This window comes from Amphiura filiformis, chromosome 19, assembly GCF_039555335.1.
Source record: "Amphiura filiformis chromosome 19, Afil_fr2py, whole genome shotgun sequence".
In the NCBI taxonomy this organism is placed as follows: domain Eukaryota; kingdom Metazoa; phylum Echinodermata; class Ophiuroidea; order Amphilepidida; family Amphiuridae; genus Amphiura; species Amphiura filiformis.
The window spans coordinates 3,660,517-3,732,605 of record NC_092646.1 but is presented as its reverse complement, the minus strand read 5'-3'; the positions used below and the strand labels follow the sequence as shown (position 1 = coordinate 3,732,605).

At 36.9% G+C, this 72,089-nt stretch overlaps 2 protein-coding genes across 3 annotated transcripts; one reads left to right on the top strand and one right to left on the bottom strand.

Moving 5' to 3' along the window:
* The first annotated feature begins 26,665 nt into the window (after positions 1–26,665).
* LOC140141587 (uncharacterized) lies at positions 26,666–47,700 on the top strand. Its single transcript, XM_072163499.1, has 11 exons — positions 26,666–26,778; positions 27,028–27,143; positions 28,658–28,882; positions 29,663–29,825; positions 32,161–32,288; positions 35,165–35,437; positions 38,223–38,342; positions 41,881–42,006; positions 43,921–44,118; positions 45,365–45,470; positions 46,548–47,700. The coding sequence occupies exons 2-11, from the start codon at positions 27,080–27,082 to the stop codon at positions 47,023–47,025; spliced, it is 1,881 nt and encodes a 626-aa protein (XP_072019600.1). The 5' UTR covers positions 26,666–26,778; positions 27,028–27,079; the 3' UTR covers positions 47,026–47,700.
* Positions 47,701–50,534: 2,834 nt separating this feature from the next.
* Positions 50,535–68,666, bottom strand: LOC140140841 (protein O-mannose kinase-like). Of its 2 annotated transcripts, none has more exons than XM_072162595.1 (4): positions 68,558–68,666; positions 56,248–57,215; positions 54,627–54,784; positions 50,535–51,862 (listed from the first exon to the last, which is right to left on the bottom strand). In XM_072162595.1, the coding sequence occupies exons 2-4, from the start codon at positions 56,396–56,398 to the stop codon at positions 51,104–51,106; spliced, it is 1,068 nt and encodes a 355-aa protein (XP_072018696.1). In that variant the 5' UTR covers positions 56,399–57,215; positions 68,558–68,666; the 3' UTR covers positions 50,535–51,103. The 2 variants fall into 2 exon arrangements, with proteins under 2 accessions (XP_072018696.1, XP_072018695.1); XM_072162594.1 differs by having other exon boundaries at positions 54,627–54,787; positions 68,558–68,665.
* Positions 68,667–72,089: the final 3,423 nt, after the last annotated feature.

Genomic DNA, 72,089 nt, shown 5'->3' with positions numbered 1-72,089 from the left:
TAATATTCATATTTTCTTTTATACAGAGGATGCTTAAAAAGGTAACCACGCTTCCCTAGAATGTGCAATAAATTAGCATTAAAATTTTTCTTATTCTAACAGCAAGCGTTTCTAAAATGCAGTATGGCGAAATATGGTGTAGGGGCGTAGCAAGAGCATCAGGGCCATGGACAAGGAGCAGTGTGGGCCCGTTTAACCAGGGCGGGATTTACTGCGGTGTTTCTACATAATAAAAAGAAATCCGAGTTAATTTGGACTACTTAGTAACCTAAGTTTATGGACATTTTCGGGCTATTTTTGGACAAAATTTATTTGGCATCCTCCTTGACATTATACATCCCTGGAAGGCAAGGACTTTGATCTGCCACTGATGCCACTCGCCTGCATGTGCCCAAACTCCACTACCTGTCCATTTAAGTCCGCCGCTGATAAGGCTTTTGCTTTCATAGCTCCCAAGTTGTGGAACCAGTTACCTGTTTCAGTCCGCTCCTCCAACTCTTTGCCAGTGTTCAAAAAAGGGCTGAAAACATTTCTGTTTTCAGAAACATAATTGCTTGTTATTGGTTCTCGTGACCTTTTTTTCTTATATTCTATCATGTTTTTGTTGTATATTTTTCTTGCTATGTTGTTTTGAGCGCTGTGATCATTTGAAATGGCGCTATATAAAAGCCTATTGTATGTATGTATGTATTTAAGTTTCCAACATTTGAAATCATTTTATGATGTGTAAATGGTAGTTATATTTGAAAACAAAGTTTTTATTATTGATAGAGAAGTAATAAATGATCAAAACTGTTCAAAAGATAAGACTTTATTTGTGTAAATAATTTTTTACATGCATATTAAGCCATTTCGTGCCATATGGCACGAAATTGATTGGGGTAATAGAATAGGGTCATTTGTTGATATCGTCATAATATTTACCCTGAACAGATTGGTTTTTATCAGGCATTACTACTTCCCATTCATCATAATGTTGTCATTTTAGAGCTCTAATATCTAAATATTTAATGAACACGGATACTAACAGTTATTTAAGCTTGATAAGATAAACAAACGGCCATAAAGAGATTGGATTTCCATTGTCAAGAAACCAGAGCCGTAATATGACAAAAGTTGACTTAATTGTTATGATGAATTGGAAACAGAAAACCTGTAATCACAATTGTTTATATAAAACAGCCTACCATTTGCTGTGAAGCGGACTGAGAAGAGTTATATTATAAATAAGGAGGTAAGTCAAGAACGACATCACACTTTGCCTGAGATATCAAAGAAGACACTTGGATACACGGATTCTCTACGACCATCCACAGGTAAGAGGCTAATTCTCAATTACTGTCACTGTATAATGCTTAATGTATACAATAAGGATATACCGTACTGTAAAAACAAAATTGACAGAAATTTTGTAAAATATAATTGTATAATACATGTAAAATTTCGTGTGTCCATGAAATGCCGAAAAATTATAATGTTGACCGAAATAGAGGTGATCGTTTACTATTTTGTTTTTGTTAACTTGTTTTTGTTGTTGTCGTTGTTGTTGTTGTTGATGTTGTTGTTGTTGTTGTTGCTCTTGTTGTATTTCACATTAACCGTGATCTTTACTTCGTTTCTTTGTAAACTGGAAAAGAAATGTCATTTGAAATTTGATAATAATTATGATGTTTCGCATTACAATATGCAAGTTAGAGCATTTTTAATATGGTTGCATTTTGATAAAAGGTAACATTGGATACTGAATAGCCATAAACCAGAATCTATCGCCCAAAGACCTATCATCACATTTCTTTAGTCCAAGTGAATCACATTGTTCCTGTAATTGTCAGCCTTTTACCATGTAAGTGTTCAAGCGCTGTATAGGTACATCAATAATTTTGATACAGAATAGCATTGATACAGAATAGCATAAACCGGATAATAAACATGATAAAGTAAATCATGTTTCTTTTCCCCATCCGATTCCTTTTTAACACCGTTGGAGGGTAGGCGGGTGCGTGCGGGTGGCTGTACGGGTGTGTGTATGCATGGTGGTTTTGATATGTATCATTACTCTGGAAAATGTTGAAACACATTGAAAAACACAAAGTGATATAGCCAGATTTTTTTGAAGGATCGGGAGGTGGAGGCTCAAAGTTATGAATGTCTACCGACAAAGATTTCACTGACGAATGCTTTTAATAAAGACTCTATAGCCGCTATTTAAGGCCTGAGTGCTCAATCTTGCCGATTAACTCTTCGGCATGCCCGGGACCTAAGCCGCAGACCCACGCCGATGCACCTATGATGAGAAATAAAATACTGTTGCAATGTGCACTAACAAAATGTGTGTCTGCCCGATGAAAAGCCATGTTCAGTAACCCGTTCATCCGGGCCGTTCATCGGGTTGAGCGGCCCAACTCCTGCATTTCTCGCAACCGGCTTATATCACTTGACAACAATGCCCTAACAAATTAGTGTCCTTGAGTGCGTTGATGAATGATGCGATATACATTATCTGGCGGATTATATAGACTAATCCGCAAGTTACTCACGGTGAGAAAACTGAAGTAAGTACTCCCCCAATAAATATTAATATAAAGGTTTCGGGTAATGAATGACAAAGGAGATGGCAAGATGTTGCGAACTCGATACCATAACTGCCCGCGAATTCGCAACCAGGGATATGGCTACACACTAGAGAGATTGCGGAGAGGCGTTCACTGCAAACGCCATACGGGTTACGGATTTCTGCATTTTGCGGTAGAACGTCATAGTCCCGTTCACATCCAAACTAGCCTCCTACACAGCCAGTTTATGTCGGTCCTAACGCTCGTCGTTCCTAGTATGTTCGTGATAGCCGCATAGAGTCTGAACCAAGACTACGTGTAAACGCAATTGCAATCATGATGGCGCTATGCTGAGACAAATAATCTAAAGGTAATAGGAAGCACCCATTGATTCACCTTGGGTGCATCGAACCAGAGAAGATTATCTTCTTTCAGCGAACTACTTTCCTCGGTATTGATATGCAAATACGACTGGTTGTATCTGTAATGCTCTAAGCATTCAGTCCAGATTAGCGATATTTGAGTTTTGCGGGCTATTGGAAAATGAGTATAGGCCTATGTTCACACGTGTATGCTATTTGTCTAAATAATCTAAACAGAGTTTGGTGTTGGATGCCTAGGAAGTCTTGGTGTATATTATTCGAATAACAAGAACAAACTCCATTATCATATAAATAATACCCTGTTTACTTTCTAAAGCAAAATGAAAATAGATAATCTAATATGCCTAGTTACTACCCAGCAAACACAAATATATTACAGAAAACGTTAAATGTCGGGTTAAAGGTTATGTGAGGGTCAAGGGCATTAAAAGTTTTAATAACATTCAAAAAACCCTTTGTTCTAAATTTGCTGATAAACGTTCTAACACAATACACACTTAAATATGTTTGCCAAATGATATTTTACTATAGCATTTCGAATTTTGGCTTGAAATGTTGTTGTATTATTTTTTCAGTACAACACGAGTTTTCATGATTTTTATTAAAACATATATCGATATGTTATCAAAACGTTTTAACTAAAACCAAAAACACATGCATTATCATGTTTTAAAAACATTTTGGAGTTTGCTGAATAGTATCCATAAGCAAAACACTTTGACAGCTGTTTATTGCACAACGAAAAAGCAAGGCGAAAAATAGCGTTGCACGAACTTCTGTTCCCCGTCCCAAATAGACAATCATACCGCATTTATGCCGTAACACGACACAATCTTGCATAAAACGCCTCTTCGCAAGCTGATTTTTGGACGGCATTTTCCACACACAAATGAATAGGCAATCTACCCGTTCGAATTCGCGTCGAAAAAAAATCGAAATTTGTTCATTTCTTCTTGTCTATACGAGATCACATTTTAACCCTCAAAATGGATTTTATTACATGTCGGACTGTACTTGTCCTATTAGGATACTTTGATTCGTTTCATAACATGATAAACATAACATTTTTCTGCATTTTATAATGCGTTTTTTTGTCATTTAGGAACGTCATTTTTGCTACCAACCGCAACGTAATCGCCTTACGGTAATACCACGATTGACCAATTCACAATAGATTTCACCCTCTAGAGGGCATAATAACCGATTTTCGACTAATGTAGCTTGCCGTTCGCGTTCCCGTGTCACGTTTCACGTAAATTTCGCAATCTCCCTTACATTAATTCGTCGGCGTACTGCGGCTTGAAACTACAAGCCGCAGGAGAGCCATCGAAATGCTCCGAAACGCCGTAGAGTTAATCGGCGAGATTGAGCACCGGGCCTAGGTTAAAAAATTGAAATATCCTGATTTAATAATGTTATTTGACGTAGTTTGAGAGCATCTACATTTAGCATTCACTTTTTTCGTTTTCTTTTGACTTCTTATTTCTAAAATGATTTTATTCAGATATTATACCAGTAAAATGGCGTCTAAGCTTCTCTTCACACTCATGGTATTTTGCCTTTTCGTTGCCGTTATTGTGGCTATGCCTCCGAGGCTCGATGATGGTGGTGATGATGAAGAATTCAACGTGGTAGAATTTAAGGCAAACGAACTTGAAGAGGATAATGCGTATGAACGGGAAAAAGATAATGCGTATGAAGAAATATTGGAAAAGCGAAAACCTAAACGTGGGGTATCAAGGGGGTAAACTGATAATGCTGGTAAGCGTACTGCTATAGAAAAATTATTCAATTCGTGTACATCGTGGAACATTTAACTACGCTTGTTACTCCGCGACTAATCATGCTAATACACGAGCGTACAACGCTACTCTACGCGTCCAGAGGTGCGTGGTTATTTGCGTACAACAGCTACCCTGCCTAAAGAAAGTTTAAATAAATTCATTTCAAGAGAAACAAATTAATTCTCTATGCCCGGGCATATCGAATCCCGTGCGAATTCAATTATGCTATTTATTTATTTTTATGTCGAGCATATCTAGGCATTAAAATTCAGAATATTCGTGAGGTCTTATTTGAACATATAATCGCAACTTCAACTAGGCCTACCACGTGACAAGCAAAGGCAGAAAACGTACTATATTTTGGAATTTTGTTTGCCTAAAAACATTAAGGGGGTACTACACCCATGTGGTAAATTTGTGACTATTTTTGAATTTTTCTCAAAAAATAATTACACACTGGTAACAAAAGTTATGTATATTATTGGGGCAAGGAATCCAATTCTAAAATTACTGAAATTTCAGTGACTCAAGACAAGCGGTTCAGTATATATGATAGGAAACGAGGTACATCCTAGTGGTACCTCATTTCTGGTCATAAATAACAAACCACTTGTCTTGGGTCACTTAAATTCCAGTGTAGTGATTGGATTCCTTGTCCCTATAATATACATAACTTTTGTTACCACTGTGTTATTAGTTTTAAAGAAAAATGCAAAAATAGACACAAATTTATCAAGGGGTGTAGTACCCCCTCAATGTGTATTAATAGCGCTCAATTGTTGTTAACTGCGTGTTCTACATACAGAAATCCTACAATAAATGGGCCTCTAGATGGACAATACATTGTATCGACTTTGACTTGCCGGACACGTGCGCTCGTACATCGTATATACATGTGTGTCCTACCATTTTTTTGTATACACGTTCGATATTTTTATCATTTATATAAAAATTCCACATTAGACCTCAATTTTTTTTTCAGGAAATAAAAGATTAGATTACCATAAAAACGAAACAGTCATCTTTGGCGGGGTCTAATGTAATTTTTACATAGAATTTTCAACGTTTTTTTCTATCCTTATACTTGCTTAATTAAAAAATATGTTGGCGTATATAAAATTGAAATAAAATTCTCTGCTTCTTAAACGACATCAAATGTGCCACAATTGGGTATCACGAATCGTTGTATATGATGTGCAGTAAATATTCATATATTCTTTTATACATAGGATGCTTCGATTTTGACACAAAAAATATTTCATTGAAAATCCTCTCACTCGGCTATTTAAAAAAGGTAACCTAAAATTTTCTTATTTTAGCAGCATTCCAGAAACACTTGTCGTATGGCGAAAAGAGGAGTAGTATATTACAGAGGTGAATGTGCACGAGTTATTTCCAATACTTGCATGTTCTGAAACGATATATCCCTCAAAATGGGCATTAACAGCTATTCGGCTTACAATATTTTTGTCTACCGAAAAACATTTGCATAGGAACCGCATAGTTGGAGGCAAGGAAAAGGGAAGAAGAGAAAGGGAAAGGGCCAAATAGTGTTCACCATATTGGTTTAATTAATTTTTATTGCCCTTTCATTTCATTGCAGATTTCCTGATTGACTGACTGTGCCTTTTGCTGTTGTCCGATGCTACATTTCGACCCTCCGACTCATCTATTAACCTACTCAAGACTCGAGCGATTCGAATAGCCTTCAATATATAAACTGTTTCATGTAAAATTACCCATATTTTGTTTTCATCTTTGTCGGTACCTGGTTATACAACAACAGCAACTAAAACAACAATAACAACAAGCAGCTTTTATATATAGCGCCGTAACATGAGCAAACAAGACCTCAGCGCTTTTCAAAAAATATCTTAAACTACAGATCTTACTATACTAAATAACAAAATACTGACATTCACATTTCCAACATTATAAGACTAATTGACTGAATGTGGCTTTTGCTGTTGTATTTCAACCCCCGACGATACATCTAATAACTGGCTTTGAAAGGACTTTCATAGACAATAGACTACACATATAAAATGACCTATATTTTATTTCCATCTTTGCCGGTGCCTGGTTATACAGACATTCACATTTCCAATGTTTTACGACTTGAGTTATACGAGTCTATTTCCGTTAAAATGTATACAACAATAATAATGTAGAATCATCTGCAAGTATATATGCCTTTAAATCATGAAATGAGTTTTTCTTTTTCTTTTTTGACAAAAGAGACGAAAGGGATGTCACCCTCCACAAAAACATTGATTGATCTTGCAATAATACATGTTTGTACAGCCGCCTGTATCATTAATATACATACAGTTGCTCAAAATGCAAATAATGTTTTCGTGGAGGGTGTCTGCATTTCGTCTCTTTCGTCCAAACCCCTAAATTTAAGGATTATGCATGTATATGGACTTCACGGTAAATATAACAAATGATATGGCTAAGGTGCCGTGATAAAAAAAAATCAGCAAAACCTCCGACCTTTTATAATATCAGATTAAAAATTATAACCTATTCAACTGGATTTACTATTCTAGGCAGATGATACTTTTTTACTTTTTACCCCATAATTTCCCTCATTCTTCAAGCCCTGTAGTTTAAGCTTGTTGGATGTCACTATTTCGCGGGTAGTGCTTCTTTGTAGCCATGCGGGGCAAACTAGTTGGATATCCACATTTCACGGTTTGTGGTTCTTTTTTAACGCCTCGTAGCCAACCCAGCCAGCCCCCATACATCACTTCGATTTTTATCTAATAAATCATTGTGTCAAATATTATTGTTTTATAGTTATTTTTTTTGGAAACCGATCTACTCACAAAAAACAGAGGGCGCTATTTGAATGTCAAAGGAATACTATTTACTGCGCATCACTACTACGGTTGTTTAAACTGTACGCGTACATGTGTTTTATTCAATGAGCCAAAATGAATTATTTTAATTAAAATTACCCAAAATGAAATATTAATGCATTTTCGTTTGCAAATTGTGCATTTTAGGCTGATTGCCTACTATTACTACTACTACTACTGCTAATATATAATAATAATAATAATAATTTGCTAGTTTTAATCTCGAGATATATTTAGTTAACAAAGAAGAGGCCATGTTTACCAGGGGAAATGACTGTACATGTGAATCAATGATATCATCAAGTTTATCAAGAGTTCCTTCGTGAAATCAAAAGAATGTATCGATTACACAACAATACAAAATTGTTTTTACTGTTTTATCATGATACAGGTATAAGGATTCTCTTTTTCCACTTGAAACAGGTTAAAGATAAATAAATATTTCACATTCTGCGGTAAACATAAATACATTTACATGTCAATGATTTTATCACGATACTGTGTTCTCGTTGTCACTCAAGACATGTTAAAAGACAAACAAAATATTGCACACTCTGTTGTAAAAATTAAAAACACGTCAACAAAATATTGCATATCGTACGGTATGCGTTTAAAATTTTACTTAACAATTGTTACATAATCATTTCTAATCCTACAAATGAATGTTCTTTTATTAACTGTACTGTACAGGTATTTGGATATAACATTTTATTCAATTTTCTAAAAAGAGGCACAAAAGGTTTTTCATACATTTGTGTTTAGTGAATCAGATTTGTAGATCGCCGAAACCAAAATGAATGAAACAAACGGTATTTGAAAGCTTGGACTCCTCCCTTGATGGTGATTTAAGCATATGCACAACAGTATTTTCTAATTGCCAAAGATGGCGCTCTCCAATTGCAGAGTTTTTAGACAGGCTGTATAGGTGGCGCAACACTAAATAAGCGTCCCATAGGATAACGTGTGATTTCGGCCTACTTTGAGCGCCATTCCTGGCGTCCCTGCAAAACTTGGCAAAATAAGTTTGGTATCAAATTAAAGCTCTGTTTCTGTAGATTCCAAAACTTTTGTCGCCATATATCGATGACCGTTGACCTTTTTCGCTATTTCGCGGTGCAAAAAATAATGCCTAAAAATACACTAAACTCACCACTCACATTTCAAAATCGGAAGTTGTCTTAATCCGCCACAGAGAATTGCTTTTGAGATAAACTGTCCGGGTTTTTCTGCACGTTATCATTGAAGACACTTGTCGAATTCATATGAGCTGATATTGAGTGATTTAAAGTGAACATGTCGGTAGATATGGTCGCTACAATCTCATATTCACTATGGACTATACAAGCCGAATTTCGTTCTTACATAAAATGCGTAGTGATTTAGTGTTGCGCCCTCTAGAGCAATAAATGGTTATTTGTGCTCAACTGTCGCCAGCCTTCATTGTATTACTTGACTTCATTGTATTACTTGCACCAGGCAATTTCGTTGCCCGGGAATATCGCGTGTTGAGACAGCAGAGATTCCTTTTATGGTCAATACCGTAAACTGCATATAGGGTGTTTTTGGCAAAGGTTTAATTAATCCAGGCGGCATACATTATGACAAAATTATATCATTATGGAGTTTGAGCAAATAAATTACCGATACAAGCATATATAAACAGGTATTATTGTAAGACCAATCAATTGTACTGGCATATTTACGGCTATTTCGTATTAATCAAGTTATCATCAAAAACATCGTATGCTTGTTACCGAGGTTTTACGGTATGTTGTTTAAGATAAAACCATGTGATTCGTGCTTGATTCGTGCTTGTGGTTAAAATGTCACTCTAATCATTTGTTAATCGTCATGATATTAACCGTGAGAAGATTGGTTTATATCAGGCATTATTACTTCCCATTCATCATAAAAACACATATCTTGTCATTTTAGAGCTCTAATATCTTAATATTTAATGAACACGGATACTAACGGAGCGTGATGAGCTGGGTATTTAAGCTTTATGAGATAAACAAAAGGCTCATCAAGAGATTGGATTTTCATTATCAAGAAATCAGAGCCGTAATATGACAAAAGTTGACTGAATTGTTATGATGAATTCGAAACACAAAACCAAAATTGTTCATAAAAACAACCTACCATGAACTACCATTAATTTGCTGGGAAGCGGACTGAGAAGAGTTAGAATAAATAGTGAGATAAGTCAAGAACGACATCACACTGTCCGAGATATCAAAGAAGACACTTGCATACACTGATTCTCCAGGTAAGATGCTAATTCTCAATTGCTGTCAGTGCACAATGCTTGGTGTATACAACAAGAATATACGCTCGTACCGTACTGTAAAATACAAAATTGACAGACATTTTGTAAAATAATTATAATAAACGTCCATGCTGAAAAATTATAATGTTGACCAAAATAGAGGTGGTCTTCTTGCTATTTTGCTTTTGTTAATTTGTTTTTGTTGTCGTTGTTGCGGTTGCTGTTGTTGTTTCATATTGATATTTTGATATTATGATCTTTTGCATGACCATTATTGCACGTTAGAGCACTTTTAATTTGGGTGCATTTTGACATATGATACAAAGTAACATTGGATCCACGTTAACGTACTGAAATACTGAATAGACAGAATAGGCTGTATCGTCCAAAGACCTATCATCACATTTCTTTAGTTCAAATGAATCACATTATTGTTGCTGTAAGCGTCAGGCTTTTAACATGGAAGTGTGAAAGAGAAAGTACAGGTTTTGATACAGAATATAGTGTGGTCGTTGAAGAGGAAAAACCGTGGCTACCCGGAAAAAATTGCTAAAAAGCTGATTTTTGCACCAGACAAGCAGAATATATCATAAAACATCATATCCAAAAGCCCCAGAAATCCTCCTTGGGGAATTTGTTTTATCCAAGATGGCCGCCAAAATGGCCACCACAACATATAATTAGCTGTATCTTAGCTTCTAAAGCAGATTTGATGATGATTTTAGTGTCTTTGAATAGGTTTAAGAGGTCAGAGAATTCAAATTTGTACAAACCTAACACACTGATGTCTTCAATCACACTGAAATCCAAGATGGCTGCCAAAATGGCCGCCACAACATATAATTAGCTGTATCTTAGCTTCTAAAGCAGATATGATGATGATTTTAGTGTCTTTGAATAGGTTTAAGAGGTCAGAGAATTCAAATTTGTACAAATCTAACACTCTGATGTTTTCAATCACACTGAAATTCAAGATGGCCGCCAAAATCCCACCACCACATATGATTAGATTTATCTCCGCTTCTGAAGCAGATATGATGATGATTTTAGTGTCCTTGAATATATTTCAGAGGTCAAATAATTCAAATCTGTACGTATCTAAAACACTGAAGTCTTCATTCACACTGGAATCCAAGATGGCCGCCAAAATGGCCGCCACCACCATGTGTTATGATTAGGTATATTTTGCCTTATGAAGCAGATAATGATAATGATTTTAGTGTCTTTGAATAGGTTTTAGGTGACGCAGAAGTCAATTTTGTATTTACCTTCATAAGTATATGTCTTTTACTGACACTCCAATCCAACATGGCCCTCAATATTGCTAAAATCAAACATGACTAGCTAAATATCTCAGCTTCTGAAGCCAATATAATGGTGATTTTAATCTTTGAATAGGTTTTTAAGAGAACGTAGGTTTTAAGGGTCAGAGAATAGTTGCAATTACTTAAAACCCGGGCTTATAACACTGAAGTGCAAGTCGCAATAGAATCCCAAATAGCTGCCACCACATGTGAATATAGGCCTATATCTCATCTTCTGAAGCAAAAGTAGCTGTCTTCGTTCTCATCTACAGGTATAATCGCCTCAGCGTTTTGGCAATGTTCTCCTGTGTAATCTTCACAAGCTGTGACACATTTAAGTCCATTTTTGCGACAGGATCATCGGCTATTTACACAAGAATTCCTGAAGGAAAGTTTACAATTGTATCGTACAAGCTTAACAAGGTATGTGGTGCTGCATCTAAATTCGTAAGGACCGGTGCTAGTACGATGTCAGAGTGTTTCCAGCCCCTTTGCTTTAAATTGGATTCAAGTCATTGTTTGTTAGCTTTCTCCAAAGTATGACCTGTAAAACAACCCGCAGACTGTGAAAATACGCTGCTCTTTCAGTAGGTGAAAGCTTTTGTCGATAGCTGTGGATCAAATGATGCTTTATTTGATGATACCATCGCCATGGATTAAGCGAACCGTAGACCGTTTAAAGAATCTTCTTCTCTGCCACCATATAAGATAACAAATAATCTGATACCAGCTGTACCAATCTGTTCTAATATCGCCTCAGGATCGCTCATCTAGGATGATATCTGCTGCAATTCTTTTATCTTCTTCAACAAACTTGTCTTTCCATGTCCAAATGTTGCAGAAGTTGAGTCACTGCAACCACTCCATACATGGATAAACAAGAGATGGGATGTCACTACTTCACCAGCTTTGTTAACAAGGTCTTGAACTTTCCAAACCACCAACCCTTTCTTCTCTGAATGGAAGTAGATATCAGCCATAGTCTGGTCTCAGTGGTACATCAAAAGGACAAGTATCTGTGTCATCTGCTACTACAGGTACTTCTCTTGTCTTGCAAATTGAAGGGTACATTCCATTCCACTATCATAGTGTCAGCATCTCCAGTACTATTGTGCACGATCTGACCATTGGTTTCCAAGTATCGACTCACCAGCGAGATAAACTGACTGTTGTTCTTCTCATTTGAGAGGAAGGTCTGCTGGTCATGGTGAGAACCTTCATAGATTCAATGAGCTGAATATGATAAGACCAAATGCCAGTTTATCTCGCTGCTGAGTCGATGGATGGTACACAATAGTACCGGAGATGCTGACACATTGATAATGGAATGTACCCTTCAAGACTCCTTCAATATTCAAGACAAGGAAGAGAAGTGCTACCGGGGACCAGAATATAGCTGATATCGGTGGGTTGGAAAGTTCAAGACCTTATTAACAACGTTGGTGAAGTATTGACATTCCATCTCAGGTCCTGTTTATCCATGCATGGAGTGGTTGTGACTCCACTTCTGCAACATTTGGACAACAAGTTTGTTGCAGAAGATAAGAAGAATTGCAGGAGATATCATCCTAGATGAGCGATCCTGAGGCGACATTAGAACAGATTGGTACAAATGGCATCAGAGTATTTGTTATCTTATATGGTGGCAGAGAAGAAGATTCTTTAAACGGTCTGCAGTTCGCTTAATTCATGGCGATGGTATCATCAAATAAAGCATTACTTGATCCACAAAAGCTTCCACCTAGCAGCGTATTTTCACAGTCTGAGTGTTCTTTTGTAGGTCATACTTTGGAGAAAGCTCACAAACAATAACTTGGATCCAAATCAATGGGGTTGGAAACTCTCTGACACCGTACTAGCACCGGTCCTTACGGATGTAGATACAGCACCACAAGGCTTGCTTAAGTTTGTACGATACAAATGTAAACTATCCTCCAGGAGTCCTTGTGGAAATAACGGATGTTCCTGTCACAAAAAAGGATTTAAATGTGTCATAGCTTGTGGAGATTGCAGAGGAGAAAATTGCCAAAACGCTGAGGCGATTATACTTGCAGATGAAGTCGAAGATAGCTACTTTTGCTTCAGAAACTGAGATATAGAAAATCATGTGGATTCTATTGTTACTGAGCACTTACTTCCGTGTTTTAAGTAATTGCAACATTGAAATCTGCAACCCCTAAAACCTACATTCTCTTACAAGCTTATTCAAAGATTAAAATCATCATTATATTGGTTTCAGAAGCTGAGATATACAGTTAAGCATGTTTGATTTTAGCCATATTGAGGATCATCTTGGATTACAGTGTGAGTGAAGAATTGACTTAGTACTTAAGATAAATACAAAATTGACTTCTGCGTCACCTAAAACACATTCAAAGACACTAAAATCATTATCATATCTGCTTCATTAGCCAAAATATACCTAAACATAACACGTGGTGGTGGCGGCCATTTTGGCGGCCATCTTGGATTCCAGTGTGAATGAAGAATTTAGTGTTTTAGATACGTACAAATTGGAATTCTTTGACCTCTGAAATATATTCAAGGACACTAAAATCATCATCATATCTGCTGCAGAAGCGGAGATATATCTAATCATATGTGGTGGTGGCCATTTTAGCCGCCATCTTGGATTTCAGTGTAATTGAAGACACCAGTGTGTTAGATTTGTACAAATTTGAATTCTCTGACCTCTTAAACCTATTCAAAGACACTAAAATCATCATCATATCTGCTTTAGAAGCTAAGATACAGCTAATTATATGTTGTGGCGGCCATTTTCTGGGGATTTTGGATATGATGTTCTATGATATATTCTGCTTGTCTGGTGCAAAAATCAGCTTTTTACCAATTTTTTCCGGGTCAAAATGTCCAACGACCATACTAATATCATTGATACAGAAAGCATAAGCCGGATAATAAACATGATAAAGTAAATCATGTTTCAAATGAGTGAATGTTCTTTGTCATCCAGTAGTTTCAAACAGAGTTTTGGAATTAAATCTAATACTGGAACTTACTTTTTGCAACTATTGCGACGTTGCGTCTGGAACCACCAGACTTCATCAGACAACTGACCCGTTGGACTGGTCACGTGATAGACGGCTAGGTATCGACCCGATGGCCCGGTCCCATGCATGAGATAAATTGAACCGCCAGTTGTCAAATCACGAAGTTAGTGTTCTCGCGAAAGGATTGAACTACGCTGTGGTACCGGAGAAAGTTCCAGTAGCAGAATTCGTCACCGTTGCGGAGTCAGCTGTTTCGCTTGCACATCTAAAACCATCGGACGCGGATTCATTGCGGCATATAATCTGCCAAACGCTTTGTAATACCAAATTGCCTCAGTCGAATATCACCAAGGACGAGCGGAAAGCCTTATCAGATATAACAAAGGATGATAACATCGTCGTAGTCCCAGCTGATAAAGGTAAATGCGTTGTTGTTTTGAATGAAAGTGATTACGATGACAAGTGTAATGATTTGCTCAAGGACAAGAAAACATACAAACCGGTAGGCTACAATCCGACCAGTGGCTACAGAAAACGAGTGACTGATTTCACGAATAAAATCACTACTGATGGTTCCATAGACATTGTGCTCAAGAAACAGTTAGACCCCCCCTCTGAGCCTGTGGTACCGGCGTTTTACGGGCTTCCAAAAATCCACAAACCTGACCCAATCCCTGTCAGGCCCATAGTGAGTAGCATTGGGTCTGTAACTTACAACCTCGTCAAACACGCTGCCAAAATACTTGGCCCTTTAGTTGGTCAGTCACCTCATCATATTAAGAACACGCAAGACTTTGTCTACCAAATAAAAGATCTCAAGTTAAGCGAAAGTGAAATTATAACATCCTACGATGTAACTGCTCTTTTCACATGTATACCACCTGACTTTGCCCTCAAAGTTGTGAAAGAGTGTTTGGAGAGTGATAATACACTTAGTGAAAGGACAAACTTGAAGGTTGAACAAATCGTCGAACTGGTTGAAATTTGTTTGAACACAACCTACTTCTCATACAAGGGGAAATACTTCAAACAACAACATGGCTGTGCTATGGGCTCCCCTTTCACCAATAGTGGTGAATTTGTGTATGGAAAGCTTCGAACAACAGGCCTTGAAGTCGTACCCGGGTACAAAACCGAGGGTTTGGTTGCGTTTTGTCGACGACACCTTCGTTATACTCAACCGTAGCAAGCTCGACGGGTTCTTCGAACACATCAATAGCGTGGATGACAACATAAAATTCACCCAAGAACTGTGCAAAGACAATACCCTTGCATTTCTCGACTGCTTGATATCTGTTCAAAGCGATGGTACCCTGACATCTAAGGTGTATAGGAAACCCACACATACTGACCATTATCTTCAGTTTGGTTCCCACCATCCACTCGTACACAAGTTAGGAGTAATTCGAACGCTCCAATGTAGAGCTGATACCATCATAAGTGACTCTGAACAAGTTCCCGAGGAAAAGGACCACATCAAAACAGCCCTTAATAACTGTGGTTATCCGGACTGGGCCTTTCTCAAAGCCACCAAGAGTAAAGAGCCAAAGACCGGAGGCGCGAGTGGTCAAACCAACAGAGCCCGCGTAACTATACCATATATTTCGGGAATCTCGGAACGCGTGAAGAAACCACTTCAAATCCTTTGGAATCTCAACATCCTTCAAACCAGTTAACATGCTTCGCGGGAAACTTGTGAATGTGAAGGACAAGCAACCGAAAGACAAACGCTCAAACTTAGTGTACGGGGTTGTGTGCGGTGATGCCGATTGCTCTGCGGCTTATGTTGGAGAAACCAAACAGGCGTTAAAAAGCCGCATTGGTCAACATAGGAGACCAAGTACCAACGAAGCACAAAACTCTGCTGTTTAGCTCCATTTAAAGGACACTGGACACTCAATTAAGAACGAGGAAGTCGTTATTCTTGATAAGGAGGAACAATGGCATAAGAGAGGCATAAAAGAAGCCATTTGGGAACGCATTGAGCAACCATCACTGAACAAGAAAGGGGGACTCCGCTTCAATTTATCTCATGCATGGGACCGGGCCATCGGGTCGATACCTAGCCGTCTATCACGTGACCAGTCCAACGGGTCAGTTGCCTGATGAAGTCTGGTGGTTCCAGACGCAACGTCGCAATAGTTGCAAAAAGCAAGTTCCAGTATTAGATATAATTCCAAAACTCTAAATCATGTTTCTTTTCCCCATCGGATTCTTTTTTGAGACCGTTTGAGGGTCGATGGGGTGCGTGGGGTGTGTGGGGAGTGGTTGTATGGATGGGATTCGGGTTCGTGTGTCTGCTAGTTTTGATATATGAATCATTACTCTGGGAAATGTGGAAACATGTTGAAATTACACAGTGACGTAGCCAGGTTTTTTGGAAGGGGGAGGGGGCTCAATGTCGTGAATGTCTACCGACAAAAATGATTTCACTGACGAGTGTTTTTGATAAAGACTAAGTATATATTTATAGTGCCGCTATTGAAGTAAACAAAATGGAAATCTCCTGGTTTAATAATGTTATTTACCCATCCGGTTTGAGGACATCTACATTTGGCATTCATTTTTACGTTTTGTTTTGACTTCTCATTTTAATGGTTTCATTCAGATAATATACCAGTAAAATGGCGTCTAAGCTTCTCTTCACACTCATGGTATTTTGCCTTTTCGTTGCCGTTATTGTGGCTATGCCTCCGAGGCTCGATGATGGTGGTGGTGGTGATGATGAAGAATTCAACGTGGTAGAATTTATGGCAAACCAACTTGAAGAAGATAATGCGTACGAAGAAATATTGGCAAAGCGAGGTAGCAAAGTAAAAGGAAAAGAAAAGGCAAATAATGGCCCTGGATGACAGTGATGACGGGTAAGTGTACTTTCTAAATGAGCGCAGTTAAACACTGGAATAGTCTTCCTAGTATTTGTATTTGATAACATGAGTATAATACAACTTTTAGGATGCCATTTGTAATAATCTTATTGTAAAATGTTGATATCATTGTACGTGGAGATGTCATGAACATTAGTTTTAATTTATATTATTATTGTACAAATCTGTATCTCACAATCGCTATTTGTTTGAATTATGTTATGTACATGCAGGGCTTCTTTGTAAATCGTTGCTTTGTCATTAAAGCTCACCTGCCTAAAGAAAGTTCAAACAAATTGAATAAAGGTATAAACGCGCGTTGAAAGATGTTTGGATAATTTTGGTCCGTACTGATTTTAACTACCGCCCCCCTCCCACGCCAGATGGGTACATGTATATGAAGCAGCAGATGGGTGACATTTTCAGTCTTTTACTACCATATATTATTATTAAACTGATCGATTACAATGTGGCGGGTTTTTTACAATAGTATTTTGGCAACATTTAAAAAAAGTGTTGTAGTGTTTTTCATAATACATTTAAAACCCATTTTCAAGAGATTCATATAACACGTTTATAATAAGTTTATGCTTTAAAAACATTCTCGTGTTTGCTGCGGAATCACCAGTAATTTTTTTTAAAATTAATTTTTATTGTCCTTTCATTTCATTGCAGATTTCCTGATTGACTCACTGCGCCTTTTGCTGTTGTCCGATGCTACATTTCGACCCTCCGACTCATCTATTAACCTACTCAAGACTCGAGCGATTCGAATCGCCTTCAATATATAAACTGTTTCATGTAAAATTAACATTATTTTGTTTTCATCTTTGCCGGTGCCTACAACAACAAAAACAAGCAGCTTTTATAGTAGCGCCGTTAAACGAGCAAACATGCACGACCTCGGCGCTTTACAAAAGAATAGGGTCCACAACTTACAAGTTCCCCCTAAATGTGACCCGGCAGCACAAATGAGCCGTAAATTCCCTAAATTGTATTCCGAGTTATGGTGTAAAATGTGTACGAAGGTCATATTCATCGGTAACTTAAGGTTACACGAAGAAACGTATAAAAAACGTATAAAAGACGTATAAAGTTGTTCTCTAAAACAGAGTTTTCTCAGTAATGAAATATCGCAGCGAGTGAAATGTTGGTGCATTGGATGTAGCTTAACATTTTTGTGTGTGTTATATACAAATTTTTAGAATAAGTTTGAAAATCCTTCGTTTAAAGCATTTTTACGCACCATGTTCACAAGATCAAAAACACGTTCCATGACGTTTTTTTCAAATGTGCGCCCCGTATAAATCCACGCCGAGTGATTGTTTTCTTCTTTTTCGTATTGTACTACAAATCGATCAAAGAAATAATGTTGCCATGGGGAAGAACCAAATACAGTACCGATTAAATTTTAAAAGCGCGTTTTGGGGGAAAATTTGGAGAATTTGCTTGAGAAAAAGCTGGTTTGTGAAATGATCGATATCTTGATTACGGGACGTTAATTTAGACATCTGAATACCTACATTATTTCTCAACATTCTGCCAATTGCTAATCCATTTGATTTTCACTCCAAATTTAAGCTAGTTTTGCAAAAAACGAGGTTTTTCTCCATCGCGTTCGTCCAAAATTTCAGCGCCGACATGCGTGTTTATTCTAAGAGCCATTATGCAGACGCAATTGTAATCACGTCATTGCGTCAAATTATAATTATATATCCCCTTTGAGGACAATCAATTGCGTAAGCTGATGTGTGGCCGAGCGGATAGGGCGTTGGACTTGGAATCTATTATGATTAATTTTTGTGGGTTCGAGTCCCCGTGTGGCTGAAATTTCGGTTTTTTCCTCTTTTCTCATTTTTACTTCTGTTCTTCCCTCTTTTCTTTCTCCTTTTCTTTTTTTTCTTTTTTTTTTTTTTTTTTTTTTTTTTCTTTCTTTCTTTTATATTCACTATTTCTTTATTCTTTCTTGCTCCTTTCTTTTAGGCCTATAGTTTTTGTATATTTGATTGATTCGCTGACTACAGTGATTGATTGTTTTTCACTTTATATAATTCAGAAATTTGTAGGCCTGCTAAGTCTGTATTGTTGAATATTCCCAAATTCAATTTACAAATAATTGCTTTGTGATGTTGTTGTTGATGTTATTTATTTATTTCATCAAAGATATCAAGGCTCTATAAATTTAATATCAACACATTTTCTAGACGGTGGCGTATCTTCATGGGGCGGGCATAGGGGCCAGAAGAAGTGCCCCCAATCGATTTTAAAATTTATAAAATCCTCATGAAAATTGCCGAAAACGGATCACGAGCTCCGTGCACGAGCTGAGCCAAGTTTCATGTCTTGACAGTGGATCGATATTCTATTATAATTATTAAAGTAGGCTTACCTCCCGGTACGCTTGTTCATTTTCTGCATGGCTATTTCTGTTATGAATTTACGCCCCTCTGAAATCAAGCGCATGAAAAACCTTTCGGCTAACCTTAAGCTGGCCCGATAGTCAAAAACTAATCAATAATCCTATTGTTGAAGTGGATAATAAGCTTCTAACTTAGAGGCTATAGAACTCTTAATAGCTCTGGTCTTTGTTTGCTTATATTGCTAAGTGGTGGGTTACCAGGCATTGTATTTTGTACAGGTATGCATAACCAACAATTAACAATGAGAGAACTTTCTTAAACCACGTTGACTTGGGGATGATTTGAAATGACCGCCAATTATGACTGTTTGATATTTATTGCCAACAATGTGGAAAAAGAGACACGTGTAAAAACGTAAAAAGCTATAATTTTGTTGAAGGAGCAAAGTTTAACAAACCATAACCCCGCTTCTGGATATCGTTTGAAGTCAAATGATATACCATTTTTAAGTTTATGATGTTTATTTTTAAACACGAAATAAAACAAAATTGACCGGGGAGGAATTTACGGCTCATTCGCCGTGGACGGTCACAAATACTTTTTAGCATAAATCGAAAAATATTTGTCGAAATGAAAAGGTGTAAGACGGTATGGGTAGCCGTATTTGTTTTACACATATGGACCAAATTATAGCGTCACACGTCATTGCGTTCAGTCACAATGGTTCATTATGTAAAAAAGAGACCGCTTTTAAACAGCACTATGATTGTTTAATTGATGTTATTGAACTATACAATTGTGGTCCATAGTGAATGTCTTTAGTTTTTTTTCTAGCCTATACTGATTGACTTACTGACCCTGGGTAAAGGCATTTCTGTAATTTCCCAGAGACTATCACGTATTATGATATTTATGACTCAATTTCCGGTCTCAATTTAAGGGACCGTTGACAAACACTTGTTAGGGGGGCCTGATGCAAAAAGTTTTGAACCTCCTAAGGGGGCCCTGAACAAATTTACCACAAATTTTCCCGGGAAAATTATACTTTTCTATGAGGTTGAACCATAATTTTTATGTCAAAAAGGGGCTGAAATTTTTGAGATCTGAAAGGGGGGAGATGAAAAATTTTCGCGATGAAATTCTTTTTTACAACAGGCCCCCTAACAAGTGTTTGTTAACGGTCCCTAAGTATTTTTAATTAGACATTATAATAGTCTTCAGAGCAAACACTGAAACTGAAAACGTAGTGAACGTAATAACAATAATTAAACAGGAATAATATCAATCAAGCCTTGTTTCACTTTCCAATAGCTGTTCGTATTGCTCACATCCTTGTTGTCCAAATCATGAAAATAATAGATACACTAACATTTGATTGACCTGTCTTTGTTGTGAAATATGGTATTTTCCAAGTACGGTAATAATCTTGGCTTGCCTCGCGCTTGTAAATTTAAAGCGACAAGTTTCTGTTCCAATTTCAATTTGATCATAATCATGGATATATTGCAAATAGACCAATAATGCGCTCTGTAAGTGTAATTTGCTATCCAGTGTCAACATTGGTCAACTGCAAGCATGTTTTCTTGTAATCGAAAGTCTCACTTGCGCAATATTAAGTAGGCCTAGGGAGTATCTTTATATCTTATTTGCTTTATCAGATTCATTTCACTTTAGCCATTTGTTTTAGCACATCTATGGCTATTTAAAAGACGTATAATCTGAATGTTCAGGAATTTGTTTGTAAAAATAAACGAGGAGCTTTAAATTAAATCTGTACCGTGAGGATTGGTAAGTAGATATAGTTGTCTTACACAGATCGGAAAGGACTTTGGGTTTTTTGGTAGTTACACATAAGGTAGGAACAAACAGATAACAGCATAAGGTAGGAACAATGATTCGTTTTGCACACTAAGAGGAAGTGGTAATTAATACTGATGCTAAAAGTTCACTCGGACTCGGAAAACTTTTCACTCGGAAAGTACAGCCCCTAACAAAACAAACGTCATATTTCTACCAGGCAAATACTTGCGTTTGTATTGTTGCAACACTACAGGCTGGTGAAAAAGAATAAAGACGCTCAGACTCAACCAGGCTTTATATTCCCGGTTTATATTACGCTACGCCGCAACCATCAATTAATTTAACAGGACCATATCTACTGGCATTCAATCACACTGCAGTACATACACAATGTACGTTTGGAATAGCTACCAGATGGAGTATAGTCGGGGACATATCTGACAACGGTGCACCATCCTTCAAGAGAAGAGTGCATATAAGCATCTTATTTCATGTGCCTGATGCTTTACTATATTAGACTAGGAGCCCAGACAATTTATTCAGCTCATCAGACACAAAAGGTTTGATGGCCTGGTTATGTTAGTATAGGGCCAAGATTCAATATTCCATATTGCTGCCGGGTCACAGCCTGTACGTTTAGCCTGGGGGTCACAAAATAGGGGGCCAAAAAATGCATTTATTCAGCTCAAGAGACACATGGACAAAACTTGTTGGATATCACTCCCAGGAGGATACTTTTCATGCCTATAGCAATGACAGCAACTTGGGCCTGTACGGGGGCCCAGACAGTAGCCCCAAAGGGGCCCGCCCATATGGTGTTATTCAGCTGAAAAGACACATGGATAAAACTTTTTGCATTGGAACTATCACCCATTGGGGTGCTCAAAAATACCAATGACAGCAACTTTGTCCTGTACAGGGGCCCAGACAGTAGCCTTAAAGGGCCTGATGTCCAACAACTGATTTATTCAGCTGAAGAGACACATGGATGAATCTTTTTGCATTGGAACTATCACCCATTGGGGTTTACAAAAATACCAATGACAGCAACTTTGTCCTTTACGGGGGCCCAGACAGTAGCCTTAAAGGGCCTGATGTCCAACAACTGATTTATTCAGCTGAAGATACACGTGGATAAAACTTTTTGCATTGGAACTATCACCCATTGGGGTGCTCAAAAATACCAATGACAGCAACTGTGTCCTGTACAGGGGCCCAGACAGTAGCCTTAAAGGGCCTGATGTCCAACAACTGATTTATTCAGCTGAAGAGACACATGGATGAATCTTTTTGCATTGGAACTATTACCCATTGGGGTTTACAAAAATACCAATGACAGCAACTTTTTCCTGTACGGGTGCCCAAACAGTAGCCTTAAAGGGCCTGATGTCCCATAGCTGGTTATTCAGCTGAAAAGACACATGGATGGATTTTTTTGAATTGGAAGTATTGCACATTGGGATTTACATAAATCCCAACCAAGAAAGTCAAACCCAACTATAACCCAAATGAGAAAAGGGCATGGGAAACTCTGAAGAAAAACACTCAGATAATACTCAAACCCTACGACAAAGGTAGAGGTATAGCAGTAATATCTAAGCAACACTACCTAGAAGAGGGATACCGACAACTAAGTATAAATGACCAGTACCTAAAACTAGATTATAACCCTACAAAGGCTACAGCAGACATGCTACACAGTCTAGCCTGCGAAATGTATTAAACAAATCGACATAGCTTTGACTACCTGGATCCATTTAATGGTCAAATGAGATCCCCGGTTTTCTTCATGCTACCTAAAGTCCACAAAACCCCTCCACCAGGAGTACGTTTTGTAGGAAGACCAGTTGTCTCCAATTGCTCCTCTCCACTGGAGAGGGCCTCAGAACTCATAGACTTCTACCTTCTACCAGTGGTGAGATCCCAACCCACTTACCTGAAGGATACAGGGACATCATCAGGAAGATCGAAAACTTGACTCTACCTCAAGGCATCATTTTAGCCAGCCTGGATGTGGTTTCGATGTTCACATCAGTCCCACAAGATCAAGCTTTTCGAGTTACTTTGGAGACACTCGCAAATCTGGACCCTTTTGATTACGACCCAATCATTCCAGATATGAAATACATGGCAGAACTCCTACGCCTGGTGTTATACAGGAATTCTTTTGAATTCAATGACGAATACTTCCTACAAACCTCAGGGGTACCTATGGGCCAAAGATCATCAGGTAGCATCTGTAACCTTGTAGTCCATGAATTGGAAAACAAGATCTTACAATCGACTACACACATCCACACCTTATACAGGTATATGGATGACACGTTAGTCTTCTGGACGGGAAGTTTAGAAGACCTACAAACTTTCGTCCACTCACACAGCAGGTGAATACCTTCCACGACACTTTGAAGTTTACATATGAAGCTTCCGAGGACACCATCCAATTCCTAGACCTGGTCATATACAAAGGCAAACGCTTTAAAGAGAAAGGTATCCTGGACATCAAATGTCATACAAAGAAAACAGAGACAGGACAATTCTTACATAGATCATCATGCCACCCGCAGCCAGTTTTCGATGGTTTCATACGCGCTGAAGTCATGCGATACGCAAGAAATAATAACAACTATGAAACATTCTTGGAAAAGAAAGATTTCTTCATGGAGAAACTTTCCACCCGAGGCTACAGCGAAGCTAAACTTCTCAAGGCGGGTTTCTCAATCAACTTTTAAGACCGCCATTTATTCCTCGAGGAGAAACCAAAATCTCGAGAAATACCTTTGGTTTGTAAGACCACATATGCCCCGCATTTTGCGGGAAAGCACATAAAACAGGCCATACAAAAACATTGGAATATTATCAGCAACAATCAGAAGCTGAAAATAACATTCCCCAAACCACCAATGATAGCCTACAGCAGAGCTGAGAACCTGTGGGACTCGCTAGTAAAGGCAAAACTTCCATCTCCAGAAGAAGATGATCACACTTATGAGGACTGCATGAGGTACGAGGGCACCCCTCCCGCCTCACCCACCTTACAACAACTTCAAGAACTGGAAACAGAGAGTAGGGGATTCATCAAATTTGTAGCCATCGAGGATTCAGATATTGAATCCACCACATAATAGATCTCTCCATCTGAAGATTTTGAAGAGACGAGGTATCCAGCAACTCTTCTTAATTGCAAACATTAAGAAAATATGCACGAAGACATATAGGCCTACGCAACGCCTTGTTAGGTGACTGACAACATCACTTCACCACCAACAAAATAGATATAATTTCACGAAGATCTTTCAAATATACACAGGGAATAGGCAACGGATATAGGCCTACGAACCTATACCAAACACAAAGTCACCCAAGCACCCACCTACAACAGGAATAGCAAAGCTCTCCAAAGAGGTTCCAAAGAAATAGGGCCTCCAGCAAGCTACTGATGAAGGACCATCGTATTCCGTTTACATGGTCCAGAAACACGTGTCTAGCAAGCTGCTATATAGCCTGGACTCGACCCTGTTAAATGTTACAAGATAACAACCCCTAGTGAATCACATACAATTCATGTTTCACTGAGAACAGTTTTCAGATTCCAAAACAGAGCCTGAGAGTCGTAGTATCCAGCTATACTCCGGTCCCATATCTCAGGACATGCGACCCACCTTGTCTTAATTATCAAGTGGACACAGAAACCGAAGATCTCCCCATAACAAGAAGTCTCTTATAAAAAACTCAAATGATGGGGATTTCTAATCCTATGCGTCTCTTCTATTTCGGAGCTAACCATCATATTTAATAATTACGTGTTATCTCAGTCTCCAACACTAGCGCACATGCACGCTAGATTGCGTTTATAAGCACCATACGCGAAATACGTGCACATACCTCTCACAAAATGGTCAAGGATGCAGCATCATAACCAAGACCCAACAAGGATGAAAACTACACCTTTTTCTTTAATTTCTATGAAATTAACATTTGAAATTTCTGCATGTGTACGACACAAAAAGGAGAACAATATGACCGAATCTTCAAGCACATCCATCTATATTACTGCTTTGTACTAATGAACCGGAATAGAGTTTTTAATGTATAACCTACGGGTACGTTATACTCTTTTATGGGATAGAGAGACAAAATACCGATTTGGACTTTCATCAGTTCGGCTGGACGTCCTGCTACCCCCTTCACCCCCCCTCTCAGATTTTAGGAGCTCATAAGGGGAGAATTATGTTTGAAGATGTCAGTTGATGTCAGTATGTATGTCAGCAATTCAAAATTTTAGATTTTAGGAGCTCATACGGGGGGGGGGGGGTGAAAAAGTTGCTGTCATTGGTATTTTTGTAACCCCAAATGCGTAATAATTCGGATGCAAAGAGATCCATCCATGTGTTTCTTTGGCTGAATAACCAGCTATGGGACATCAGGCCCTTTAAGGCTACTGTCTGGGCCCCCGTACAGGAAAAAGTTGCTGTCATTGGTATTTTTATAAACCCCAATGGGTAATAGTTCCAATGCAAAAGATTCATCCATGTGTCTCTTCAGCTGAATAAATCAGTTGTTGGACATCAGGCCCTTTAAGGCTACTGTCTGGGCCCCCGTACAGGACAAAGTTGCTGTCATTGGTATTTTTGAGCACCCCAATGGGTGATAGTTCCAATGCAAAAAGTTTTATCCATGTGTCTCTTCAGCTGAATAAATCAGTTGTTGGACATCAGGCCCTTTAAGGCTACTGTCTGGGGCCCCGTACAGGAAAAAGTTGCTGTCATTGGTATTTTTGAGCACCCCAATGGGTGATAGTTCCAATGCAAAAAGATTCATCCATGTGTCTCTTCAGCTGAATAAATCAGTTGTTGGACATCAGGCCCTTTAAGGCTACTGTCTGGGCCCCCGTACAGGACAAAGTTGCTGTCATTGGTATTTTTGAGCACCCCAATGGGTGATAGTTCCAATGCAAAAAGATTCATCCATGTGTCTCTTCAGCTGAATAAATCAGTTGTTGGACATCAGGCCCTTTAAGGCTACTGTTTGGGCCCCCGTACAGGACAAAGTTGCTGTCATTGTTATTTTTGAGCACCCCAATGGGTGATAGTTCCAATGCAAAAAGTTTTATCCATGTGTCTTTTCAGCTGAATAACACCATATGGGCGGGCTCCTTTGGGGCTACTGTCTGGGCCCCCGTACAGGCCCAAATTGCTGTCATTGCTGTAGGCATGAAAAGTATCCCCCTGGGAGTGATATCCAACAAGTTTTGTCCATGTGTCTCTTGAGCTGAATAAATGCATTTTTTGGCCCCCTATTTTGTGACCCCCAGGCTAAACGTACAGGCTGTGACCCGGCAGCAATATGGAATTTTGAATCTTGGCCCTATACTAACATAACCAGGCCATCAAACCTTTTGTGTCTGATGAGCTGAATAAATTGTCTGGGCTCCTAGTCTATATCCCTTTACTCATGTTGATGCTAAGCTGCTGTGAACCACTGATTGGTCCATGCGGTTGTCTTTTATAGTGCCTTTGTGCATATAAGTTCTTGACCTGTGGCACTCCTCATGGGCTATTGTTCACGCTAGCATTAAAAAAAGGTAAGAAATATAGAGATTTTTCGTTTAGTTTTTGCACTTAGGGGAAAAAAGAATAGAAACTAGATACAGGTATTACAGGTATGTAGTTAATTACTTGGAATTTATTTCAAAGATCTGCGATAGTGTCGGTGAACAAATGTCACTCAGTATGTTCTATTTAAGAATGATGTGCATGTATGTAAGGCCGGTCGGAAGAAAAGGTCAGGTCCACATTCTAAAAAAAAAAATCTCAATTATGTTTATTCACAGGTGTATCATCATAGAAGTCAACTACCAAGTATTTTCCTGATGCCTCACCATTATGGGTAGATTGAATACCTATATCTTTATAATTGCTGTTAATGTCGCCGGTCATGTGATTGCAAGTATGTATATATGCACGTAATTATTATCGTTACTCTTATGTGCAGATGGTTTTTTAAATCACTGCCAAAACAAGTGTTTATATTCTAACTTAATTGTTAACAAAATTGTTTAAAAATGAGCCTACTCCTAATTATGTCTCAATATAAAATGTCGTTATATCTGATGCATAAGGTGTCAGTCTGACAGGTTTGTGAGTAAAATTACAAATTATGTATAAATGCTGTAAATTTCAGAAAGCACAATGTAATTTTTATTATTATTGATCAACAACACTATTGGAGCCTATATTGTGTGTTAATAAACATAAATAAATAAAAACCAAAAAACGTTACGTTAGCGTTAACTTATCTTAATGTTTATAAACTTACACCAATGTGTTAATTTACTAGCATGGATGTATGTCATTTAATATCAGTGTTTGATTTTTTACACATGTTTATTACGTTGCGCTTATTTATAGTTTTTATAAATTGACACCTATTTTTGCAGTGGTGAAATTTAGGCCCAGTCTCAAAACATCCTACAAGCAATTTTGCACTTAGTGTCTGACATTCTTAATGCATGGTACACATTATGATGTGATGTGGTGCTTTGTTTCAGCAAAGTCTCCTTTATAAAATCAATGTATTGTTTGTATAAGGCCGTATAAAATTAATGTTTTGGTTCTCGTCCAGAGGATTTTCATGAATTGATGAGGGAGGGAGGTGTTTTTTTTTTTTTTTTTTTTCAATGTAAAATTAGCATTGTCAGTAGTTTTCGGTCTTCTCCAACAGTGCTCGAGGAAACGATGAGGCCCTTTTTTTTTTTCAAATGTGAGATTCTGAGGATACACCCCTAGAGTACCACAAAAAGACTTGGAAGTGATGCTTGTTCTCTAATAAACTTATTTATATGTATGAAGATTTCATAAATCATTCCAAAGTCTTAAAAATTGAAAAATCTAAAAAAAAAAAAAATCTGACAAATCCCAGAAATTGAGGAGGGAGGGACGAGAACCAAAATATTAATTTTACACGGCCTAATAAATATGAGTTCCGAGTGAACATATGCCAATAGGATGCTTTGTTAGGCAAAAAAAAAAGGTTTGCCTCAAAGCTCGCGCGCGCATTCGTAAAATCGTGAGATTTGGGAAAAAGAAATGCGGAATTTTTTTTTATTTAAAAAAATTTTTTTTTTAGTTTTTCCAGAAAAATTCGGCGAAATTCAGATATTTTTCTCCAAATACCATGAAAAAAGTCGAGAATAAAAAAAAATCACATTTCGCCTTTGTTTTCAAACCACTCGTGAGCTTTGAGACAAACCATTCCTTTTTTTGGCCTTATTTGCATATATGAGGCATTTGTAACAGAATGACCTGTATTAGTTGCTATATGTTTTAATCGCAACTTTTCATAACTGTATCCTAAGTGACTTTTATTCTAAATTTGCTTATCCATTAGTCACTTTTCATCGCATCTGTTCCTGTTTTAATTTACAATTTGAAGCCTTGCTATGTTTGGCTATTGTTTTACAGGAGATACAATTTTTGTGGCCGACTTCTATAATTCTAAAATATGGGCAGCACCTCTCGACACGCTCGAGTTTGAAGCACTCCCGCTTCAAAATATTGATCAACCAGTAGCGGTAGATTTTGATCCTGTCGACCAGAAATTGTATTGGACTGATATTGGACGTGAAACAATTAGTAGGGCGAAACTAGATGGCACAGAACAAGAAGTTGTTGTGGGCTTTTTATCAAGTAAGTAGTGACACACATTTGAAATTCTAGACAAGGAAATAACACAAACGGACAAAGTGACAGTTACACACTTAATAATAGTCAAACACTTACAATAATAAATTGTTGGCAATACGCTAAAACCCCTGAATAGCCAGTATCGTGGGTAATGAATTTTGTTTCCCTGATCTTATTTTCAATTACCACTGTCAGCAGGGAAGAAGGACAACAGGGACGTATCCAGCTTTTTTGGTCGGGGGGGGGGCAAAATAAATTTGGGGGCACAGACGAAAAAAAAATACAGTTGCATCACACATACAGGGGCTTTATTGGGACGATATTCGTCCCCCCCCAAAAAAATGGTATTTTACACTATTTTCGGCCATTATCAGGATGTAAAGGTCTTAATCTTTACAATGTGCGCGCGTAGCGCGCAAAAATTAGGTATTTGCCCTCCTGATTTTCTCTTTCATTTTTTGTCAGAGGGGCACTTTTTTTTTCATTTTTTTTTTGGGCACTCTGCCCCCCCCTCCGCTGGCTACGCTACTGAAGAAGGGTTACCTCAAATACCTTGATTGGGGGTAAATTTATTAAGAACATGTCCACACGATATTTGTGACGTTCTGGCTGCTGAAGTTGATGTTCTTTGTTTGACATGTACAGTGTACAAAAGACATGCAGACACGCCATTGGCTTACACAGGTGCGTGTTTGAAACAAAGAACGCCAACGCAACAGCCAGCTACTTTAGGCTCATTTCGTTGCAACAGGTCACATATTTTTGTTTTTATCTTAATTACAGGCCCTCAAGGTCTAACAATCGATGTTGTCACCAGACATATTTATTGGACAGATACAGGGGTCAATAGAACAGAGAGAGCAAATTTAGATGGGAGTGGAAGACGAATTATTCTACAGGATGGTCATGATGAACCCAGGGCAATTGTGGTGGATTCTGCTGGGGGGTAAGTAGCAGCATTCAATCAAATAGTGTATCTCATGGTCAACAATGGCACAAGATTTTTTCCCGAGGGTGGCAAAGTCACGGGGCAAAGTTAATGGCGTAGGTATATGTTGTGTATTATTTTAGCAGTTGATTGAACACATCTGACGATAGGTTTTCGGTGACTTTGTTTTTCTGTGTGTGACTTGGGGGAAACCGGGAACGGAAAGCACAGGTTTGTTTGAAGTGGAATACTCCAAAAAAGTTTAATAAAGGTCAAAATATGGTTTCCGTATAAAGAACAAAGTGTTCTTTAAGACCTTTTAGAAATTTAATTTCTGTGACCTTCCTCCTTGGCGCCGCCACTGACGAGCTGAGCATACAAGCTTGAGTTCACAAAATAATGTGGTCCATGTAGGTTCATTTTGCGTGAGTGCCACAAACCACGGAAGTAATTTCTTGGTTACCCATCGTTGCTTGCCAGAGCATAACCAGTTTGGGTATAAATGATATCAAAATAATGAAGCTGCAACACCATCAACTTCTTGTAAGTAGCAGTGTAACTATAGCAAAGAATCACACATTACACGATATTCTGTGGTTGGAAGGTAATATAAGAGATAACACATATGCGCCAGTCTTTTTTTTTTTTTTAAAGATTTGGAGTGTCTTGTGGTCTTTTTAACTGAGTTTTGCAGCTTTTTACTTACAATAATGACTTTGAAACTCAAAAGATGCAGGGCAGTCGCCAAGGGGGGGTATCCCTAAAAAGAAAAAAAGAAAAAGGAAGAAAGAAAGGGAGAGAGAAGGGGTAGAGAGAGGGGAGGGAGAGAGGGAACTTAAACATGATCACGAATCTCAAAAATGAGTGTTATAATTCCATCCTCTAATAATCTTGGAATAAGCATAAAACTCATGAGCTGGATCAAAATACCGGGACTAAATTAACCAAAAGTTGTAAAAGGCCTATACATCTTCCTTTGGCACGATTTAGTGTCCTCAATTGTGTTCATTTTAGCATTGAAATTGCAATTTTTTCGATCAGAAAATTTTGCCCCTGGTTCGGTAACTCCGTTACGTCCCCCTTTGAATTTTAGCATTGAAATAGCAAATTTTCGCCATCAGCAAAATTTATTGTCCGACACCCCCCTGAGGAAATGGTCTAGCGACGGCCCTGAAAAGATGTTGTTGTACTATTTTGTCATAACATTTATAAATGTAATGTAGATGTTAAGATAATTTTAGACGATATCGTTCTAGAGAGGGTAGGTAATACCAAATTTCTGGGAGTACGAAAACTTAACATGGAAGTGTCATAATAATTGTATAGCAAAAGCTATTTCAAGGAATATTGGTGTAATGAACAAACTCAAATTCTTTGTACCAGATCGCATTCTTTATACTCTATATTGTACCTTTATTCAACCTTATTTGAACTATGGAATATTAATTTGGGGAAACACGTGCACAACATAGTTGGATAAAATTGTGAAACTTCAAAAATGGGCGATAAGGACAGTAGCCAATAGTCATTATAGAAGTCACACAGCCCCCTTGTTTGCAAAATATAACATTTTAGCAAACAATGATACCTATAAATTAGAATTGGGAGTTCTTATGTACAAGTACAGTATTAATGAATTATATACCAAGCTTATTTAACAGTTTGTTTACCCTGCGATCTAATATTCATGATAACCAAACAAGAAACGGTAATAACTATAACTTAAACTAAAGATAGCAGAGTATTCGTTGATCTTGCTGTCCGTACAGCTGGTCCTATATTATGGAATTCATTTGCAAAAATCTTTAAGGGCGTCTTATTCAGTGAAACATTTCCGGAACGTGTACTAAACACACTTAATTTCAAAATATGAATAATTGCCGAGCATTGTATTTTTTTGGTTGATGTTTGTTTGGTATTTTGTATTTTTTCGCTTTCGTTTTTTGTGTTTTCTGATTGGTAACTTTTCTGTTTAAGGGGATGGCTACCTCTGGCCTTACTGGCCTTTCGGCTATCTAGTGTGTATTTGTTATTTTTATGTGAATTGTGGAATTGAATGAATGAATGAATGAATGAATGAATGAATGAATGAATGAATGAATGAATGAATGAATGAATGAATGAATGAATGAATGAACGAACGAACGAACGAACGAACGAACGAACGAACGAACGAACGAACGAATGAATGAACGAACGAATGAACGAACGAACGAACGAACGAATGAATGAATGAATGAATGAATGAATGAATGAATGAATGAATGAATGAATGAATGAATACGTTTAAATTTATGTCATTGCTTGAAATCACCACATTTAAAGAATTTCTAATTTTGTTTCTTTAAACAAGTCGATTATTCTGGACCGATTGGGGCACCAATCCAAAGATAGAGAGATCTAACCTTGATGGAAGCGACAGGACGACTCTTGTAAGCACTGATCTTCAGGGACCAAATGGACTAGCATTGGATCTTGAAGGTATGGCTTGAGTTAGATAAAGGAGACAATATGTAGAGAGAATATTTATAAATATTTTCTCTCCATATTCTAAGGATATATGTTATAATTAATAAGGATATATGCAATAAAATGTGCAGAATAATAACTTAATAGTTATTAATTTATAACATATATCCTTATAGATACTGGTAAGAGTTAATGCTGTCTCTTGTACACTAGGTTGTCAAATAGTTGCTTGGTTTCATAAGTCATGAAAGTGCAAAAATGCCAGGATATGTATAGCAGAGACAATTACCCTCTCTTTAGTATGTAACAAGGCATTTCATTGGTCCTGCTGTTTTACATCACAAAGGCCGAGTTCTCAGTTCATTGACTCTTATATGTATTAATGTAATTGGATTTTGGAATATGACAGCAAAATAATGACAGGAATACAACACTGTCAGTACCCACAGCCAGAGGATGATTTAAGCACTACCCGACACGCCACTGTGTTGACTTGCGGTTAGCACAGCTGTGTGAGTGAACATGACACCATTGCTCGCACTCTGCATAGACGTGCATGGTTAAATTTGAATTTGGACCGATATATTTACAATAAAAAAACGTTCAAAATGCTAGTCGATTTCACATTTTATGTTATCTACAGAAGGTGTGAATTATCCTTTATGCATACATCACTTTTGTTCTGAAATCGACCAAGTAATAATGACACACACACAATTCTTAAACAACATCTTTTGCACAGAATTCAATGGGATTTGAAAAGTAAAGTGGCAGTTGAAACTGTAGTGATAACACTTTTGCAGTGCATGAGGGGGCTTCCTTAAATCATCCTCTGACCCAAAGCCAACAAACATTTTTACCATTTAGATTTTGTAACTTTGCCTTAATGTCTATGGAAAATGTACGCCTATATTGTGTCAAATAATTGACAGATTCTTTTGAACAAATCCAATATTTTGGGTTGATGTTACGTATCTCAATGACAGTTTCGTGCTAAGACTTAGCACTTTCGCAAATTATTGTGTATTGTGTCAAGTTATTTTAAAGACAGCAATACATTGAAAATACTCCAGTTGAAAAGACCAAAAACAACCATAAAGCTATCCAGTAGTTCTCATGACCTACACCAATAGCTAGTAATATATAGGTACCAAAGATATGAAAATGAAATAATGTTGTTGTTGGCTTGAATAGGAGCTAAGTGCAACTTTTAAAATCTGACTTGAAGCCACTCAGGCGCCCATAACTCGACTCAATGATATCGTAGAGCAACAAAAGAGGTATCAAAATGCGCAGGAGAGGGTTGCGCTTTATATACATTAAATAAGTTTTTGCTATATATTTCAGTGCCCGATATATCTGACCATCTATAATCGTTTCGATACTTTATTGGTTGAGTTTATTATAATGTTGTACAAAGTAATGATATACTAACATAACTTGCATAAATTAAAATGTGCACATTTTGCACATGATCAGATAGTTGCCTTTCTATCACTGATGGATATAGAAATTGCACTCATAAAGCATTTTTTGGACATTTGTTGACATAGATAGCAAGAAAAATTTCGATACATTTGCGAACCTGAAAGTATTTAATGTGAGAATCCGTTTACCTGAAATTCATATCTTTTATTTAATTTAGTCAATTTAATAGGAGAGCAAGTTGAAGTGAAAAATGGGTTCAATTGCGAGTGCAAACTGCGTGTTATATCATGTGTGCATATTTTTACATGAGCAATTGAAAGTTTTTCATATGAGTTAAAAATACTGTCTGCTTTAATCACGACTTTAATAATGTATATATAGTTAGTTACCTCCCTCCACTGATGCTTTGCATCAAAGTGTTCTTGTTTAGAACTGGATGGACTGGAGTAATGCATATCATTACAAAATGATTGAAATTCACTGCCATGAGTCAAGAAAGAGCAGATTTATTTATTTTCAATACCATTAGGCCATTAGCGGAACTTTGCCCTTTTTTAGGACTCTTCTTGCTTTGGATTGTGGTCATTTGTTATCCTATCTCTGCGGCTAGCCTCAGAGACATGTAACAAAATGACTGCATCTAAGAAACACTTGCCAAAATCCAGACCGGGCGAGTATTATACTTTGACCACATCACACACATGAATAACGTTAGACCAATTGCCTCACGGAAAGCTGTCTAACGAAGGGAGTGTGAACACCTATTGAGACCCAGAGACTTGCCCACGCCATCGGTGTCCAAGATCGGACCCTGTGGAAATCTTTTAATTATGTTCACATCTGTATAACAAAGATAACATTAGAACAAGTACCTGTACTCTTTAGCTCGGATTTTCAGACCTCATTTGTTGAAAATAGTTGAGAATTAAAGAAACGGTGATCTAGAACCTAAAGAAACAACGAAATCAAAAGTTGCACTTTCGTGTTCTAATCAATAAAAGCACGACGCTAGTTTTAACGTGCTAATCAATGGAAGCACGGCGCTAGTTTTCTTGTTCGAGAACGCTTGTGTACATATAAATAGGGCATGCAATGGAGCAAACTGCAACTTTTGAAATTGCATCTTTATTCGCTTTTTTTGGATCGTCGTGTCGCGAAGGGGTGAAGATAACTGGTACTTTAATTCTTTTGCGCACTGTATTTGATTTATTGCCTATCGAGTATCGAAACTTGCTTTACGACTTACGCCTTTCTTGAACTGTTCAAATGTCTGTCAAGACAGTAAACATGCATAAAACATTTCCACAGGGTCCGGTCTTGGGCACCGGGGGCTTATGTAATTATTATTCAAATTCAATTAAAGTTTTCACTGGCCAAGATATACCCTGGCAATCATACTTTTTGTCTTTAATATAGACACAATGAGTGTCCGTTCTGACTTCATTCAAATTTTATTTCAGAAAACAGAATGTATTGGTGTGACTCTGGTCTTAACACCATTGAAACAACAGACTTCGATGGCGGGGACAGAAGAAAACTGTTTGATTTCTCGCCGGACCCAGACATTCCAGACATTGACCCTTTCGATATTGGAATATACAACGAATACGTTTATTGGTCGGATTGGGTGTTTCCTAAGATCCTAAGACTGAACAAATATGGGGGAAATCAAGAGGCAACAGGAGTGGGATCATCTGTGTTTGAAAAAGCTGTAGGTTTACACATATTCAAAGGTACATAGCATTATTGGTCATCAATCACTTGTCAGCATTCCAGCAAACACAAAATGTTTGAAAGAAAACGTTAAAATGACGTGTTATATAATGGTAATAGAATCGTTTAAATAACATGCAAATAACATTTTTTGAAAACCTTTGGTATGAGCGTTTGGGCAGTATTTTTTGTGGGACATGAGAGCACATCAGACATATCGAATTGCATTCTGAATACGAAGAATTCTTTGAAATTCGCGATATAATACAGATTTTCGGACTAAAGCGGGTTTTTTTTGTTTATATCGAGGACTGTTAAATATCAAAAATATCATTTTAATCGTTTGCCATAAAATTTGTATTATATCGAGAATTTCAAAAAATCTAAATTATTTGATATCAGAAGGACATGTTTCGTATTCAAAATGCAATTCGATATGTCTGATATGCTTTCATGTCCACAAAAAATACTGTTCAAACATTCATACCAGAGCCATTAAGTGTCGAAAAAATATTTTGCAAAAATGTTCGCCCAAAATATTGTGCAATAATTTTTGAAATGCGTTTTAAATGTTTTTTCGTGACCTAGACTTATATAACCCGCTTTGAATAAAAGTTTTCTGAACATTTTTGTGTTTGCTGGGATATCAAGGAAAAAGGGCGTCATTAGATTGTTCTTGCTATATCGTTTAGCCTATGGATATAAAAGAAGGCAGATACACAGATAAGAGAATTAGACCCTAGAATAAAGTCTGCACAAAAAAGAACGCAACTGTTATAGATACGCCTGTAACTTCAGAACTATTATTTGCATAGGCGTAGATCCCGGGGGATGGGGATAAATCCCCCCAATATTTTGCCAGGGGGATGGTCCATACAATCACCCCCCCCCCCAATGTTGAGACCTATATATGGGTTTCTGATCAAATTAACCTTATCTTTAGCCATTTAGCCCTAAAATTGCAATATTTTCCCCACTTTTGCACCATATTTCATCAGTTTAGCTTCAAAATGGCGCATTTGTTCAATAAACTGAATCTGTCGCCGAAAAATGTTGGATTCACTATACTTCAAGAAATTTTTTCCAACCTCACCCCCCACCCCCCAATGTCAAAAAGAAATCTACGCCACTGATTATTTGTATTCACACTGTTTTGACAAAGAACGAAGGATTGTGTATTAACGCGCATTTTGATACCTCATTTAAAAGTGGCCCTTTTTCTTTTCCTTTGCCCTTTGGTCAGAGGGGCACTTTTTTCTCTCATGTTTTGTCAGGGGGCAGTCTGCCCCTCGCTGGCAACGCTGCTGTGTTTATATTCAGATCCACTCAATCCGGATCCCTCGGTAGGAGCCATAATACTTTGCACTGAAACAAAAGTTGTAAGATGTCATGACAGCCATTTTCCTAATAATTTTATCAATGTATTCATAAAAAGTCTACTTCATATTGAATATGTTGAAAGAATGATTCAGTTTACAATTTACGATATGATAACTAAATTTTGTTTTTCTTCTTTAAACTAGGACAAGCAATCAGTGACCAGCACTGTTCTCCTTTGCTGCCCAAACAACACAAACATGTATTTAAAAATATGCATAAAAGGCATAGAATTATTACTACACATACTAGCTACAAGATTATTACATTTACAAAATGATGCATAAGAGAGTAAGAAAATGTATTTTAATACATTTTCTTTCTTACTCTCTTAAGGGATCCAAAATGAGCGTTTATTGCGTTTCGACAGTATTTTTTGTGGGACATGAGAGCACCTCAGACCTATCAATTGCATTCTGAATACGAAGCATGTCTTTCTGATATCAAATAATTTTCTTTCTTTTTTTAATCACAATATAATACAAATTTTGTGACAAATTATAAAAATTTGATATTTTTCAAATTTTTGATATATAGCAGTTCTCGAAGTAAATTATATAAATCTAATGATATATTCTTAAAGTGTATGTAGCAGGGAGGAAAAAGCCGACGGTCAATTGAAAATTTTGACCTTTCATATTGAAGATATGGATTTTTTCCCAAAAAGACCTAATTTTTTTTGGGTGTTTTGGGAAAAAAAACCATATCTTCAATACGAAAGGTCAAAATTTTCAATTGATCGTCGGCTTTTCATCCCACCTACATACACTTTAAGTATAAATCATCAGATTTATAAAGTTTACTTCAAGTACTGTTAAATATCAAAAATATCAATTTTTAATGATTTGCCATAAAATGTGTATTAAATTGCGATTTTCAAAAAATCAAAATTATTTGATATCAGAATGACATTCTTCGTATTCAGAATGCAATTCGATATGTCTGATGTGCTCTAATGTCCCAAAATAAATACTGTCCAAACGTTCATACCCCAGCCCTTAATTAAATAGAGTAAAATTACCCCACATGATTAAGAAGGGGCATACACCCATAATACCGTAATGACTCACCTAATAGTGCACATCGGCTCCCTTGCCATGAAAAAGCAATCATGCACATGCAGACAGACCCCCCTCACCGCTGGTGGGACCTCCACGGGAGGGCACTCCCAGCCCGTGCTCAAAATCCCGAATGGGAAGGAAGCCCATGCATGCACATTGATAGGTCTGTTGCATATTTGAACTTCATTGTTAAAATTTAAGTAAATCGTCTTATTTTTTTGGCCATAATAATTCAATTAATAAGTTCAAGCGCGTGTAATTCAGAAAATTAATTTGACTGCGTTTTGTTAATTAGACTGCGTTATGTTTGAATGTAAAACAATTTTATTGTGCAATATTTATTATCACACTGTTTTCCATTTTCCAGATACAGAAGATGAATGCGCCGGCAACCCATGTTATAATGATGGAATGTGCATTGATGAAATAGGCCATTACCAATGCAACTGCACCGGGACTGGCTATCAAGGCCAGCAATGTCAAATAGGTAACCTAACAACTGGGTCTTTCCCCATGGGTAAAAGACGGATAGTTTAGAACTTTGTTATAGAACTTTCGAAGGAAGCGGGATCCCAACATGCCCAAAGCGGGCTCATTGTTTTGGGTTTAAAGGGCAGGTCTATTGCAAAAAAAGTTTATCTCTATTCGAAGAGAATAATTATTACATTACAAGTTGACACGCGTTGCAATTTTTTATGCGTATTTCTCCTGAAAAAGGAGAAATTGTGTGGGTAAAGTTCAGCCTCGTACGTGTTCTTCCCCCGTTTGAAGCGTACGCGTTCTTCCCCCGTTTGGCTGATGACGTAGGTAAATGAAGCGGACACTATATCATTCTCTCATCATACAATCACAATCACTTCGACAAGTTTGACATTAGCAACATGAGTTGTACTATTATTTACCATAACAATGCTGCATAACAATATGCAGACTATTGTTCTCATTTCGGGAACAAGCCTCACACAATATTGTTACTATGCGTTTGCTTTGTAATATTTCATCCAACTGAAACTATAATAACTATAGAGATGCAATATCCCACAGGAAAATCAGATACATGAGTTTGTGGACTTAACACGGTTTATATATGACACGCTGAAATTCTAAGCTCAAATTATTTTTTATTTTTTAGCCCAAATGATATTGAGATACATATGAATTGTAATATCACAATTTACTGATATATAAAAAAAGAAGCGGCTGATTTAATCCATATGTTTAAAAACCATTAAATTTGTAATACTTAATTCAGAATTTTTTTTCTGTGAACAACAACAGTATACGTTCTGTGCATTGAGAATGTTTATAGTATACCTTCTGGCAATGCAGGCACAGTCATTTCATGACGTCATTTTTTTCTTGGCCAAAGCTGTCTCGTTCGAAGGAACTCATCGCTTAAGTTGGTTTTTGCGGAATGTCAATTTTAAACGTCTTATTTTCTCAAAAAAGGAGTTATTTTCATTGTCCTCATAATATTACCTTGCCAATGGTATGATGTTGTCCGAGCAATATACCTGACCTTTAAGTGTACCCTTCTGCCATGCATCACCTAACCTTGTAATTCAAATTGTTGATTTTCACTTATTCAACTTTTGTTTAAACCACTGTGTAGCAAAATCGCAAATATAGATTTAAGAAAAATTTACATCTATATATTTTTAATTGTGTCCAAAGATCATCATATATTCCAAGAATAAATCCATCGATCTATCAATCAATCAATCCACCAATCAACAAATCGAGCGATCAATCAATCAATCGATCAATCAATCGATCGATCAATCAATCAATCATTCAATCATTCAATTAATTAATCACAATCAATCAACCAATCATATATATTTCTCGCAGATATAAATGAATGCCTTCAAATACCAGTTTGTGATTCTGCTGCTTACTTGGTGCTGCTGATTTACTGTTGCTTACATACTTTGTGCATAATACTGAAATTAATTAAACGGTCAGATGATTTATTAGCAATTCATACAATTATGGTTAGGCAATAGAGACACTGAAAAACAATTGGTTAGCACTAAAGAATAGAACAGAACGGAGGTTGTTTAATTTTTGTGTGTATGTAGGTAGTGTACATTTACATACAAGCACGCTTCTCTTAATTTCTTGCCCTGTATTGCGCCACGTGCGCTTTTACCGAATTTATTGTTCACTTACATTTTAGACTTCAATGAGTGTTCGTCTTTCCCGTGCCAAAATGGAGGACAATGTGTAGACCAAGTCAACGCGTTTATCTGTAATTGCTCGAATGGATACATTGGCAACCTATGCCAGTTCTGTAAGTACATAATATAGACTTAAAAAATCATAATCATACTTTCCCATAGGCGTAGATCCCGGGGGATGGGGGGGGGGGGATTTATCCCCCCAATATTTTTCCAGGGGAAGGTCCATACAATCATCCCCCCAATGTTGACGCCTGAATATGGGTATCTGACCAAATTAACCTCATTTTAGCCCCCAAAGTGCAAAATTTTGCGAGCTTCACGCGCATTTATTCCACTTTTGCACCATATTTTATCAGTTTAGCTTCAAAATAGCACAAAAATATTTTACCATGAACTTGGTCTGTCGCTAAAAGGTGCTGGATTCACTATACTTTAAGATTTTTTCCAACCCCGTCCCCCCATGTCAAAAAGAAATCTACGCCATTGGACTTTCCCACAGTCTTGGTTCGGTCCGTAATAGCCGATGTCGTTTTCCATGCACCCGAGGGAGGGTCTAAAAAAATGTCATCGAAAATGTTCTGTCCCTAAATACGTACTATTTGACAAGAAAAGACAAGCTATAACGTTTCGTGTTCATGTGTGAATGATATCCTCACTTTTTTATGTTGTTAGCTGATATAATATAGTTTTTACTTTTGATATATCGCTTAAGGACTTTAATAATACGGTTTGGGTTGAGCTATGAAGTGGCAGAAGGAACTAGTGTTTTTCATTCCTTGACAAAATGGGGAGGCAAGGTAATGAGCATTGTGTAACTAGTAGTATTGTCCTATTTTGGAAAAATGACTACTTCTGCGTCACATATAGGTTTTGTCTTTTTACTAAAGCAGCTGAAAAGTCTGCGCCTTGTCGAAACGTTGGGCAAACTTAATTTTCTTTATGCCAAACAATTTGACTTACTGTTAAACTGGAATTAGAGGTTTTGATCATCACTTAGTATTATATTAGTCCATTTTGGAGGTAGTTTTAGGAGCACTGGGATCACAATACAGCTTGAAAACCGAAAAATGTAGATACACAAATTGTGCGAAATAGGGTAGTCACCGTTTCCATGCAACAATGCTTCTTTTTCTTCCAGTCGATTCACCTTTTCGTTAAATCCCATAAACTTTTGCGGTCACCGGTAGACCTGTGATGTCGTCACGCCAAGGCGCATATGGTTATTGCGCATATCACGGTTTTGAAGTGCACAGTAACGATGTTCACTAAACTATGTGTAAATCGGCGTTACTTCAAATGACGACATCTTAGGTCTACCCGCAAAGGCTAATGGATTTACCGAAAAGTTCAATTAATATGAACCAGGTAAAGTCAGGTTGCCACAGGCATTTTGTTTTAAGTTTATTGTGACGTCTTCTGTTTTGTTTATGATGGATTTTGCTTCTCAAGACAACCAATATTTTAAAAATAAGATTACTGGCTCTCTGTCACCATTGGGCAATATGAGATGCGGACAGTCAAAGTTTATACAAATATTTTTTTAAGATCTCACTTTGATCGAATTATAAAGATTCGGAAACGTATGGTTTGGCCTATCTGTTTGTAAATCAGTAGATGGTCAGGTACTAAAACTAGTTCCGTATGCAAACCGCGACACCCCTTAAATAGCGCGAATATTGTTGTTGGGAGCTCTTACATCATACAAGCCCATTTAAGGATATTCGATTTGCTACCTGGTCAGGAAGTGTCTCCTAGCCAGGCAGTCGTAACAGACTGAAGTGTAGCTTTTACCGCATATATAGCAAATACTGAGCTAGCTAAACATATTTGTTTTCTTTTCAGATGTAAACGAGTGCGCCCAGACACCATCTCCGTGCCATGTGTATGCAGATTGTTCCAATACTGAAGGCAGCTATACCTGCCAATGTCAACCTGGATTTGCTGGAGATGGATATACAACTTGTACAGGTAGGTTGAGTTTGGTTTAATTCAATTAATCCAATTTAAACGCAAATCTGAATTCATTTTAAACCTTTCATCAGCTGGATTTAGAGAAAACGTTCATGACAACATTATAATTATAACATTATAAATTTTGTTTAGTTGAAAATTTGGGATAAGAAATGAAAATCAAAATAAATGTTATTCGTAAGGTTCTTGAATAGCAACCGTTTTGTTTAGTTCAGAGTTTTAATTTTGTATTAACTCATGACCTCTTTATTACATTGATTGCAAATATATTTAGTACTTAGTCCCGACAATTAGATATGAATTTCAAGACTTTTTATTTTTAATTCTACTCAATGAGGGCACGTGTTTATAGACTTAAGATATTGTGGCTCTTATAAGTAGGAAATAGATTTTTTTTATATTGACAAACAATTATCTGAAAAGCTTGAATTGAGTTTTTGTACTCTTATCATCGTCTTACAGGAGCCACAAAATCGTTACACATGCCCTCTTTGAGTATAGTTGAAAATGAAAGGTTTTGAAATTCAGAATGATCTAACTGTCGACCTATATGTGCTAATACATCTGACTGCACTTAAGTTCAATCAAAACCGTTGCAAGCAATCAGTACAATCGGTAAGGCGTTATGGCCAGTTTGACGATGCGAGTTCTAGACCGGCGCAGTTTCTGCTTGCTCTCATGAAATTATAAGCTAACTTGAAATTCCTCTGTGCAAGGAACTGGGTACTCATTTGCATAAGTTACCCGTATGAGAATTGGAGGCGCTGATCCTGGCTGTGATAGTTTATTATAGTATGTATAAGTTGTGCGCCCGTGGTGTGTGTTTCTAAGCTGCAAATCCCTGATTGTTATGGTGTGTTAAAGTGTGCTGAGTCCTGTGCGTTTTTTCCCACAGACATAGATGAATGTTCGTCTAACCCGTGTCAGAATGGCGGTACATGTAATGATTTAATCAACAAATCTTAAATGTATTTAAGACAAGCGGTTTTTTTTTCAAATCCACAAGATTTTTACATCAAGTATGATATCGTTATTAATTCGGCAGACGGCCGAATCTAGATTTGGTTTTTGGTGAATTCATTTTTATGCATGCATTATTTTTGAATTAGAGAATAAGGGATCAATGCTGTACACAATCGGGGGCAGCATATAAATTTTAAAGGAGATCAGATGATAACAGCGTAATATATAATCAGAAAGGGCGGAATACAGGGTTAGCTGACGGTGCATCGTAGTACGGTCAACGATGATAACCGTTAAAAAATTGATATGCTGCCCTCTATAAGTAAAGCATTCATCCCTTGTTCTCAAATTCCAAAATAATGCATAGGTAACATGAATTTACCAAAAGCCGAATCCGGATATTCGGCCATCTGCCGAATTCATAACGATATGTAAAAAATAGAACTATCTACCCGATCAAATATGGCCTCTGTTCAGCTTCTAAATTTGTTTTTTATAGAGTAGATATCGTTATGAATACGGCAGACGGCCGAATCCGGATTCGTCTTTTGGTAAATTTATTTTACGAATGCATTACATTTGAATTAGAGAACATGGGATCAATGCTGTACATGATAGAGGGCAGCATATCATTTTTTTAACGGAGACCAGATGATAACAGCATAAATAAGTAATCAAAAGAGGGCCAGGGCGGCATACAAGGTTAGTTGACGGTGCATCATAGTACGGTCACCGACGGCAACCGTTAAAAAATCGATATGCTGCCCTCTATAGATATAGCATTGATCCCTTGTTCTCGAATTCAAATGTAATGCATGTGTAAAATGAATTTACCAAAAGCCGAATCTGGATTCGGCCGTCTGCCGTATTCATAACGATATATTTAAAACAGCTGACTTGATGAAGCTGTTTAAGTAAAATATTAGTTTCGTCTCATGTTTATAATAGAATCCATCAAAGGATGTCTTCATCCGGGAGAGTTAGAAAACGGTTATGTCATATCAGGTGGCTCTAACAATGAGATTTATCCTCCGGGGAAACGGATCGAGTATCTATGTGAAGATAATTATGAGTTGCAGGGTACAAAAACCATATTCTGTCAAACTGATTCAACATGGTCGCATGAAATGCCAGTGTGTGTAAAAGGTAGGAAGAATAATAAACTGCTCAAATAAAGAAAGTCCGCAGTCATGTTACCCGTCCTACACCAGAGCCTGATCTTGTTATGACAATTTGATTGATAAAGTCGTTTGCAGAATCTTGTTAGCTCCAGTTTGATACCAAATTTGCTATCAAACACTTATATGAGCAGTTTATTAGTAGACAAAAAACACAGACACACTCAACACCGTAAAGATTCGCCTAATGGCGCATTTGGGCTCCTTTGCCTTAGGGTAAAGTTCATGTGCAAATAGAGAGCTCCCTTTTCTAAAATCCCAACAAGAGATCACAATAAGAAATATTAGTAAGGTTCCGTGAGCTTATTTGCTGGTGAGAAATTTACGGGAGGGCACTTTAAGGATGTGCCTAAAATTCCACATACATCACGGAGCATATAGCGCCATTAGGCGAACCTTTATGGTAGACTAGTTCACGGAGCATATAGCGCCATTAGGCGAACCTTTATGGTAGACTATAGGTTCAGCCATTGTTTTTCTGCATAGACCTATGGGCCTATGTAATTGTTTTACAATGAGCATATTTAAACATAATGTCCTGTATTTTCCAAAACATTTTAAGCCTACGTAACACTCACACCGCACCAACCATAAGTATGATTACACAACTATAACAGGTTTATTCTTTTCAGCAATGGGCTATTCCAGTCAATATCCAGACATGGAATCACTCATTTAGGCAACCCATTTGAAATTCATATTTGGAAGATTAAAGTCATGTCTTCCATAGGGTGGTACGGATTTCATCTGGAACTTCCCTATCCATGACCAGTTTACAAGTTTTATCCTACAGCCTAATAGGGAGCAGCGTGGCACACTGATTAAGGTCTTTGCCTTTGGTGCAAGAGGTCCCGGGTTCAATGCCCTGCAGGACAAAACAAATATCCGCTCTCCCCGTGGCTTATCTGGTATTGGCGGGGCAGATGACCCATGATAAAAGATCTCGTTTAAGTCAGTTCCGATCAGGGTAATAAGCTCGATTGTTGGCTGCACTTGACTGTAAAAATTCCCCGACCAGAAATCTACAGCGTCCACCTTCGTTCACCAGGTCATATGTGACCCAAATGATACATTTTGTGCCATTGGCAAAATAGGGCTGATTCGCTAAGAGATTTGTAGCATAATACACCATACATTAGTTGCAAATTTTATTACCACATTACTCTTTATTTTTCCAATTAACTAAAATTAGCTCATATTGTTATATTTCACAGAGAAGAGCGGGCTGAATACACAAGCCATTATTGGTGGAGGAGTCGCAGTTGGATTGATCATTGTGATCCTTATTTTAATACTCCTTGTTGTCTGTTTCAAGAAGAAGTACGTAATATTTATAATCTTTAACTATTGTATAGGATCCAACAACTTATATAAGTCCAACCTAACGCTTTTTGAAATAAATGGAAAAATATTTTACGAAATGTAATAGTATGTGTTGCCTTATTTGTGTTATACATCTGGACCATCAATGTATTCGGTCACAATGGTTCAATATATAAAAAAGAGGCTGTTTTAAAAGTTTCATCTGTATTCAAGGAGTCAACTCTCAAACAATACAGTAATGAAAGTTGACTCCTATGGACTCAGGAGCAACTTTTACATGACTGAATGCAATGATGTGTGACAATATAAATTTGCCCACATGTGTAAAACAAATCAGGCTACACATAGCTTTTTACATCTTTACATTTATTTCAAATAAATTAGGGGGAACTTATAAGTTGTAACAATAGACACTAACCCTTACCCTATAGAGTTTTCTTATAATTGTCCCATTCCTGTCGTTGATGGCGTTCTGGCTCGGCTAACTCATGCCGGCATTAGCAAAGCCATGAAAGCGGAGAACTGAAAGCGAGGCAAAAGATTTTAAACTTTGTTTTCACAGTATTCAAAGTTGATTTGTTAGGTAGCTGTAAGGACTAAGCCTTGGTACATAATAGACAAGTACAATAGAAGCAAACTACGTTTACCTTTTGTTAATTTCAATGTACATGAATAGGTCATGTATGTTTGTGTCATATTTAATTAATTCGCATGAAATTAAACTTGTAAATATCATTTTTGTGGAAATTCACTGAGCCTCAGGCAGACCTACGACGTCAGGTGTAACAAAAAGGATAAATCCAATTCAATTACTTTGAGTGAATGCAGCATTCCTGTTTGGACGAAGAAATTGAATTTTTAGCATGAATAATACAATCGTTTTAGATTAAACAGTCTTGTTAAATAGAGAGACTACTGTTCTTTATGATAGTCTGCTAAACAGTGTTTATAGATAATGCATTCTTGTTTATAAGCACAATGGATATTGCATTTACTAACCTCAGATAATTTGTGCAGTTTCTATTAGTGCTGTTTCTTATAGTTCGTTTTTGCCATATATTTCCTAAATTTCAGCCAAAATACGGGAGCCAATGACTTGCTGGAACGACAGCGTGTTAATCCTCCGGCTCCAAAACCAGACAATCGGCCTTTTACTCCAGCTCAATCCGTTAACACAGTTAACCGCGCCTATGAGCCTGGCCCTAGTCTCTATTCCCATAGAATTGGCTTTGGGCAGCAGCAAGGAACACTCAATCACATCTATGACGAAATACCTGGGAATGGATTGTACGAAATGCCTCAATACGATAGACCACCAAGCAGGCTTCCTCCGGGACTGCCACCAGCCTATGATACTTTGAGCAGTCCAGATAACGCGAACGCGAACAGCGCAAGTGGTGAGGTCGTGAATAGCTCAAGTAATAAGCAAGCGATGATAGGTACCAGTAAACCAAACCTAAACACTGCAAATAACGCGAGCGGGCAGTCTGCTTATGAAATCATGAAGAATGATGTCACGATTGATGTCCGAATGCCGCCAAATAATCAGTGAATAGCCTATATAGCATCATAACTTTAGAGTAGTGACCTACAATACACTGTTACTCTATTCTCAGAGCTAAGTTTGCTGCAGTTCTCTATGGTTCCGGTTTCCTCACTAACGACCACAAGAACACAATAAGAAATTATTATTATTTTTTGTTCGGCCGATTTTCAACCAGAAGCAATGAAAGAACCTTGATTTTGACCTATCGCAACTCCAAAAGTCCCCATTTACCGGTACGCCGTCATCTCCCAAAGACCCACCACCTCAACATTATGGGGTAATATGCCCACTAAAAAATGATGATGTGCACTGGGGGATGGTACTCCCGGGAATGGTAACCCTAAATAGCTAGCTACCCATCCGAACAATGTGTACGATTCAAGATTCCATTACCCGCCATACATGGATGAGCTGCTAGTATTACCCCGTATACAGACAGCAAAAGAGTTCAGGTATCACTTTCACCTCTGCGCATGCCCGTATTTTGGGGGTGGCTTTTGGGGGCGCGAGCCCCCGGGGTATAAGCAGGGGGCGACAAAAAAGAAGGGCGGCGGAAGATGAAGGGGCGGCAAGAAGCATTATTATAAGATAAAACTATTAATGAAAATAGGGCGGGCAATTTATGAAAAACTAATGTAACTATATTTTTGTCACCAATAGGGGCACAGCTCGATGCGGTGGTGGTTATTGGGGGGGTTAACATCTCTAATTCTTTTCTTTTTCAAACAAAAATGTTGCAAATTTCCTGGCTGGGAAACAATTGGGTCAACCTTTTCGGGCTGTTGCTACAGGGGGCGGCAAATTTACATTTTCTTTAGCCCCCGGGGTAAGAGCGGCCACGATACGTCACTGTCTGTCTATCCTAAAGCTTCATCTTTCATTCGGATTTAAAATTAAAGTGTCTTTCTTAGGGCAATATATGGGTGTTCGGGTATGGATGGACAGCCGGGGTGGTGTCCTGGGCACATGATATGTGGATCGCTGGACCTTTTTCCTTGGATGGGGTGGTGTTGGGGACTGTGACTGGTCGGGGGCTGGGAGAGAATTAATTATTGTTGTTGTCTTTTTTGCTGATTACCTTTTTTAATTTGTATGCTAGTTTTTACTGTGTGTATTATTATATCTTCTGTATTTGTATATGTTGTATCTTGTGTATTTTAATGTTGGCCTTGTGCCACTTGGGCACCTTGAGAGAACAATGCTAGTGCATTGAAAGGTTAACCCAGGTTAAAAAATAAATAAATAAATAAAATCAATAAATAAATAAATAAATTCAGATTTAAGACTTTGATTCGGTCGAGAAACAAAGACACTGTGATCCAAAATCCCAAGGAAGATGCAACTTCTGAAGCTGCAGATTGCTCCATTTTGGATGCCCTTTTGATTTGTACACAAAGCGTTTGCGAACAACAGAACTGACGCCGTGCTTTCCATTGATTTGAATTTTAAAATGCAACTGTTGATTTTGTTCCATCCTTGGGTGTTCGATCTGGTCTACATTACTTTGGTTTTGGTAAATTAAAAAAAAAATATTGTGTTATAATGGATTTTATGTTGAAATTACACAATCGTCACGGAAATGAAGGTGTAGGCTATTAGACTGCTGCCCTCAGTCGTCAACCGTCAGTATATGCGAAGTGTAGACGGCTGATTGGAATTAGTCTATTATAGGCTATGCCTACTATTACTCAGATATTTATCACCTCTAACATCAACTACTATAGCATTGTCACTTAATTTAAGATTTAGATTTATTTCATCTTCGTCTCCGCATAATATTATATTCTCTTTATTGTTGTGACATTTTGTAAAAGCTATGAATGTGGACTCACGAATGAATACAAATGAGGGTCACTCTTAAAATAATACAAATTAATAAAGATAACATTCAGCGTTTCTTACCATTATCCGTGTCAAACGAAATTTTAAAACAATTTCTTTCGCTTAGAAGGTTTACTGAAGGGTGAGGGGTACACTCACATAAAAGTGATACCCACCGCGTCAGACAACCTCTTACCCTAAATTGCGCATCACTTTATCAATTTTATACCAATGCCGTAATCATTATAAAACTCATTGTGTGCTGATGTGTACAATTTAATTTGTCATCACTGTTCATTGTAAAGCGCGGTGTTCTCAGCAGAGTACTTAATAAATATACGTATAGAATAAAATAACAGTAATTAAAATAAAATGAGTGAAAGGTTATAAACTAATTGATAGACAATCTTAAATCCTGAATAAAATAATTGTTGTTATTAAACTGCAACTGATTTAAAGTATTCTTGTGTCTATCAATTAGTCAACTAACGCAGGATGTTTCCCCCCCAGAACTTCATTAGGAAACGAATTTGGAGAAAACCTTCTGTTAATAAAATACTATGCTGGGCCACCAGCCTGGGTAGCTCACGCTGCAGTAATTTCAGATGATTGAGCTCAGTAATACATCAAAGGTTGTCGTCCAATTTGAAAACAAATAGATAATCAGCTTATCGGATTAAAAGCTTAGAGGGAACGTCTTGCTGCTCAGCGAGTGTTTGTAATTATCAGAAGGTTTTCACCAAATTTTATTCTCTAATGTTTGAAAATTTTGCAAATGAAGACCTAATTAGAGCGATTTGGTGCACCATTTTGGCACTATTATTGCATGTGTAAAGTTTGAACAATTGAAAAAGCGTTCATTGTCCTGTTTTCCCTATTATTGTAGGCCTATAAATTATGTTTAACACAATTTATAGGCCTACCATAATAGGGAAAATTTGCCGTCCACAAAAGAATCCTTGGAGTGCTCGTTTCACAAAGTTCCGGCTTTTTAAACTAAAATTTTATACATTAATTGTGCCAAAATGTTCCACCAAATCGCTTCAATTAGGTCTTCATTTTGCAAAAGTTTTTTACTTCTCAGGTGGCATTTTTTCGTGTTATTATTTTCTTCTAAAATTGCCCCCCCCCCCCTTCTGACTGCTCTAGATCCATCACTCCAAAACACAAAAATTGTTAAATATATCTTCAAAAATGATAAAAATAATATTATAAAAATACCCCTTGGACAATGTTTTGGACCCCTTCAGAGGGAAAATTCACAAAAAAATTGAAAATACCTTTAAAAAAATGCTTAAAGAAAACCATGCTTATTACCATGATCATGGGTAGTGCATACACTCCTAGAAACGACTTCAAATGCCATGTTCAATAATTGTGAATTTTTTTCATTTGTAAAATTCACGTAATGTTTTTAGAACTTGGCCTACATGCTTTTGATCTGAAAGAAATACTTTAGTATCGTCTGCATACATTTTTTTTAAATAATTCTGAAGGGGACGTTTTATACCATTTATGTTCTTATCTCGTCTTATTTTACAAGCCAAAAGTTCAATAGACATTACAAACAATAGCGCAGAAAGGGGACAATGGGCTATTCCATTGATAATCCATACCACCCCTGTAGAAGATTTACCTAAAGTCTTCTAAATAGGGAGTATGAGTTTTGAATAGAATAGACAATTTGCTAATTTCGTTTGAAATACTCACTCCAGTTGTGGAAGATAGAGGTAAAGCCATAATACAGGGGGAGTATGGGTTTCAAAATAATTAACCCTGACTAGTTACATTTGAATGACATACTCCCCCTGTGGAAGATATTTCCAAAATCTTGCAGAGGGGTAGTGTGGATTTCAACTGGAATAGCCCAATCTTGACATACACCCTTTCTCCAAGTTGTATGCTTTTATTAAGTGACATAACTTTTTATGCAGTATCACTGCTTAAAGGTCCACAGCCTCAACCCCAGAAGTTGAGATTCTTATCATCAAAAACCCTAGGACTACATAATGTTAGAGTGCAAAACCATTCTGGTCTATTCGGGTGTTTGTCAAAGACATGTCCGGTATGTTTTGTTTTCGTCTGCGACAACACAGTCCCCTATATGGGGGCACTGCAATAAATGTATTTGTGTACCTCGCAAATTCATGTTTTCGAATCAACTGTAAAATTAATAATAAGCATTTTTGTGGATATCTAGGCCCTATTGATCCATTCCCTTAAAAGGGATGCTAAAATTACGAAATACTCCTTTAAAAAGAAGTTATGATATTGAATAAACACGTTGTTCTATAATCTTCATTGTTTGTTGTACATCTAAGTATCCTTTTAAAACTTTAGCTGCCGTTGGTCTGAGTTTTGGATCTTTACTGCGACACTTTTGGTGAAGTTTGGACAATATGAGCTTGGTAAGATTTCCATGAAGATCCGCTCCTAACAAATAATCCACTACCGCTGGAATCTTCCAGATGTCTGACTTCTCGTCATAACCTGGCACTTCGTCTTTTGTAGAAGACCACACTAATTGTTCCGGAGCAGCAAATTGCCCAGCTTCCACGCTGACTTTTCCCCAACAATTTGTTAAAATTCCCTTGGACGAATTGACCAGAGGAAGTAGGTCTAAATCGTTAACAACCACATGAAAATTAGAAGTCACTAAAAATTGAGAAAGTGTTTGAATTAAGGTATAAGTATCACACATGACATAAGCACCAGTTGGACCTGAATGAAGAAAATGAATTATTTTAACATAATCAAGGCAAAGTTGGAATCTCGTCGCCCCACTGTCTTCATCGGTGTCCTTTAAGATGTTCTTGATATTTGCTAACGACCCATATTTGTGATACTCTGTGACAATGGCAGGAATTGGTGAGCAAAACCCAAGCAATTGAGTTACAAACGGACTTGGTTGAAATTGTTGGAGATTTTTTGCCGCAGATAAGAAGTAATTGGTGTATGACGGATTAGGATTAGTCAAATTCACAAGGCTTACGTTGTAGTTCTTCCATCTGGCAAGATAAATCTGGTCACGAAAATAAAGAACAATAATTATCAATAAATGTGTACGTGTTTAACTTGTCTTATTTCTCACAAACTTGAAATAATTGCTTACCGAGAGGAAGCTTTCATCCAGTATTCGCTTGGACATCTTCAGCCCTATTCTGAGCCACCGACACCAGACGGTGTCAGTCGGCTCAGAAGGGAGTTATACACGGCATGCATGTAATAAATATGTACATTTTAATAATTTTTATTTAAAAAAAGATAAATATAAACATTTTAATAATTTTTATTTAAAAATAAATAAATATGTACATTTTAATAATTTTTAGTATAGTATAGTATAGTAAATAAATACGTAAATTTAATAATTTTTAGTATAGTATGGTAAATGAAAGTGGCTTTGTGAGCTTGTTTACCATATCTACGACCTATAGCTAGACCTACTCTACAAACTCATAGATCTGGATATTATATTACTAGAGAACCCGCTCTAAGCCGAAAAACTCTAAGCCGAAATTTTGAACCATACACAAGATACTAGTACAATAAAAGATCTGAGCGATGTTTTAGGTCAATTGGAGAGTGAATGAATGTATTTTTTGATTTTTTGGGAAAGCGGTCAAATTATCATGTTGAAATTTTGTTGAAAACCACTCCAATGTATTCCTCTGGCCGGTAAGGATTCGAAAAAGTATAAAGTTTGATCCGTGATGCTCCATTCTCAAGTTATAAGTGAAAATGTTAAATGTCATTTATTTTGGGCTTACATAAGCAGGGATCATTATCGAAAACTGATTTTCATTTAAATGGTCACAAATTGTTCCTCTTGCAAAAACTATTCAAATAAAGAATAGTTTGCTCCATCTAGGAATACATTACATAGGTAACATCGCACAATTAGTCAATTAGATCTCAATGAGGATTGATCTCTTTCAACCTATTACCTACACACAGAACACAAACTGTGATTTGGTTTTGATCAAATTGTTTCAATAACACAATATATCGGGTAATATATAATGGTCAAAATGTTTTTAAAATGTTGTTCATAAAAATTCTCAATTTAAACGTTTTTCGAAGACGAATAAAATTAGACATTTTAAAAAGATGAGAGGATTTTTGTGATATTGATCCCTGAAGCGGAAGGAACATCAATAACACTATTATTCGCACCTCATTCAACAGTCCTCGAAGTAAACTTTATAAATCTAATGACATGTAAAAAGTATATGTAGCTGGGATAAAGCTGACCATCAACATGATCAATTGAAAATTGAATACCTGGGTGGAAGAAGGGCCCTACTCCAATTTTTTACAAAAATGAGTTAGACCCAGCATTTTATTGCCAGCAGACTTGTGTGTGAAAGATGAGCCAAAAAATCCACTTTCTAAATAGTCTTCCACGTACACGTAATCATGAATTTCATGGAAGAAAGGCCCAACTCCATGTACTTGGGCCCTTCTTCCACAAACATTGGGTTAAAGTGGAATTTTGTTCATCCATAAAATCTGCTTTTCACTACAGTATATTTTCTTGCTAACATATTACATGCTTCTACTTGTGCAATTAATGGACATTTCCAAATTTTTGTAGCTATTTATAACACATCTGCTTTATACGGAACTGACACTTGCAGTATATTACTGGAAGAAGGGCCCAACTCTACAACCCGAAATTAATAGTTGGCACACTTGCACTAAACAATGGAAATGCGTGCCCTATTAGAATTGGGGAGGCGAGGGAAACGTGCATGCAATATATGTGTAGTACAGACTCCCCTATATCTCACCCTTCCCCACTCCCCATCATTCAATGTTGGAGGGTCTCACGGACCTGTTGACAACATGGCTTGGTCCAACATTGAATTGGGGTAGCGGGGACAGAGATATACCAAAAGACAGGCAAACTGTGCCAACCTTTTTTTCCTGGATTGTAGCTCATATTAAGACCTGTATCGTTGCCATGGAAACATATGATTTTGAACGTATGTAATACTGTATGTTCATGTATTAAAGGTCCCTGAAGATGAAAACATTCTGTCTATAAAACTTTTCCAAATATGAAGTTTTTTCTTAACATCTCAAAAACCGTTTTGATGGAGTTGGGCCCTTCTTCCACTCAGGTATTCAATTTTGTCCTTTGGTATTGAAGATATACATGATATTTTATAAAACGTTATGTATATAGCTTCAATACGAAAGGTCAAAATGTTCAATTCATGGTCTGCCTTTCATCCCAGCTACAAGCACTTTAGTGTTCACAAATTTGCCATACAATTTGTGTTATATACGAGCGTATATCATTATTTTCCAAGAAACTATTTGATATTAAAAGGACAACCCTCGTATTCAGAATGCAATTTGGTGTGTCTGATGTGCTCTCAGGTCCCATAAAAAAATACTGTGCAAACGTCGCTATCTGGAACCCTTTTAAAACAATTTATATTTAAAGACCGAATTAAAAAAGACTGGTTTGCGTTTGACTTCAGGGCAAAGGCGCGACGTAATTGGTTACTGACCTGCGCAGTGCGGCATTTTTGGTGTGGTTGGCGCATGGCAGGACGTCATGCGGAAACTAGTCTTTTTAATTCCGTCTTCAATTATACTGCAAACCTGACCCTTACTTCGCAATCACCGATGCGCACATCTTTCTTGCGCACCTTGAATATTGTTGATTGTAGTAAAGATGCACGCTTCGATAATACGTCATCGGGGATCAATCGCAAAGGATTTCGGGAAATGTGAATACATATTTGACGAAAATATGAAAACCATCAACTTACATTCTTATGTTTTCCACCACCGATTTTATGAATGGCAGTGACACTGTCTTGAATGTCGCTACACGTTAGCATGGGATGACAAATACCATCATTATTCAGTTGAAAATGTCCTGGACTGCAATGTCTGTCGGTGCCTTTAAAATGATGTTCATCCACAGCTCCTGAACATAACAAAATGTGAAGATTGTAAAATCAAACTCATGCTATCTAAATTTGAACTGGAAGCAAGTTTGCCCCTTAAAAAAGTGGAATTTAAATTCCTTTTACAAAGTGTGGTGGCTCTGGCTCTGAAAAGAGCCGTTTATTCTGTGGTTTAAAAAAATATATTTTTGGTTAAAAAATATATTCTAACCCGTGGAGTCTTTTAAAATTTTAATTGAGATGCTAATACTAACACCAAACAAAAATATTCTTTGACAAAAGAGAAGGTAGAGGTTAATTTTTTAGTTAAAGCCGCAAATAGGTCCTAACAAAGATACACAAAATAAACTTGATAATCACTCACTCAATCACTCACCCACTCACTCACTCACTCACTCACTCACTCACTCACTCACTCGGGCTTTCATCATTCTCATCATTGTGCCATAATTCTATCATATATGTTCATTGAACTCAAGGTTTTAAACCGAGTTTTTTCCACTTGGCAAAACAATTTTTGCCAGTTTTGTTGGCAAAAATGGCAAAAACTGACAAAGTGGTCAATGGTTCACTTTTCTTCATCTCAACACAAATAATTTTAATCATTGTTTAATTTCTTTTGTGTAATAATACCAGATTTAGTAATTATAAATAACATATTAACAATTAATGGCTTGGGTTTCCATTAGGCCTAAAACAATTGTTTGATTGGCGTAACCCGACCGACCCTAAAAATAGGCCCGACCCTAGACTTTTTTCTTATATTTGTGCAAAAAAAAAAAGTTTTTTTTAAACCTAAAATTAAAAAAAGAAAGAAAAAAAGCAATTTACGGCATAAAATATGTGTAAAATTTTTTTTAAAAATATTGTCCACCGACCGACCCTTTTTTTTATGTTACGCCAATTAAACAATCCTTAAGCAGTATGTAGGCTTTTTATTGGACGTACAATATTGTATGTAACATATCTACGTTCCTTAATCTATTGCCATTCTATTTCCAGTTAATGTTAAAGTTCTAACGAATGTTTGATGACGTAAAATCGATAATATATTTCTACCAGATATTATACGTAACATTTTATCGATTTTACGTCATCAAACATTCGTTAGAACTTAAACATTACTGGAAATAGAATAACAATATATAAATAACGTAGATATGTTATATCTAATAGTATACGTCTACATAATACTCGGAGTCTGCATATTGCTTTAGTCACTAGTACACGTAATTGAATGTGTCAATATTTAACTCTCAATATGAGTACATTTTTGCCACTTCTTACCATTTTTGCCAGTTTGCCAGTTTTTGGCCACTGTGTCGGAACCTGATTAAGCATTATTGATAAATTGACTTTTTAACCGATTCTGAAGCCAAAATGACTGTTATATTACTAGACGGGTCGGTAAATTTTAAAGTTTATACCGGCCCGACTACTGTACAGCCCGCCCTAAAAAAAATAGTCCAGTCTCCCTTACCCGAACCTAGTACTACTCGATCACTCTGCCCAACTGCTGACAATCTCGGGGATATACTCTTCGTCAATAATAAGATGATCAATTTAGAGCCAACAGCAATGAATGATAGTAATGCTATCAACATGAAACACAACCTTGTCCGTTTAGCCATATCTAAATCCCGGGTCTAAATCATATCTTATCGGTGGATAAATGTAATGAAACGTCCGACATCTATGTAAAAGGATGCGATTTCCCAAGTTGAATCCAATAATATGTTCACAGTCAAACGCCTGTTGAGATTATTTCCCAAGTTGAATCCAATAATATGTTCACAGTCAAACGCCTGTTGAGATTATTTCCCAAGTTGAATCCAATAATATGTTCACAGTCAAACGCCTGTTGAGATTATTTGCCAAGTTGAATCCAATAATATGTTCACAGTCAAACACCTGTTGAGATTATTTACCAAGTTGAATCCAATAATATGTTCACAGTCAAACGCCTGTTGAGATTATTTGCCAAGTTGAATCCAATAATATGTTTACAGTCAAACACCTGTTGAGATTATTTACCAAGTTGAATCCAATAATATGTTCACAGTCAAACGCCTGTTGAGATTATTTGCCAAGTTGAATCCAATAATATGTTCACAGTCAAACGCCTGTTGAGATTATTTGCCAAGTTGAATCCAATAATAATTATGTTCACAGCCAAACACGTGTTGAGATTATTTGCCAAGTTGAATCCAATAATATGTTCACAGTCAAACACTTTTTGACTACGGTTCCCAAGTTGAAAATATGTTCACAGTCAAACACGTGTTGACTGACTTAGTTCCAAAAATATGTTCACTAGTTAATAACGATATTGTTTTTTGATGTAATTATTATGTAACTGGTTCCCTGCGCCATAATTCTTCCACCATTATTATGATTCTAGATACCATTCAAGTAGCAAGCTTCTTCCATACTGTCACCAAACAGGAACTAAGTATAAAATAAATAGTTACAGAACAAGTAGTTAGAACAAGTCATATATATAATATGTTTATTTCCCCTTTGTGTAGGGTTGCTAAATAGAATTTAGCCCAAATATCGGGTCAAATCTTCAAAAAGTCACCCAATTTTTTCCCTAATCATTGGTTTCTATGGGACTTGAAACTACTAAAAGTCACAAGAGCCAATGTTGAAAATTCACCCAATAATTTTCTTAACTATACAATACAATACAAAGAGCATTTGCGCCATTTCCAAAAGGCTCAGAGCGCTAACAAAATAAAAACCTATATGGGAGAGAAAATGGTAAGAGGTCTTGGGGATAATCTGCAAAAGTCACCCAATTGGGCTGGAAATGGTCATAGGTCACTGGGATATCCCGCAAAAGTCTCCCAATTGGGCTACCAAGTCGTGTCTGTGGTAACCCTGCCTTTTCAACAAACTCCAGCCATACTACTGCCATTCTACGCAGTCACCCAACCATATTACCGTACGAGTGGAAATGGTTGTACCTATTATTTTTTGGCCTTGCCAATTTTCTACCATTTCGCTACCATTTCTTATCTTTTCACATTGACATTACACAAAAGGAATATACAGGGTGTCCCTGAAGAACTGTATCGTCGGAAACTTAATTGTTTGGGTATTTATCGCCACAACTAAGCATAACTAAATAACTGGTGTGGTTGAAGAATAAATCAGCTATCACATACTTTTTGAATATTGACAGTTGACCACACCATTCTTGAAATATAAGAATTTTACGAAACTCCCTCATATCATTTACAACCCTTTCCACGGATTCAAATATCAATCGATGATCTGTATTCGGAGTGATAATCACTGTGCATCACGATGCGTATTTATAGGTATTTGACTACGTGGAAAGGATTGAAAATGAAGTAGTTTTGTAAAATTCTTGTATTTCAAAACCGGAGTGATATACAGGGTGTCCCAGAAAAAATTACCGAGTGAATAAAATTGAACGTAAGTCGAGAAATAGACATCAGAATCAAAAAATTTTAAATGTAGCGCATAGCCTATTTTATAGTGCATTACATACGACAATTTTATTTGATTCGGTTGAATGGTTGCGAAGAAATTAACGATTACATAATGCGCGCATCAAAGCAGTTCATTCCAAGTTTGATCAACAGGCGCTTTTTCATACTCGCTCACCGCTTCCTAAAGTTTGTGTATTTCATTAAATTTAGTCCACATTATCTATTTTATAATCCGACGGTGTTGTGTTTTCCATGCTTTCACTGAATATAAATAACAGTTTTGTCCGAGAAAACTTTGATTTATGCAATTGGAAGCTTTCCAACTTCAATTCTTTAGGTTGTGCAAATATGTTATATTTTAACTTTCCAAAGAACATTTGAGCCAAGAATCACAATGATCAACTGCTTACAGTTTTATGTGTGATTTTTGATACCATGCAACATTAATGTTTTGCATTACAATTTCTTGGAAATATTCCAAAAACATTAATGTATGTGAGAAATTTTTTTACAATAATTCTTTATGCAACATTTATATCAACATTAACGAAAAAAGAAGATATTTACAAGTACCGAGCATCATCTTACATGCAAGCTTTCATTTTCAATATCGTGCAGGTTTTCAAATTTGAACAAAACCTAATTAGATGTTTTGAAAGAAACAGATTGTTTAAAAAGAACGAAAAGGATTTCCTCGAACAAAATCTGAAGCCTAAATGACAGTGTTAACCACTAGTGCGCAGTGTGTTGAATGATCTTTCTTTCAAACTTGGAATGAAGTGAATTGAGGCATGCGTTATGTAATCGCTGATTTCTTCGCGATCAGTCAACCGATGCCAGTAAAATTAGCGTATAAGATGCAGAATAAGATGGGCTACACGCTGATGGTTAGATTTTTGGATTCTGATGTCTATTTCTCGACTTCAAAATTCATTCGCCCGGTAATTTTTTCTGGGACACCCTGTATAGCTCATATATTCTTCAACCACATTGGATATTTAGTTATGTTTGGTTTATGCGTTAAAGTACCAAAAAAATTCACTTTCCGACGGATACAGTTCTTACGGGGACACTCTGTATGCCTAGTTGTTATGTTATTTTTGTGGTGAAGCTGCTTGAAACATTTTAAATATGAAAATAATTATAGCACATAAAATAGCCACTTTTGAGGTAAAAAATAATATCACACTTCAGAGTGCTTATTACCAATGCATTGGTTTCCATATTGCTCATTGAACCATGCCTTTGGGAGTGAGACACCTAACATGGTCTACTGCTTCTGAAAACCAATACAACATAATACCATTATGTATAGGAAAGGGGAATGAGGTAAAAAAGACACGGGAAAAGTGGCAACGTTCTCACTGAATGTTTTGCATGTGAAGAACAATAGATATGAGCTCATTTGCATAAAATTTGCATATAAATCAGCATTGCACCTTTGATGACAAAATTCTTTGAATGTCCACCTTTTTAAAAGTTAGATTAATTTTTGACACATTGGCATAATTAGAAATGAAGAAAAAATTGGTAATGCTATTCCAATTATGCATATATTTGCATAAATTAGAACAAAACTTGATCTTTTTTTACAATTGTTTGTACTTCACTTCTTTTCCATGTGTAAAATAACAGGGTATATATTAGGTTTAAACATGGATTTTAGTACTTAATTAACGGTTCGAACCCTTGCCAAATTTGATTGCAAATTCCAATATGGCGGCATAATACAAACACTGGCAGCGTCTCGCTCTCACCAAATTCATCATTATTACTCGATTATGTGCGTTCTGACTGTAAATTATGGTAACATTGCAGTGCTAAAGTGTTTCCTAAATAAACTGGGATATCATGGGTATTCCTACGACTATATGGAGAGCTAGAATAGGAGGATTTACACAACCAGTATCGTGGAGAAATGTACGGACATGGGGGAAGTATGACCCAGGCGGGAAATATGAACCCCGCGATAGCTGTTATGGACTGGTCAGTGCAGTCATCGTTATAGCGTACGTTGTGTATGCTACAAATGGGCTGTTGTACTGTACCGATCAATTTCTACCGACCATGGAAGCTTTGTATGGACTATCATATAATAACAACACCTTTGATAACGACATCGGAAGTATGTACACCGTCAGGTATGTACCATATAAACCTTATATACCAAGAATGCTGGAACTGTCAAACGATATAGAATCGAATCCTGGACCCGTTCAAATGGAAGCTGCCCTTGCAGATATGAATAAGAAACTAGATAAATTAGACCAAATTCTTGAACGCATAGATCATCTAGACCAGAAATGGGCGTCCATGGACAGACGGGTTGCGTCATTAGAAGATGACGTGGAAAATATCAAAGCGGATCTGACAAGCGTGAGTGAAAAACTTGATAAAATAAATGCTGTTGATGATAGTCTCAAACGCACGCAAAATGAACTTGAACAAACCCAGGAAACAATTAAGTCTATGCAAGCTAAACTCGACGAGCAGGAGGACAGATCTAGGCGAAATATTTTGATATTTGATGGTGTTAAAGGACCTTCATCTGAATCATGGGAAGATGCAGAAACCAAGTTGAGAGAAACAATTAGTAAAAAGATGGGTGTTAAAAATGATCATATGGAATTTGAAAGAGTACACAGAATCGCAAATGGACCAAAGACCAACGGAAGCGTTCCAATCATTGCAAAGTTCACTAAATTCAAAGACAAACAAGAAGTTATGGGAAATGCATACAAATTGAAGGGCGCTGGAGTTTATGTCCATGAGGATTATTGTACAAACACCAGGTCAATTCAAAAGAAACTCAGAGACAAAAAACGTGAACTTGGAAAATCGGTTTCTAAAGCAAAAATTTCATACAAGAAATTAATAACAACAGATCAGGATGGAAACAAAATTACATGGATTGTGGATGAAGAAGAAAATGAGGTTGTAATCAAATAGGGATGTGGCCAACGCCCTTCAACTTTGAACTCTAATCACGTTAAAAATTGTAATTTTATGTGTTGGAATGTAAATGGACTGAAAAACAAATTGCAAAATGATGATTTTATGCGTTACTGTACTGGTTTTGATATTATTTTCCTTACTGAGACTTGGGCTAAGTCTACCGAGGAATTTAAAAACTCTTTTGATGGCTATATGGCCTATACATCATTTAGACCAAAAATTAAGAAATATGGTCGATTCCTTGGTGGTATTGCTGTGTTTATCAAAAATAAATTTATGCAGGGCATAACCAAAATTAACACTGATTTTGACCATGGTATTTTCTTACTCTTTGATAAAAACTTCTTTGGTCTTCTTGAAAACATAATTGTTGGAATAGTTTATATCCCTGATGTTCAATCAAGCACGTATAAAGCCACTGAAGAAAGTCCTCTTGAAACACTCAATGACATCTTATTTCACTTGAAGGATACATATGATGCGATGATTATGTTGTGTGGTGACTTCAATGTGCGCACTGGTGTGGAAAATGACTTTATTGCAAATGATTCTGTACAGTATATTTTTGATTATTCATGTGAAGAGTTTAATTATGACTATGATGATTTTGAACGCAAACGTGTTTCAAAAGATAATATTGTAAATAAAAATGGTAGAGATGTTTTAACTTTGTGTAAAAATCACAATATTCATATCATGAATGGTAGAAGTTGTGGTGATGTTTATGGTGAATATACATTCATTAGTTCACAGGGCAAAAGTGTGATTGATTATCTGATTATTTCTTCACCACTTTTTGAGTATATAAGTGATTTTTCTGTAGATATTATGACTGAATCTGATCATATGCCTTTAAAATGGTCTTTAAATTGTAATGTTAAAATTTCTTTGCATAATGGTCTCAAGGATAATTGCAAACTTCATACCATTGATAAGTATTGCTGGTCGGTTGAGAAAAGTGGTAAGTTTTCAAGAAATGTGTTTGAAAATAAGCATGAATTTGATGAAATTTGTACAATGATAGCTAATGGTCATATAAATGATGGTGTTCAAAAGTTTATTTGTTTATTACAAAAGGCTGCAAACCACATGAAGTGTTGTACCACATACAACTCCAAGAAACAAATTAAAGGTGGATGGTTTGATGATGAATGTCGTGATATGAAAAAAGAAAAACTGTCTCGTCTAAAGTTGTTTCGGAAAAGTAGTACCAGTGAAAATTTGAATTTTTACCAGATGAGTAAAAGGGCATACAAGAATGTATGTAGAAAGAAGAAGCGTGATTACAAAAATTCTTTGAAGGAAAAAATGGTTTCAAACTGTGTCGATCCAAAGTCTTTCTGGAAATTCATAAAGTTTTTGAGAACAGAAGGTGAGATCCAAAAAGATCCAAAAATTTCTCCATCTGATTGGTTTAATCATTTTAGCTCTCTTCTCAAAACAGATCTAAATCGTGATGTGAATGATAATGAACATAATATGAATGTTGGTGTAAATCAAGATCATGCCCAGTGTTTGAATGTTGATATAACTGATATTGAAATCATTGAGGCGATAAGAAAGTTGAAGTGTAACAAGTCAACTGGCACGGATGGTATATGTAGTGAAATGTATAAATATTGCATTAATGATATTTTGCCATGCTTGACCTGTATTTTTTAATGTTGTTTTCTCCTCAGCGATTATTCTTGATAATTGGTGCATGTCTGTTATCACCCCTCTTCACAAAAAAGGTGATACAAATGATGTTAGAAATTATCGTGGTATATCATTGATTAATGTGTTCAGTAAGATATTCACTAGTGTGCTAAACAGTCGATTGAACAAATTCATTGAAAACACAAGTATTATTCCAGAAGCTCAAGCTGGTTTTCGGAAAGGCTATTCAACTATCGACAATGTATTCACTCTCCATGCAATTATCAACAATCAATTCAGTCGAGGTCGCAAATGTTATTGTATTTTTGTTGATTTCGTACGTGCTTTTGATACAGTGCAAATTGATAAGCTTTTGTCGCGCCTATCCGAAGTTGGTATTTCTGGTAACTTTTATAAATGTATTTCTGGTATATACAAGAAGCTAACATCTGCAGTTAAAGTGGATAAAAACCACATCACTGATTTTTTCCCTTGTAATATTGGTCTTAGGCAAGGTTGTATGCTAAGTCCATCTTTCTTTTCGATTTTTATATCAATTTTTCATGAAATGCTTGAAAATAGAGGTGGAAAAGGTATCAATATTGGAAAAGGTGTGAACGAAATCAAATCCTTATTTTTTGCCGATGATATTGTACTTATTGCTGATACGGTTTATGACCTACAACGGCATATAAATGTTCTCGCCCGATTTTGTGATGAATGGGGTTTGGATGTAAATATCGCAAAAACCAAAGTGCTTATTTTTAGACGGGGTGGCAGAATTGCGCAGCGTGAAAGATGGTTTTTTAAGGGAAATCGCATTGAAATAACAAATACTTATAAATATCTTGGTTTAAATTTAACACCAGGAAATACATGGGGAAAAGCAACACGCACTTTGTCGGACCAAGCTAGTAAAGCTATGGCGCAGTTGCGTTTAATTTCAAAAAAGGTGGGTGCTTTGCACATGCGGCACTTCTTTAAAGTTTTTGATTCAACTGTCGCTCCCATTCTTATGTATGGTTCTGAAATTTGGGGCTTTGGTGAATATCATCTTATTGAAAGAGTCCAAACAAAAGCGTGTAAGTTTTTCCTTGGTGTAAATTCATCAACTCCAAATTGTGCAGCTCTGGGTGAGTGTGGTAGATCATCTTTATACACTCGTCAAATAATCAGGTTTATAAAATATTGGCTGAGGATTTTGCGACTTCCCGATCATAGATATCCAAGAATTGCATATAAGATGCTACTTAGACTTGATGAACATGGTAAAACAACTTGGGCAAGCGCTGTTAAAGATATTCTGTTCTCGTATGGCTTTGGCTATGCATGGCTTGCACAAGATATAGGTAATGAAATCGAATTCTTAAACTCGTTTAGCCAAAGAGTTTCTGACATCTCTCATCAAGACTGGGTGGCAGAGGTTTCATCAAACGGTCGTCTTATTCTATATCAGGAATTTAAGAACATGCGCATTTCTGAACACTATCTTGATGTATTTAATGATAATCGATTCATAACTGCCGTGGCAAGATTACGATGTTCTAGTCATTGCCTTCGAGTCGAGACAGGACGGAGAGAAAATTTGCCTTATGATGAACGTGTTTGTTTTTTTTGCGAAGAAGAAGAAGTTGAAGATGAATTGCACTTTCTCCTAAAATGCAGCTTCTTCGATGATCTTAGAGCAAAATATTTCCCCTCCTGTTTGGACTCGAGGCCAACAATGGCAAATTTCATTCGTTTTATGACTTCATCAAATGAACACACTTTAAAAGAACTTGCTTCATACTGCCATTATGCACTGCTTACCAGGTACAGTATTGAAAAAAATGACTGACTTTGTTTGTATGTGTTTCTAAAATTGGTAAATATTGTAATCATTGATTTTATAGATGTGAAAAGGGCCGGTGGCCTATATTTACAATGTAATAAAACTCTCCTTTTGGGGAGGCTGAAACTGAAAATTGATGGACAAATAAATATAATATTTTAATCCTTAAAAAATGCTTTTCAAGGAAAAAATAGCAAACTAAAAAGGACGTTAGAGCCTGGTATATGCGTCTGATTTCAGTATGAGTAAATTATCTTTCATCGTGAAAAATATAAGGGGAATTCCAAATTTTATTTTTAACAACAGGCCATTGTCATTGCAATATAGGTATCTTCACAAGCACCAATAATGTATTTAGGGAGTGTTCATAAATACTTTGGGGGGTTGGAAAATATGTGAGGGGATCAACAAATTGTGGGTCCTAAAAAGGGGGATAAAAAAATCAGTCCTTAATAGGGGGGATCAAAAACATTTGAGGCTAAAATACCGGGGTAAAATGTACGAGAAGGCATGTACATTCCAAACTTTTTGCGCGCATGAATGTTAAGTGTTCAATTTTCTAATCTCAAGCTACAAATCAACAAAATGTGCGCACTTTACAATTTGGGTGTAACACTATCACTCCAATGAGTAATAACTCCAAACGGTAATTTTTAGCTAATGTCTGAGTTAATGACCATAGGGGTAGATCCCGGGGGTGGGGGATAAATCCCCCCAATATTTTGATATGGGGGATGGTCCATACAATCATCCTCCCCAATGTTGATGTCTATGTAATGTGTATGGGTTTCTAACCAAAATTAACCCCATATTTGGTCATTTTAAACTAAAAAGTGCCAAATTTTTTGCCCTTCGCGCAAATTAATTCCACTTTTGTACTATATTTAACCAGTTTAGCTTCAGCGCGCATTTGTACCATAAACTTAAGCAAACTTAAGCAAAAGGTGCTGTACTTCAAGATATTTTCTCCAACCCCAATGTCAAAAAGAAATATATGCCATTGTTAATGATGTATATTTTTGGTTTCTTTTTTAGGACATGAAGGGGGATCCAAAATTTTTTAGAGCATAAAAAGGGATCCAAAACAAATCCAACTTTTTTTAGGGGGGATCACAAATATTTTGACGTCCGAGGTTCCAACTTTTCCAACCACCCCCCTCCCCTACCAAAGTATTTATGAACACTCGATCCCTTAGCCCAGGGTATTGGCTTTAAACATGGGTTTTAGTACTTACATTTGACGGTTCTTTATGACCCTTGCAAAGTTATATTTGGGCGACAATACGATTTCAATGCACCGTTTTTAATAGCCCTTCCCCACAACCACATCAGTGGAAAGAATTCTGTTTACACATGCACTATGTACTTTAGACTCGCAGTGTACTAAGACTGGAAATTTGTTATTCACTGCTTTTTGAATTGAACGTGTGTGTATTAAACTAAACAATAAAATCAATACTTGCTTGCCATATAAAATATTAGCAAAGAAAATATAACAGAGACATTTATTTGAACAGAGTAGGTAACCTTGTATACGCTAGAGCAAATGCCATTCATCCATATACCATATCTGCATCCATTAGTGGCAAAAACACAAAACAACAACAAGCAACGATCACTATAATATGTCAGCTATAATATATAAGTAAGTGACCATGATATCCTCCTATTTGACATAAACCTAAAACCAAAAAGGCAAAACAAACCACCACACAAAGTCTACATCTACAAAAGGGCTGATAATGAAAACTTGAAAGCCTGCCTCAACCAAAACTGTGAAGAGTTCTTCCAAAGCAACCCGGATTCAAGATCAGTTGATGACAACTGGGAGCTTTTTAGGAAGTACACACTTGAAGCAATGGAAAAGCACATTCCACATCGTATGTCTAAAAATAAGCAAAGCCATCCGTGGATTGACAAAGAAATTATCAGGCAAATGAGAAAAAGAGATAAGCTGTATGCTAGTGCTAAAAGATCAAATTCTCAGAGACTATGGAGTTGCTACAGAAAGCAACGTAACTATGTTACCAAGTTACTAAAGCAGTCTTACCACACATATATGGAAGAGGTACTTGGACCAAGCTTGGAGTCCAATTCTAAGCAATTCTGGTCCTTCATTCGCTCCCAGAGACGTGAGGCAGTGGGAATTCCAACGCTGACAGTCAACGGAAAAAATAGTTCAACAGATAAAGAAAAAGCTGATGTGTTAAACCATCAATTTGCTTCAGTCTTTACTGAAGAAGACTTGGCTTCACTGCTTACATGCAGCAAGGGTGCTTCAGAGTTCCAATCTATCAGTGATCTTAATATCAGCGTAGAAGGTGTGCTGAAACAGCTACAGCAACTTGACACCAGTAAAGCAGGTGGCCCAGATTCCATACCTGCACGGATACTACATGACTACGCAGAAGAATTGGCACCCGTACTTCATTTCATTTTTTGTCAATCTTACCAATCTGGTTTACTACCCGAGGTGTGGAGGAAAGCACTTGTTACATCCATTTACAAAAAAGGTTGTCCTTTCGCACATTTCCAAACATTTTTCTACAAATAATGTCATCGTTGATCATCAGCACGGCTTTCGTGAAAAAAGATCATGCGAAACGCAGTTGCTTGAAGCAGTTCATGATTGGTCAGAGTGCCTCAATAGGAGTAGCCAAACGGACGTTCTGTTGTTGGACTTCAGTAAAGCGTTCGACAAAGTACCACATCAGAGGTTGGCGCTTAAGCTTCATCACTATGGAATTCGAGGAAATACACTGAGGTGGATTCAAGCCTTCCTTAATAACCGGGAGCAGTGTGTTAGTGTCAACGGTGTGCATTCACCATGGTCGCCAGTAAAATCAGGCGTTCCACAAGGGTCAGTATTGGGACCGACACTTTTCCTTGTGTACATCAATGACATAGCAGATGAAGTGAAGTCTAGCATCAGACTGTTTGCTGATGACAGCGTTTTGTATAGAGAAATTAAAGGAGATGCTGATCATGATATATTACAACAAGATCTCAATACAGTGTTCAAATGGGCAGATACCTGGCAGATGAGCTTCAACGCCTCCAAATGCCAACTTCTCACCATAACTCGTAAGACCAAACCCAGCCTTTTCAATTACAACGTTGCGCAACAAGACATAGAAAGAACATCTAATCATAAGTACCTCGGTGTCACCATCGCCAGTGACTTAACGTGGAACCAGCATATTGCCAAAATTAGATCAAAGGCCTGCAGTACTCTAGGAATCATCAGAAGAAACATGGGACCATGCTCACAAAACATCAAGCTGAAAGCATACCAAACCCTGGTTCGTCCCCAGCTGGAGTACGCGGCGGCAGCATGGAGTCCACACACTGGTCCAGCGCCAGGCTGTGCGTTATATCTGTGGTGTCTATGACCGTAAAGCCAGTATCTCACCTCTTCTACAACAACTTGATCTTGATCAACTAGTTACCCGGCGAATACTCCACCAATGCACCATGTTCTTCAAGTTCCACTACAACCTCATCAATGTCAGTTTTCCACCTTGTGTTCAGCTTCACCCACTACCAGTCAGATCAAGCCATCACCTCCGTTATCATCCAATACAAGCTTCTCGTGACACATATAAGTTCTCCTTCTTCATCCGCACCATTCCACTTTGGAATAGACTCCCGTTGGAAGCAGTGATAGCACCATCAGTCGCAGCATTCCAGGCAGCAGCCCTTCCAGCGGTGAGAGCAATGCAGCCAACCACCACCCATCATCAGCTTTAAAGATGAGGATGTTTTTACTGCACTTCTAGTCTTCTATTCTTCGCACCCGCACATCTGCACAGCACGATTTCGTCCGTCTCCTTGGACAAGTGGAAGCTTTCTAGGAGTTAAGACATCAAGCATCAAGCATCAAGCTAAACGGGGAAATAACATACCTTGCAGACATCAACCAACGACTGTGCTTCAGTCTAAATTCCCATCATGACCAGTATTGCAAAGCAACATAATATCAACCATCGGTCTTGTTACATGGCAACAAATAAGAGAGAGTGAGATTAAGACACAAACAGTCGAAGCATCGCAGTACGACGGCAACTTCGTGACCTCTTTTGTTCGATAGAAAATTTTTACGGGTTGGTGAACACGGGTTACGTAACTAAATGTTGAAAATTTGGCCGGCAAACATGTTTTAGCGAAATAGCTCCAGAAATGGGAGACACGAGTCGTTGTTTGCTTAAATTGTGTACCATGATCACGGAGAAGATACCAAACATTTGTGCAAAGAACAAAAAACGAGTAAAAGTTGAATAATATTGAAAATAAAGAAGCTTGAACATGTCCAAAGTGGCCGGGAAAATGAGAAAAATTGCATGTCACGATCACCAAAATGGTTATATCTACAACTATGGGCAAACGCCGGTCTTATGCTTTTCTGTAATGATAGATATTAACTAACTTGAGCTTGTATTAAATTTTCAGCGAAAATGATTGGTGGAACAATCGAGTCGTAGGTTGGAAAGTTACTCTCAAAACGGTCCGTGTCTCAATCGTGCGTGTCCCGTTAGTGACAAGTGTCACTAGCAAAATAGCAGCCGGCCTTGTCATTATATCGAATAATAATCGTCAGAATCGTCCAGTTGACTCCAGTGATATTTCTTTATTCAAGTAAAATACTGCATTGACTTACAAAATATTGAAGTCAATATAAAAAGTAATATCACCTCATTTGACTGAACTTAAAAGCAGTTTTAAAAATATTATTGTTGATCGAGTCCCTGAATGAGAAATAAGATTGCAAAAGTTACGAGTATGTAACAGCAGGTTGTGATGGTCTAGTGGTTGACGCCGTGGTTTGAAGTGCGAGAGGTTGTAGGTTCGAATCCTACAGCATTTCGATTTTTTTTTCTCTTGTTCTGTTAGGCCTATGGTGTAGGCCCGTCAGTATTATGATCAATTAAAAATATTTCTATGCAACACGTTTGCAATGTTTTTCTTTATGCGTAGGCCTACATATTAAAAAATAAGATAGCGTCAGCCATACTTTACCAATTTCAAACCTGATATTTTGGCATAATATTATTTGTAATTTTTACACCGTTCTTACACCCTACCCAGACATACACATAATTGGAATCAGCGTTTCATTGTCTAGAGTAACTTTAATTATCTTCAATAAAACACCACGAGCGGTCAAGATAAAAAAAACTGCTTTCTTTCATTTTACCTCATTATTTCTGCTTCAAATGATCAGAAACCCTTCCTGAAAGTTGTTTACTAATATCATAAATATTTTCAACAAAAAAACCCCGCTATGGTAGGGTTCGAACTTCCAACCTCACGCACTTCAGGCACGGACTTAGCCACTAGACCATCACAACCTGCTAACTTATTCTCGTATCTTTTGCAATGTTATTTCTAATTCAGTGTCTCGTTCAACAATAATCTTTTATAAACTGTTTGTAAGTTCAGTCAAATGGCTTGAAATTACGTTTTATATTGACTTCGATATTTTGTATGACAGGGCAGTATTTTGTATGAATAAATAAATATCACTGTAGTCAACTGGACGATCCTGACAATTATTAATCGATTATATGGACAAGGCCGGCTGTTAATTTTCCTGCTGACACTGGTCACTTATGGTCACGCACGATTGCGAGGGAAGCCGTTTTGAAAGCAACTTTCCAACCTACGACTCGATTGTTCCACCAATCATTTTCGCTGAAAATTTAATACAAGCTCAAGTTAGCTAATATCTATCATTACAGAAAAGCATACGACCGGCGTTGGCGCATAGTTGCAGATATAACCATTTTGGTGATCGTGACATGCATTTTTTCTCATTTTTTAGGCTACTTCGCGCACAATAAACATTCATTTTCTCCACAATAATTGGACTTTTACACGTTACTGTTTGCCTTATACTCATCTATGGGCTCAATATGGAAATGAAGGGAGAAACCACTCGTGTATTCCATTTTTTTGATGTTTTCTGAAAAACTGTATTTGTCACCTGATTTACAACATTACGTAACAGCAAAGGTCACGCCGGTAAAAATTACCGGAAGTGAGCTAAGTTGCTGTCGTACTGATCGTACATGTAGCTTGGAATATATATATATATATAAATATAGCTTTTATACATATGCATGTTCAAAATACAATGTAATGTTACCTCGCTTGCTAAATAACATAGTGTCATGTGACACATGTTCAATATCTCTCTTTAGTCTACTCCAGCCAGGGGGTCGATAATAGCTCATTTCCCTTTCTTTCATTTCTTCTTTCTTGCTTTCTTTCCGTCTTTCTTTTTATTTTTTACTTATTATCAATTTAGTACATGATTTTCTTTTTTTCTTTCTTTCTTTCTTAATTTTTATTTTATTTTTTAATTAATTTATTATTAATTTTATTCATTTAATTTAATTTTTTATTAGTTTCTTTTTTTCTTTCATTCTTTCTTTCTTTTTTCTTTCTTTCTTTTTCTTTCTTTCTTTCTTTCTTTCTTTCTTTTTCTTTCTTTCTTTCTTTCTTTCTTTCTTTCTTTCTTTCTTTCGGTCTTTCTTTCTTTCTTTCTTTCTTTCTTCTTTCATTCTTTATATCATTCTTTCTTTCTCTCTGTCTTTCTTAAATGTTTTGTTTATTAATTAATTAGTTCATTAATTTATGTATTTATTTATTTATTTATTTATTTATTTATTTATTTATTTATTTATTTATTTATTTATTTATTTATTTATGTATTTATTTATTTATTTATTTATTCTTTATATCATTCTTTCTTTCTGTCTGTCTTTCTTAAATGTTGTTGTTTATTAATTATTTCTTTTTCTTATTTTCTTTTTTTTTCTTTTTTTTTCTTAAATTTTTTTAATAATTAATTTATTTATTATTTGTTCATTTAATTTAATTTGGTACATAATGTAGGACAAGTACATTAGAAGCAAATTACGTTCAAGCTGTTGTTAATTTCATGAAGAGGTTATGTATGTCTTTATACTGGTAAACGTATTTTTTCCTGAAGTTCACTAGATGCCCGGGAGAGCTTGTAACAAAAAGGATGAATCCCCACTTCAAATATTTGAATATTTAGCATGAATACGTTATGAACACGGCAGAGTGCCGAATACGCAAAATTGCTGTTCTGAGTAAACGGCGTTTGAAAATCTTGGTACCATTCCATTGGTCCTTCTAAAAATTAAGAACATTCGTGAGCACTCATTTGAAATGTATATTATAGAAGTGAATGTACACGAATTATTAGCAATAATTGCATGTTCTGAAATAATCGATATATCCCTCAAAACGCGTTTTAACAGCTTACCACTGCTCAGAGAGCGGTCGAATACGCATTCAACTACGTATAAACCATAGCACGCCTTCTTGATTTGGGGCTTTTGTGTAGAAATTACTGGTTGTCCTAAGAATATGTAGACTTAACTTGCTATATAAGTAATAAATAGTCAT

Excerpts from the sequence above, each read along its gene's own strand:
- LOC140141587 (XM_072163499.1), top strand. The coding sequence starts at position 27,080 with ATGGGTAGATTGAATACCTATATCTTTATAATTGCTGTTAATGTCGCC. Across the intron at positions 38,343-41,880 it reads AGGCCAGCAATGTCAAATAG|ATGTAAACGAGTGCGCCCAG; the intron begins GTAACCTAACAA and ends TTTTCTTTTCAG. Across the intron at positions 42,007-43,920 it reads TGGATATACAACTTGTACAG|AATCCATCAAAGGATGTCTT; the intron begins GTAGGTTGAGTT and ends TGTTTATAATAG.
- LOC140140841 (XM_072162594.1), bottom strand. The coding sequence starts at position 56,398 with ATGGCTAAACGGACAAGGTTGTGTTTCATGTTGATAGCATTACTATCA. Across the intron at positions 54,788-56,247 it reads TCGAGTAGTACTAGGTTCGG|GAGCTGTGGATGAACATCAT; the intron begins GTAAGGGAGACT and ends TGTTATGTTCAG. Across the intron at positions 51,863-54,626 it reads GTGGTGGAAAACATAAGAAT|ATTTATCTTGCCAGATGGAA; the intron begins GTAAGTTGATGG and ends TTTCGTGACCAG.